The following is a 72089-nucleotide window of genomic DNA, read 5'->3' as shown; positions in this document are numbered from 1 at the left end:
TAATCAAAACAGTTTACCATAAAAAGAAAAGAAAATTCCCCATAAAAATGATCTAGGACAGGTAATTGTCTGCAAATATGCGTCATTCACCAGGAAATTTACCTCGTCTACTGCCCTTTTGGAAATAGTTACATGCCTTATCAAAATCTACCACTACTATGCGCTTGTTTATAGTGTTGTTGAGGTACAGGAATTTAATACACTTATAGACTATAGTTGATGCTAAAAACAAAGAAGATAGACTATAGTTGATGCTAAAAAGAAAGAAGATAGACTATAGTAGATGCTAAAAAGAAAGAAGTATAATAGACTAGGGGCTGGAAATTGCTGCTATGATAATAGCTGTAGAATTGTTGGGTTGTTTCAGATGTGCTATGATGCAGCTGCTATTTTGACACTTCTAAAGACTGATTCTTATACAAAGGGTATGCTGAGTTTACTCAAGTATACAATGTTTAAGGTTTGAAAATACTGAGAGTTAAATAGGAATTACAACGTTTCCTCTGTGCAATGAACTTCATTAAGATGTCGATACCAACATTATAATTAATAGGAGAAAAGATAGAAAGATGAGACACCAAAAGTACATATAATGAAATTGTATGATGAATAGCATTAAAAAGCAATCTTTAATGAATGGCTAGCATAATTCATGGTTGTCCAAACGTTGAATACATGAGAATTTATGAGGACCTATCATTAAAACAAGAAAACATTCATATTAATAATGGGAAAATCTGTGACATGTTTTCAAGTTCTAATATTTCTTAATGGGTAATATATCCATACATATGGAGTGCAAGGTGATATGGTCATAGACATTTTTCAGACCTCATGATTGTTTGAGCTGAAATAATAGCATAGGTCATTAACATAATTGCAATTCACTCGAACTTCACCTTCATTCCTAGTAAGAACTTGAACATTTCCAAGCTTTGTCATAGACACCAAAAACAGGTTCTGTTTACCTGAAGGGTTGAGATGCCATTGCTTCTACAAAAGGAGCAGTTCTTGGATCTCGATGGATGATTTACAAATTAGGGATTTCATGCAAAAGTCCATTAATCTATAGTGTGCAAATTAAAAAAATCACCCAAACATTACTAACACCTAATACCCACAACAACATGTACACAAAATGAATCATATAAAAAAGAATTTAAAGAGCAAAAAAGGACATGCTTTCAGATTCAAACATCTTGAAATTAGTCTACAAAAAAGGCCAATTTTTGTAGAGCAACGACCGCGGATGAAGGGGGAGAGATAGAGAAATTAGTTGCAGATATACTTGTGTTGACGGAAGGATATTCACTCCAAGAGTATCGGTTGATTATGCTGCCCTCCGATACTAAAAAATCCCACAAAAAATCACTCCGAGATTTGTAAAGGGAGGAACAGATTTTGTATGGGGAGGAAACCACGACCCTGGCCCGTGTAAAAGCTTTGGGACATAGTCTGTAACACCCCGTATTTTAGTGTATTTTTACTGAATGATTATTTTTATTTATTCAAAAATTATTCTCTTGTTTTAAAATTATTGGATTTTAATTGGATTATTTTTAGGATTTTTAATTGGGAAAAATTAATATTTTATGTGCTTTCTTAATATTTATTTATTGTTGTGCATTTAAACTGCTTTTCATATTTAATTAATTACTGTGAGATTTAATTATTTCAATTTGACTTTACCATTACGTTTAAATTATTTTATTTAACTTGTGGTTTTGAAATCGTTTCCGTTGGATCATTTTTGTTACCCAAGTTATGAGGATTGGACCTCATTTCTTTTCCCTCTATTTTTCTTTTCCTTTTCTTTTCCCTTTCTTCTTTTCTTTTTTCTTTTCTTTTTCTTCTCTCCTGGCCACCTCCCGCGCGCGAGCTTTTTCTCTTTCTCTCTCTCGCCGTGCGTTGGTCTCTTCCCCAGCCCGCCGCCGTGCGCCGGTGGTGATCGACACCGCCCGGCTCCACCGCTTCCCCAGCCACCGGCGACGCCACCCCTCCATTTCCAGCTCCATTGAAGCCGCGGCGTCATTTCGCTCCAGCGCCGCCGTCGCACCACCATTGGCCACCATCTTCCTACCACTTCATCCCCGGCCTCTTGGCAACCCTTTGGACCCAACCCCGGCTCCGATCCGTCACCGGTGAAGCCTCACCAAGTCCATCTCCGATTTCGGCATTTTTTGGCCTAAAACCACCCTTTGCGCCGTCATCCACGGCAAACCACCACCACCATTGGCTTCACCGACCTCTCTAGGCCCTACCCTATCATTTTGGGGTCTTCGTTTGTCTCCGTTGAAAAGTGGGTATTTGTGACCCACGGCCACAGTGTATTTTACACTGTGGTGTTGCTCAGACGTCGCCTTTTTAAGCTTCGTGATCCTCCGGAAATTATCATATAGCGCTGTAAGTATTTCTCCAAAGTATTCTCATGAATTTTATGTATTTTTGCACTAACGCATTTCACTGTATTTTTTTGGCATGCCGGACTGAGTCCGAGGAGTACGGGGGTCGGATGGATTTATGATTGGAGTTGTTTGGGTTGGGTTGATTGGATTGGTTATTGGTTATTGAGGAATGTGGATTTGTGTTGGTACATGTGCATATCATTATTTCATGCATGATCATGTTTGTAAAGGAAAACTGGGTTTTCGTGTATTGCATTCATGTTCATGTGTTTATGAAAACTGGATTTTCATGTGAGAATGGATTTTGGGTGCGTGTGTATCACGACCCCAAGCCGAGATGGGGCATTATCTCGGTGGAGCTCCTCTGGTTACTCGGGAGCGGAATAAACTGAGTAACGTCCCCTGGATTGTTGCTGGGCGACAATGGGATCGGACGAGAGATTCGTGCCGACTCCGTGGTCCTTCTGCTGGCGGGGACTAGAGGATGTCTGGCCATGTACGCGCTGGGCGCGGAACTGGGCATCGCTCGTTGCGTAGTGGGTGCTCGGCCATGAACTCGCTGGGCGCGGAACTGGGCATCGCTACGAAGCCAGGACGTGCGGATGGTCCCTAGGGGAGGCCATGGTGCATAGAGTATTGACGGATTAAATGGACTATTTTCTGGGAAAATAGTGTGAGTTGGATTTTGTGTAAATCATTTTCTGGAAAAATGTTTTACGGATTATTTTTGGGCCAAATGGGATTTTGGCGTGTGTTGGAAAATTATCATTTTCGGGGAAAATGATGTTTTGAGGAAAATGCATATTTCATCATATGCATGCATGTTAGTTGTATTAAATGCATTTTATTCCTGAGATTATTTTTGGGTTATACTTACCTGCGGTACCATTTTGTGGTAACGCAGATTTTGATGCAGATGAGGAGGAGGAGGGCGAGCCTGAGGAGACGGCTCTGCCCGAGGAGTGATCTGGGATCACTGTTTATTGTTATTTTATTTTACCCTTCTGTATTTTCGGGACATGTGTTAACTTTATTTTGGGATGACTGTATATTTTGTAAACCCTTTTACTGATGTTTACTTGTATTTAAATTCTGGTACTTAGTTGACTAATCCGCTGCGTTGTTTTTGTACACTGTCGCTTGTACACACACTTGGGCACGTTTCGTTGGGATGTGTGACCGTGTTGTCATCATCCTGGCGTCTCGATTCCCGTGTTTCCTTACATGGGGGTCGGGGGCGCCACAGGTGGTATCAGAGCAGTTCGGCTCTGGGTAAAACCACATGTCCCATAGGTGCAGTACCAGAAAGTTTTAAAAGTTGTGATTTGAAAATTATTTAATTTAAAGTTTGTGGTTTTATTGGTTTTATTTAGTTATTGTATATTACTTGTTTGTTTATTTATTTTATTGATTTATTTTATGGTATGTTATTTTATTGTTTTAATCATTTTATTGTGAGCTCCTTCATTGATTTTATGCATTTTGTCGTATGCTATTTTATGTATGAAATTTTATTTGTTATGATTTGATTTTGTTTTGTTTTGTTTTGTTCGGAATTGAAAAGCGGGTTAAGGATTACGCTATGACAGGAAGATAGTATGACTGAGAAGGCCATTCTTAGGCTTGAATATTTGATGTAGTAGGCTTGAACTCTTGGTGATTGGTTTGTTTTAATATCGAGGCTCGAACATCATGGTCAGGGTGAACTTTTTGGAGTAGGAATTCGAATTGCTGCTAAGGAGGGGAATAATTTTAAATTGCTTAGGATAATTAGGGTCTTAGGTTCCGTAGAATTTATGTAATGAGTTTTTGGGGTAGGAGGTTGTAAGTTCAACAAATTTCAAGGTTAGATTTATGATAAGTTCATCTGAGGTTTGAGGCTTCATAGTTTTTAGGAAATAAGTTATGAGATTTAAGGTGGTAAGTTCAACAAGCAATTAAAGGATTACTTAGATTAGAAGTTTTCGATCTTGCCGACCTTGATAAGCAATTTGATAACATTTGGAGTTTTAGAATTTACAAGTTTTATAGGGTGAATGTTTTAGATTTGAGGTCATCGATTTTAAGGATTTCGGAAAATGATTTTTATTTTGTTTAAGGTTTTAGAATTACAAAGTTGAAGGACTGAATTAAAATAGGATTGATGAGAGTTGAGTTACTGAGATGAGAATTTTTTTTTTTTTTAGGATAATTTCTTTGGAACTGAAGGGAATTATCTAGTTCGTGTATTTTTTGAGGATTGAGAATGTTGATCTAATTCGAAAGATTATTGCTTTTAGCTCGATGTTTCAGTGATAGGTTGAGGATTTAATCTATATCAATTTTAAGGATGATAGATGGTGTGGATGTAGGAAATGATTCTTGTTGATTTCGAGGATATAGGTCTAGTGATGGAAATGGTAATGATGATCATCTGCACGTTTGGAGGATTATTGGTTTTGGCTAAGGGTGCGTGACATTGATGTATAGTAGTGGTGAGTGGTTATGGATTTTGGAGAGTATAAGTCCTAGTCTCATTTTGGTTTGGAGGAAGAGACTTTGGTAGGTGTTGAAGAGGAGTCGACACAATAGTGGTAATTTAAGAGACCTTGGCTTGGAGTTTTTGGTGAGTTGATCGAAGTGTGCAGTTGAAGTGGGTTACTCAATGAAGCATGGTTAGGAATAGTTATTGTGATTATCTTCAGGAATTAATTGTGACTTGAGTTCACCTAGGAATTTAAATTTTTGAGGTTATACTTTCTTTTGGAAATTGAGCATCCATTTGGTTGAATTAAGGACATTGTTATTTAACTGGAAGAGAGATTGTTGGGACATCATGTATGGTGTATGATAAGATCTTCGAAGTTGAACCTTAGGTATCAACAGTGGATAAGATGATCAAGTATGCGGTTAATAAAGCAATAGGATCCTTGGGTGCTTTGCAATGACTTTTGGTGGATTGAAGATTTGAGCAGTATGGTTTGCCTTGAGGTTTAATAGTGAGGTACTATTGAAGGAACTAGTTGTGTTAATGCTAGCTTGTAGGAGTAGAGATAAGTGGGTGAGTTACCAAGAAGGTTTTGATAATGTTTTGGTGTAGTCTATGGTGGTTCGTAGTGAGTTTAGTCACCGCTAGATTAGATGTTGTTCAGAATGTAAGTGATGAGCTTTTGGGTTTAGATTGTCAGGTAGAAGTTTATAGGCGCTCTTATTGGTTGGTTGGGTTGGAAATCGAGCCTTTTAAGGTATGTTCCTTATCGTAGATGAGGTGGATGTATTTTGGATTGAGATTGCTTATTTTCAATTTGGGAAGCTGAGGTTGTTTGAGTTTGGGTTTCTGTCAATGATCATGGATGTATTTTATGGTATTGATTTTGATTAAGGTTGCGAGAGTTAATTGAGGAATTTGAGTTATAATTCGTGGTTTTTGGAAAGGGAGTATTTTTCTACCAAGATGTGATAAGAGTTTTTGGTCAATAGGAATGGAGCCACCTTGTACTCGATGGTGTTAGTTTCATGAGAACATAAGTTTTATGCATGTGGCGAATATCAGAGTGCGCAGCAGAAGCGTGGTATTTTCGGTTGTAGTCAGGAGTTCAGATTGTGCTGATTTTGGAGAATTAGTGATGACTTGAATTTTGACAAGATACTTGTAATTGGAGATTAATCATTTAGTTGTGCAATTTGTTATTGATGGTTAACTTTGGAAGTGGCTATTAGGTTACCAAAAGTAGAATTCAATGGAGGGTTAGAAGTTGTAGCATAGGAGTTGATTGAGGTTGGCACATAGTATTGTAAGGGCTATTGATCATTGGAATTTTCTAGATGTGGTATTAAGGTTCTCGAGGAAATGAGATTTTGGATAGTATAGTCACCCTGGGAATATTGGTTGTGATGTGCCACTGGGAGACTAATACGAGTATGTTGGATATCACTTTGTTTATTGAGAAATGTGACACGTGTCGTCGAGTGAAGGCTGAGCATCAAAGACCTGCTGGTAGACTTCAACCTCTCCCTATTCCAAAGTGGAAGTGGGATGATATTTCTGTGGATGTTGTAGTGGGTTTGCCGAGGAACCGTAGTGGAAAGAATTCAATTTGGGTGATTGTTGATCGGTTGACCAAGAGTGTCAATTTCTTGCCTGTTAATAATACTGACTCTTTGGGTAAGTTGACTCGGTTATATGTCAAGGAGATAGTGCGTTTGCATGGAGTACCCAAGAGTATCGTGTCAGATCGGGACCCGCGGTTTACGGCCCATTTTTGGAAGAGCTTGCAGGCGGCTTTAGGCACTAAGTTGAAGTTTAGTAGTGCATATCACCCTCAAACAGACGGTCAATCAGAGCGTACTATTCAGACTCTGGAGGATATGTTGCGGTCTTGTGTCATGGGATTTCAAGGGAGTTGGGAGAATCATCTGCCGCTTATTGAATTCTCTTATAATAACAGTTTTCATTCTTCCATTCAGATGGCCCCGTAAGAAGCTTTGTATGGAAGGAAGTGTAGATCACCCTTGTGTTGGGATGAAGTCGGCGAGAGTAAAGTAATTGGGCCTGAGATAATTCAAGAAATGAAGGACCAAGTTCAGTTTATAAGGACTAAAATGGCAGAAGCGCAAAGTCGCCAGAAGAGTTACGCAGATACAAGAAGAAGAGACTTATCCTTTGAAGAAGGTGATTGGATTTATCTTAAAGTCTCTCCTATGAAAGGTGTTAAGCGCTTTGGTAAGAAAGGAAAGCTTAGTCCAAGATTTGTTGGCCCTTTTCAGATCGTAGAGAAAGTTGGGCTTGATGCTTATAGAGTTGCCTTGCCGGATTATTTTGGGGATGTTCATGATGTGTTTCATGTGTCTTCGTTGAAGAAGAGTTTTGGACAGCAAGAGCCACGTTTTGTTGACCCTGAACGCATTCAACTTCAGCCTAACCTTACTTATGAAGTTGCCCCGACGCAGATCGTGGATCGGAAAGAGCAAAGATTAAGGTCCAAGACAATACCTATGGTGAAAGTGTCATGGGGTGACCCGTTGGCTCAAGATTTCTCTTGGGAAAGAGAAGCCGACATGAGGGAGCATTATCCTTACTTGTTTGTTTGATTTTGATGGTATGTTCTAAGTATGCTCTCGGTTGAATCTTGTTCCTGTCTTAGTTTAATGTTTGACCTTGCTAATTTCAAGGACGAAATTTTTTTTTAAGGGGGGGAGGATGTAACACCCCGTATTTTAGTGTATTTTTACTGAAGGATTATTTTTATTTATTCAAAAATTATTCTCTTGTTTTAAAATTATTGGATTTTAATTGGATTATTTTTAGGATTTTTAATTGGGAAAAATTAATATTTTATGTACTTTCTTAATATTTATTTATTGTTGTGCATTTAAACTGCTTTTCATATTTAATTAATTACTGTGGGATTTAATTATTTCAATTTGACTTTACCATTACGTTTAAATTATTTTATTTAACTTGTGGTTTTGAAATCGTTTCCGTTGGATCATTTTTGTTACCCAAGTTATGAGGATTGGACCTCATTTCTTTTCCTTCTATTTTTCTTTTCCTTTTCTTTTCTCTTTCTTCTTTTCTTTTTTCTTTTCTTTTTCTTCTCTCCTGGCCATCTCCCGCGCGCGAGCTTTTTCTCTTTCTCTCTCTCGCCGCGCGTTGGTCTCTTCCCCAGCCCGCCGCCGTGCGCCGGCGGTGGTCGACACCGCCCGGCTCCACCGCTTCCCCAGCCACGGGCGACGCCACCCCTCCATTTCCAGCTCCATTTGTGCCGCCGTTAGCCGCCACGAACCCATTGAAGCCGCGGCGTCATTTCGCTCCAGCGCCGCCGTCGCACCACCATTGGCCACCATCTTCCTACCACTTCATCCCCGACCTCTTGGCAACCCTTTGGACCCAACCCCGGCTCCGATCCGTCACCGGTGAAGCCCCACCAAGTCCATTTCCGATTTGTACATTTTTGGCCTTAAAACACCCTTTGCGCCGCACCCACGGCAAACCACCACCACCATTGGCTTCACCGACCTCTCTAGGCCCTACCCTATCATTTTGGGGTCTTCGTTTGTCTCCGTTGAAAAGTGGGTATTTGTGACCCACGGCCACAGTGTATTTTACACTGTGGTGTTGCTCAGACGACGCCTTTTTCAACTCCGTGATCCTCCGGAAATTATTATATAGCGCTGTAAGTATTTCTCCAAAGAGTTCTCATGAATTTTATGTATTTTTGCACTAACGCATTTCACTGTATTTTTTTGGCATGCCGGACTGAGTCCGAGGAGTACGGGGGTCGGATGGATTTATGATTGGAGTTGTTTGGGTTGGTTTGATTGGATTGGTTATTGGTTATCGAGGAATGTGGATTTGTGTTGGTACATGTGCATATCATTATTTCATGCATGATCATGTTTGTAAAGGAAAACTGGGTTTTCGTGTATTGCATTCATGTTCATGTGTTTATGAAAACTGGGTTTTCATGTGAGAATGGAATTTGGGTGCGTGCGTATCACGACCCCAAGCCGAGATGGGGCATTATCTCGGTGGAGCTCCTCTGGTTACTCGGGAGCGGAATAAACTGAGTAACGTCCCCTGGATTGTCGCTGGGCGACAATGGGATCGGACGAGAGATTCGTGCCGACTCCGTGGTCCTTCTGCTGGCGGGGACTAGAGGATGTCTGGCCATGTACGCGCTGGGCGCGGAACTGGGCATCGCTACGAAGCCAGGACATGCGGATGGTCCCTAGGGGAGGCCATGGTGCATAGGGTATTGACGGATTAAATGGACTATTTTCTGGGAAAATAGTGTGAGTTGGATTTTGTGTAAATCATTTTCTGGGAAAATGTTTTACGGATTATTTTTGGGCCAAATGGGATTTTGGCGTGTGTTGGAAAATTATCATTTTCGGGGAAAATGATGTTTTGAGGAAAATGCATATTTCATCATATGCATGCATGTTAGTTGTATTAAATGCATTTTATTCCTGAGATTATTTTTGGGTTATACTTACCTGCGGTACCATTTCGTGGTAACGCAGATTTTGATGCAGATGTAGATGAGGAGGGCGAGCCTGAGGAGACGGCTCCGCCCGAGGAGTGATCTGGGATCATTGTTTATTGTTATCTTATTTTACCCTTTTGTATTTTTGGGACATGTGTTAACTTTATTTTGGGATGACTGTATTTTTTGTAAACCCTTTTACTGATGTTTACTTGTATTTAAATTCTGGTACTTAGTTGACTAATCCGCTGCGTTGTTTTTGTACACTGTCGCTTGTACACACACTTGGGCACGTTTCGTTGGGATGTGTGACCGTGTTGTCATCATCCCGGCGTCTCGATTCCCGTGTTTTCCTTACATGGGGGTCGGGGGCGCCACAGTCCTTGAGTAATTAAGTTCATCCCAACACTTAATCAAAGCTAAAAAATCCTTAATCACTAATATGTTTAAAACCGATTCATGCTAGATGATCAAAACAAGATAGATTTAAAACCTATCATGACATGCTTCTAATCACAAATTTAACCTTCCATAATCATGTTAGGATATTGATAGATCATATCAAATCATGCATAGGACATGCCATAGCTAAATTTCCAATTAAAAACATTCAATCACTCAAACCTTCCTTTAATTGACCCGGTTTTGCATTAAGCATCATAATCTTCACAAAACTCAGCCAAATTTCGTACCAACACTTGGAAACAAAGCTTGACATGCTAATTAAGATCAAAGAAAGAAAACTTACAAATTTCGTGGCCTTCCAAGCACTCTAGACTGCCTTACACAAGAACACTCAAAAACTCACCAAAACTCACTCGGTTGCACTCTTTTGATCTCTAAGAAGGGGAAATGCTTTCAAGGCTTAAGATGATGCTTGGAGTTGTGGTGTGGATCAAATGAGAATGGGAGGGAAGTATTTATAGGTGGCCAAGGTGATGGGAACCAAGGTGGGCTTAATCTTAAAGATATATTGCAAGTTCCAGATGGGCCAAATACAACTTCAAGGGCTAAATGATGAAGATTCAACTTTGATTCATTTGATAAGCTATGGAAAGGGCAACAACATGACTTAAAGGATTTGGGTACTTGAAGGCTTTCAACTTATTTAAATCATTTAAAGAACTTATTTTATTAGTTTAGAATAATTGGGTTTATTATAGGAAGCACTTAAGGGGCCTTTGCAAGGGCATGTTGGGAAAGTTATTATTTCATCGAACTAGGGTTAGGGTTACTATAGCCGAGTTACTGTATTTAACATGAGGCAACAAAGTGTATTTAAACTAAAACCTAATTAAAACCCTAGCCAAAATAATGCCCCATCTTCCAAAAATACCCCTGAGTGAACAGTGTCGCGGCTACTGTACGGCGCTACAGTACTCGGCTACAGTAACCCTAACCCTAGTTCAATAAAATAATAACTTTCCCAACATGCCCTTGCATAGGCCCCCTTAAATGCTTCCCATAATAAGCTCAATTATTCTGAACTAATAAAATAAGTCATTTACAAGAATTAAATAAGTTGAAAGTCTTCAAGTCCCCAAGGCCTTTATGTCGTGTTGTTGCCCTTTCCATAGCTTACCAAAGGAATCAAAGCTGAATTTTCATCATTTAAGCCCTTTAACTTGTATTTGACCCATCTGGAACTTGCAACGTATCTTTAAGACTATGCCCACCTTGGTTCCCATCATTCCCCCTCTCCTCAAAAGGATTCGACCTCGAATCTCCACCTGGATTAAAGGGAAAAATGTTAGTAACATTATCATTGATTTCATATGCATTATCAATAATTTGTTCAAGAATTTGAGGACATCCATCCAAGCAACTCCTGTTGTCAACAGATAAAGACATTAAATCTAAAGGAGTAAATAGATTAAGTTTATAAACAATTTCAAAATGAGAATATAAAGTGGTAGTATGCATGGTCCTGTTATATACAAACTCTATAAATCCATCCATAACCACAAAAAGAGAATTTCTACTCCTTTCTTTCCTAGGCAGCCCCAAAACAAAGTCCATAGATATGTCTACACATGACTCACTAGGAATAGGTAAGGGCGTATGCAACCCATGTGGCAAAAGTATAAATTTGGCCTTTCTGCATGTAATACACCTGCCACAAATACAATTGACATCTCTCTTCATCTTAGACCAACATAAATGTTCATGCAAAATGTCTAATATTTTCTTGGCACCAGAATGACTACTCCAAATATATGCAAACTCAATGAAGGGCAAATGATAGTCCCACAAACGCTCATGCAACAGGTCAATGTATGGCAAATGATACTCCCACAAATGTTCATGCAATACATCAATGAATGACAAATGATACATCCACAAACGTTCGTGCAACAAGTCTTTGAAAGACAAATGATATTCCCACAAACATTCATGCAACACAACAAAAGTCTTCCTTACACCAAGGTTACCCAACAAACCACCATGTCCATCACACACAAGCAACTTAAGCATAAAACTAGTAGGCACACAAAATCTATTCTTTCTAAACAAGTACCAATCTAGTTTATAGAACTTACCAAATGATACTTTCTCACATGTTCCATACACACTAGCAAAGTCATCATCATTAGCATGCAATTCCTTATCATATTCAAGTTTCAACAATTTTGCATCTAAAATGAAGATAAGTACATACCTTCTTGCTAAAGCATCAACCACAAAAGTTTCCATACCTTGTGTGTATTTGAATACATGAGGAAAAGTCTCAATACAATCCTCCCGCTTAGCACGCATTATAGTCAACAATTTACCTTGTCCCTTTAAGTGTGTCAATGATTCATGTTCTTCTGAGAAAGGTCGGTTAGGAATTGTTGCACCTGGCACAAAATCAAAGTAGTGCTCTATCTCCCTAATGGGTGGCAATCCACTAAATACACCACTTGGAAACACGACCTCATATCCCTGCAACAAAGAGACAACAATATTAGGCAAACATACGTCAAGTTCGTTAGGATTAAGACTTGCCTTAGCATAAAAACTCACTTTTCTCTTTGTTTTTCTCTCACTTTCTTCACACTCTCTTTTCTTTCCACTCTCTTTTTCTTTTTCACTCTCTTTTTCCCTTTCACACTCTTTTTTCTTTTCACTCTTTTTTTTTTCTATCACTCTCGTTTTCTTCATCTTTTTTTGTACTCTCGACCTCACAATTATTTTTCAACTCAGTCTCTCTTATGCTTGAGGTCTTATTCTCACCCTCTTGTTTTTTCTCTCTCATTTTTCTCTCCTTCTCCATTTCAACCACTATTTCTTTTCTTCTCAATCCCATCTTCACTCTTGCTTTTCCGCTCAATCTCACTTTCACTTTCACTCTGACCTTCACTCTTACTTTTCAGCTCATTCTCACTTTCACTCTTGCTTGTTTGCTCAATCTCCTTTTCAATTTTTCTTTTTTTATCACTCTCACTTTTACTCATTCTTTTTTTATCACTCTCATTTTCACTCTTTCTGTTTTGAACAACCTCACATTTCAGCTTCAATTGATCCCCATGGACCTGTGTTGGAGTTAAAGGAGCAAGTTTGATTGTTTTTCCATCTTTTTCAAAACTGTACATGTTCCTTAACCCATCATGGATCACGTTCCTATCATACTGCCATGGCTTCCCCAACAAAATATGACTAGCAGGCATAGGCACTACATCACAAAGCACAATATCCTGGTATTTTCCAATTGAAAAAGAAACTAGCACTTGCTTATTTACCCTAACCTCCCCACAATCACTCAACCACTACAATATGTACGGTCTAGGGTGTTTCAAGGTACATAAATTCAATTTCTCAACTAAAGTAGTGCTAGTCAAATTAATACAACTCCTCAAATCAATGATCATACTACATACCTTGTTGTTGATGTGGCATCTAGTATGAAAAATATTCTCACTCTGATGCTCTGCTCTATATCATCCATCTTAATTTGTGTATTGAGCGCACGCCTAGTAACTAGAGCATCACCAATCTCTTCTTTCTCATGCCAATTTTTAACACTAGACTCACGTCGCCTCCTATCTCTCCCACCTTGCAGATTTCTAATCATAGCTTCTTGATTATCCATACTATCCCTCACTTCACCCAACACTAAGTTCAACCGCTCAAACTGTTGTTGCATGGCTTGCAACACAAAGGATGAGTTCTCTTCCACACCTTTTGATGATGAGTCACTTCTATGAGACATCATAATATGCTGCACAAAAAGAATGTTAGTGAAAAACCTCACACACTCCCTTACGTGTTTACACTCGAATAATGACACTCCACTCGTGTTTCACTCTTAATGGCTTTTTCCCGATAATAGTCTCACACCCTCTTGCCTTTTACCTCAATAGCTTTTCCGCTCAAGTTCTTTAAGAACTAGTTGAACTAAATCAAGACAATACAATCTTGTATTATTCCAACCAGTAATATAGATCAAAGAAACAAGGAATGAAACAAATGACACGAGACTCAAGGAATTTATACGAGGGAAAGAGTAATTATAAAATAAGATACCAACTAGAAAGATGTATTCAGCTCCTATGATGATAAAAACTCAATCAACAAATACTTTCTTTCTCTTTGTTGTAACTATGTAGCAACGTTGAATACGCCACCTTCTCTTTTCTTCTTCTTCTTCTTTCTGTTTTTTTTTTTTTTTTTTTCGAATTTTTTTTTTCTTTTCTTTTCCTTTCTTTTCTTTTCTTTTCTTTTCTTTTCTCTACTTCAATCACAAGCAGCAATATTCGATTGTGAAAATCAAGCAATTGAATTCAAACACACAAGCATAGACAATGAAGTAGAAGGGAATCAATGGAACGACACTCCAAGCAATTGACAAACTCAGAGATGCAAGAAATCCTAGAATTTTGAAACCCTAGGAGATGCAAATTTCAGCCAAACCCAAAACCCTAAGAATTTCGGCAGCCTACTTTTTGTTTCTATTTTTTTTTTTTTTTTTTTGGCAACCCTAGAACAATGAAGCCCTAGAATTAAATTTAAGAATGCTAGAATTAAAAGATAGAATCAGACCTGATTGGAAACCTTGCTCTAGATACCAAATGATATGAACCCGCGGGAATGAAATCCCTTGAACCCACAGTCAATTTGAAAACTCCCCAAGAAAGCCAAAATCAAGTCAATGGATGAAGAACCTAGACCCGATGAGAACTCGTTTCAAGAACCTAGATTATATTAAAATCTAGACCCGTTGAAGAACCCGTCTCAAGAACCCAGATTACAAAGGAGGAACGCCACAAAGGTTGTGATTTACCTTTGATAAGTTCAAAAGTTCAATTAAGAACAAGAGGAGTAAAACTCAACTCACAATGAATAAATTCATCAAATTTCATAAGCTTCATAAACTGATTAGAATGAGGCTACATAGAGTATTTAAAGCAAAACCTAATTAAAACCCTAGATAAAATAAAACCCCATCTTCCAAAAATACCCCTGAGTGAACAGTGCCGCGGCTACAGTACGGCGCTACAGTAACTAGGCTGCAGTAGCCCTAACCCTAGTTCAATAAAATATTAACTTTCCCAACATGCCCTTACATAGGCATAAACCCAATTATTCTAAGCAAATAAAATAGGTCCTTGAAATTAATTAAATAAGTTGAAAGCCTTAAAGTGTCCAAAGCCTGTAAGTCATGTTGTTGCCCTTTCCATAGCTTATGAAATGAATCAAAGCATAATCTTCATCGTTTAAGCCCTTGAACTTGTATTTGGCCCATCTGGAACTTGCAACATATCTTTAAGACTAGGCCCACCTTGGTTCCCATCACTAACCTTCATTTCCTAAGGGCTTGGTTCAAGATTTTTCTTGAACTAGGCCCATGAATGCACTTGGGTCCTAAAAAGCCTCACCAAAATTACTAATGGGCTTCCCTCTCTAATCCTTAGCTCATTAACACTAAGTACCAATATTAATGCTAATCCCACTATCAACCTTAATGAAAGTGATTAACAAAAAAAAACCTAATCTAGAGTACTTAAGGGTTAATCAAGAGTTAATTAAGCGGAGTGTTACAAGAAACTCAGTGGACCTGATGGTGTTATGTTACATATATATGCATTTCTTTTTTTATTTGATAAATTTGGATGCCAAATGGATTGATGATTTCACGTTTTGGTACTTTTGGCACCTGTTGTCTGGCATTTTATTTATTGGAATGTGTTCTTAAATAGTTAGTGGACAGCATTAATATTATGTCTACAATTTTCTGGTTTAATCTTGGTGCATATTATCATGTCTCTGCACATAATTACCTTGGCGTGCCAATAGGCAAGCAATGCTTGTTAAGAACCTCAATGTACTCATTATGCAGTGAAAACGTGCAAACGATTAGAGTGCCAATTCTTTTGAAAGCTATCTAATTCCGGTGTGTTTACATTTGGACATTGTGGACATTAAAGTGTTTTTTGGGTTAATTGTTAATGTTATTAATATATTTCCGATGTATGACTTTTTGTGTATGTTTACAAACAGTACGCTCTCCAATGTTAGAGAATGGATGATGACAATAGTTCAACGGGAAGTCCACCAACACACGTTAATGTCGATGGCAAACATGTTAGCTATTGGACTAGAGGGAGTGATAGTGATGATCGGGTCTCATGGAGGCAATAGATGTCGTCTGCTTAATTAGGATCCTGACCTCTCGACAAGGAAGGAATTGCCCAATGCATCAACATAATATAGACCTCCGTAAAGATCAATATATTATACAAATTTTGAATGGACATCCTGATAACTGTAAGGACTTGTTTCGCATGGAGGTACCCACATTCCGCGCATTATGCTCATTGTTACGTACAAATCACTTGTTGCATAATTCTAGAAGATCAGTGACGGTGGAGAAATCTCTAGCTATGTTTTGTGTGCTTGTGGGCCACGAACAAGCCCAATGCATTCTTGGGGACATGTTTCAACATTCAACATACACAATTAATAAACATGTGAAAAGGGTGATACATGCACTATGTGAGCTTAGGAGACATTTGATTGCGCCAACACACAGAGACAGTGTGCACTCCTATCTCAAGCAACCACCGAAACTTTCATTGGTTTCAAGTAAGAAATCTTCATGTAAATTTCCTTTCCGAAAGGAAATTGGAATTAACTTCATTTAGTAACTTCGAGATCAGAATAAACATATCAAAGGTAGTTCAAATTAACGATTTTATTTTTGATTTGATAGGGATGCATTGGTGTGATAGATGGCACCATAATGGACGCGATGTACCAGCTGAGGTACGTGAGGCATATCAAAACCAGAATGGGAGAATCACCCAAAATGTATTGATTTGAATATGAAGTTTACATTTGTATACATTGGATGCAGTGATTCATCTGCCCATTTTCCATGGCTGCCCGAAGGTAAACATCTTATAATATTTACTTTCTATTTTTTACCCTTGGAAGTGATTTGTTTTTCCCTTTATAAATATTGAACTGTGTGCTTTGGATTTAAATGGATCTCTCAGATAAGTATTATCTTGTTGATTATGCTTTCCCATGCACTAAGGGATTTCTACCTTTATCCAAGAGAAATGCACGAGTGATTGTCACAACTAGCGTAAATTTTGAGGGTATAAATATTATTTTAATTACCACCACTCATCAATTCGTAATATCATAGAATGCACTTTTGGTGTGTTAAAAGAATGCTTTAAAATTTTGAAGTTAATGTCTGCATATTCGGTTGGGAGGTAATGACTCATTATTACAGTATGTTGTGTGCTACATAACTTCATTCCAACGGTGACTTTTGATGACTGGATATTTCAGAACTGCAGGGTGTAACTCCCTGTTATTGAGCATGAGGTTGGTGACGAGACATCCTCATCTCGTAATGTGGATATGACGACTGAAGCAGGCCAAGCTATGGCTATAATAAGAGATGCGATTGTCATTCCTATGTGGGCAGCTAGGGGTGGCCATTGATGGTGTAATTAAAATATCGGCATATATGTAATATAGCATTTTTTGTGATGGTGTACTTTGTTATTGTTCCTATAGGTATTTCATACATTCCAAAAATTAATACCGGTATGATTGGCGCTTCCAATATAAATATATCATGACATTACTTGATTTTGTAATTACAAATATATAAAATTGTAGGTTTAACGTAAATAAATTATGTAATACAAATTTAATATATAGAATATTGAAGTGTCAAACAATGATGAATTCTTAAATTACCAAATCAGAAAAGTAAACTTGAGTTTTCCAATTTTTCACGTGTTGTCCATTATTATATAATATTTAATAATAAGAAAAGTTACTTTTTGGTGCATTTGCAATTTTTTGCTGAATGCCTGTATAAAAAATAAGTTTTCTTTAGCCCCATGGAAGAAATTATATTTCTGGAAACATTACATGTTTCTTGATTGGATCACAAGTAGACGTTGGTAAATTTTTTTTTTTAGGACGTTAGGAAGTTTTTGTAGTGACATCTCCACGTCGAATTGATATACATTACAAATTAAAAAATATATAAAATATTTTTAAATATTAATTATTGATATTATTTAATACAAAACTATTAAATTATTTGTTCCTCTTTGGAACGGAAATTCCTAAGTTATGGGTTTAACGGCAGCCAATAATATTTTATAGTAAACTTATTTGATTTTCTTATGCCCTAGTTAATGAGAGTGGAGAGGCTTCTTCTATGTATTTTGAGTTTGGAATTCTGGACATGATCATGTATTTTGGGTTTGAGTTTCAAATTCTTCTATGCATCTGGACAATGTTCATCATGAACAGGGCTTTTGCTATGATCAGGTGGCGGATGATACGAAGTTGATGCTGAACTCTCTAAAATATAATGATAATGCTCATTACAAAAAGATTCTAGATACATTCCAAAAGTACTAGTTGGGAGCATTACAAAATCTAATTACAAATGGCCTAATAACCATAGGCTGTTAGTGATGGCCAACATACATAATTCTTGTTCAAATATATAATATAATTACAGCATAAATCACAATAAAATAGAACCATGACAATAATAAAACTTTTAAGGTTCCCTTGAACTTCTTTTCCATAGTTTTAAATTTTGCTTCTTCAGCCATTACATGTTCATAATTGATCTTGTCGTTTCTTCTTTGAGCTAATTCCAACGTCATTTTGCAAAAACTGTTTTGTTCCATTTCAAGATCAATCCATTGAAAAAAGCCGCATGTTTGTTGATCTTATAGTTTAGACAATTGTAAAATCATTTGCCAAAACTAGTATCTTTGCCAGAAGTCCTAAGTTTGGATGGAATCCCACAATAGCAAAGTGGTCTCTCCAAGCTTGGTCTTGCTCTTAAACTCCAAGAACTTGAACTAGCACCACTGTCAGTGTGTTTCATATTGCTTGAATTCGGATCATGTTAATGCAACTGCATTAGCAAACTTGGAAGCTAGTGTAAATGTATGAATTCAGTATCCAATACAAACAGTTGCACTTACCTGATGTTTATGTTTGTACAAAGATATGCAGAGCAAAATACACATGTCTAGAATGGTTTACTCAAGACCAAAAGAAACTACTCTCCATAATACTTGATACAAATCTTGAAAATAACCTTCAAACTTTCTAATATGGTAACCACGTTTTGAAACTACTTTTTTTTTGTATGTTTAGAGTAAATATAAGTAGACAACAATGTTTTCTGGCACATTTAATCACTACTCTACACCAAATCAGATAAGGATGCATCCAAAAGAAAACCATATGCATCACCTTTTGTTCTTTTTAAAATCTCACAAGCCCAAAGATGGGTTTAATCATGCAAAACGTAAAGCAGTAACAAAACTTTTGCTTGGGTGTATTACAAATTTAAACATCCACATATTACACATTTAATATGAAGCACATTTAAATGGGAGGGTAAAAAGAGCAACTTTTGATCACTAGATGAAAAAGAAGGATGGAATTCCAAACATATCATAATTCTCTTGAGAAAATCCATTCTTTGCAAACCCACAAATCATTGAATTCCAAGAAACTAGATTCCTCTCATGCATACATTCAAGCACTTTCAATGCTTCCCAAACAAACCCACATTTTCCATACGTTGCAATCAATGCATGGAACTCAAACACATCAAACATCAACTCCGTCTTCATTGGAGTCCCATGAATCACATTACAATCAATGCATGGAACACAAACACATTAGGCTTAAACTCCATAAGCGAAATGCACTCTGTGAACACGCTAATTGCACCATCATAAAACTCATTTCTAGCATACCCACTACAATTGCATTTGAGAAAAAAAGATTCTTCCTATGTAACCCCCAATCAATCAGAAACCACAGAGTGATTCACAGATAAAATTTGTAGCAAAGTGCAGCATCACAGATAAATTCATTTAAAGAAACAAAGTAATATAACTTGCATCATAGCTCATCTACCCATCACAGATATAATTTGCATCATAGTTCAAATTTGCAGATAAAATTAATTTAACTTTACCCTATCTCGTCAGGAATGGAGGTTATCATCGCTTGCAATCCCATCGTCCAATTGAGAGGGTAAGGGCGGTTTCGTTCAAAAAGAGATTCGGTTAAGGCGATTTCCTGGAGGAGGGAGGGAGGGATTCGGTCAAGGGAATTTCATGGAGGATGTTGCTCCTTATAGTGTCGTGTATGTATTTTCCTGGCTCAGAGAGGAGAGAGAGAGAGAAAGAGAGGGAGGGAGGGAGGGGGGACGAAAGTGAGGGACATAGAAGTGAGTTCCTAATTTTTTTTTGGAAAAATCTACTCATAGGCCGGTCTATGATCACACGGCACACGAATTTTTGGCAAACCGGGTCCACTTTTCTTCCTCCGGTCCATCTCAACTCTCCCTCCCCGAAAACAGATTTCCCTCTCTCGACCAAAAATCAAGCTTCTCCCTCCCCAAAAACCATTCCCTCTCTCAAGCGTCTCCCTCCGAGATTCACAACCTCTCTTCAAAAAACCATTCCCTCTCTTGACTACCACTACCACGACGGAAACTCGACCCCTCGAGCCAGATGTAGGACGGAGCTCGACCCCCAAACCCACGACGGACTGAGTTCGACCCCTAGAAAAGAGACGGATCTCGACCGAGAGAGAGAGAGAGAGAGAGCGAGAGAGCTTCCTGCCGGTGTTCTTCACAAAGGCGATTTGGGTAATTTTTCTCCTACACCTAGGACATTGTCTGGGCCAAGAGCCATAGTTGATGTTGTTTCCATTGTCTGTACTCCTACACCTACGTAAAGTTGTTTCCATTTGGATGCTGTGCGGCAAGACCCAGCCAGATGATGTCTACTGGTTGGTAGTGATAGGACTCTTAGTACCCTGCATACCCAAAAGGGGGCTCCGATTAAAAAACAATGTTTTGATTTTGTTTCAAATGCCATGTAATGTAATCTCATTGTTATGGTGATTGTAATCTGGGCTATGGAAATATGTAGGGATATGGATTGATAACGCCACTTTGAGAAATGAATAACAAGTGTTTGTAAAAAGGACTCAAAGAAAACATTTTGCCTCAATACTCAGGGTGCCCCTTAGTTTGGTACCCTTGATATATCTTATGTAGAATGTATTTTTTGGTAATGTTATTTGCCTAATGAATTTTGCATGGGGTCTACTTTCTAGGACTACTTTCGTGTGTATGACCACTTTATTTTGGCAAATCTGTTGATGGAGTCCTTTTGGCAAATCTGTTGATGGAGTCCTTTTGGCAAATCTGTTGATGGAGTTCTTTGCTGTTGATAGAGTTCTTTTGACAAAATGACCACTTTCTTTGACAAGGTGTCATCTTCTCCTTATTTTATCATGGAGTTCTTTGCTGTTCTTAGACATATTCGTGAACCATTTCTCCGCAAAGGCATAGATTTGTGGTAAAGTGTTTATAACGCCTCTCATATACTGGATGTTGGGTGTTATGGTGACCATTATAAATTAGCTTTTCCTCCTAAAATCTTCTTCGTAATCTCATATCTGCTATTAATATTTGGTTGGAGCTGAAACACTTGGAACTTCATTTTTCATTTCATTTGGTTGGAGCTATTAATATTCGTGAAACACTAAGAGCTGAAACACTTGAAGGTGAGATATTGTTCAGTTCAATTTCATTTTTGTTTCTAATAAGCACCTATAAGGAGGGAAAACTGCACGTCATGACTAACCAAATCCCAATTAAAGTGATATATTTAGGAATAATCAATGTGGTCTAGGTTTAGGAGAGGAAATGGTTTTCTGAAGTTGATAAAAGAAATAACAGTTAATTTATTGTATGCCTGAAGTATTCAAATATATCTAGTTCCACGTTTGTGGCTTTGTCTTGTGAGCTTTCATTTTCAAGAAGCCTGATGCTTTTTCTTTTTTATAATCATAGTGACTTTCTTCGGGTATAGCTATCATCTCTATGTTTATCATCATTGTACACCTTTCATGCTAATCCATTTTGATATTTTATCTATTTGGAAATTGGAATTGGTATGTTATATGTATATCTGCCAACCACAAGTTCAGAAACTTAAACCACAATCTCACAGCCACGTGATCAGCAAAAATGTACACTTATTAGCTCTAATAATTGTATTGTATTGGAATAATTTAGGAACAATAGTGAACTAGAATATAATTTCTTTGTGAAGATTCAAACTTTGTCTCAGATTTTTGCATCCTAATGAAAGGAATATATCATGACTTTTCTCTACTGTTGGTTCAGGTGTCAACTTGGCACTCCTCTCTAGGGTCATGTCATCCCGGCTTTCCCATGGAACCTATAATGGTGGACTTCTTTGAACAGAAGCTAGGACAATTGCACGAGTGAGATGACTATGGCTGGATACTTGGGTCAGAGTAGACTCTTGAATGTCACCCTACTTCACTCTTCATTTGCATTTCCTCCATTGTGGCATTCCATCGAAACTCCGAATCTTTGGGAAGGGTAATAGTTTTGGCAGAAGAAGCCAAATATAAAGCAATGGAGAAGAAGTATAAGGAAATCTTAAAAGTGTTGTTGACATCGTGGTTGTCACTTATTGTGATTTTTTATGTAATTTTTATGTATCCCAAAAACATGTCTGTATGTCAGGCAGTGCTTCGACTCATGTCTGTATGTGATGTAATTAGTCATGTTTAGTAACTTTAATGAACATGTGATGTAACGAGTTAACTTTTGTCAATGTTTATGAATGTTATGGACAGGTTTTGACATAAGGGCCTTTTCACTCTCTCTCTCTCTCTCTCTCTAGTGCAAAATGCTCAAGATGTAATGCATGCAGATAAGCGCACTTAAGCATGCATTACGAATATATACATGCAAGCAAGAATATACGGCAAATTAATTAAGAATAATCTTGCAAATGCTATAAGAGAGGCTGTATATACATGCAGCAACCTGTAAATCCAGCAACCTTTTTTTGTTTTTAAAACAAAATAACTAGTTATGTTATATACCAAAAGGTGCCATACCGAAATTGAAAAATATTGGAATGCAGCAAAACAAGGCAAAGCTCAACCTGAATGAGCAAAACTCACATACAGTCAACCTGGTGCATTTATAATAAATGAAATGCAGCAAAACAAAGTATAACTCAACCTATAAAAAGCAAAACTCAACGCTAGCACAACCTCTAATAATCCCAAAAACATTCCACCAACAATTGTCACATACAACCACAATAGCGAAATAAATGTGCACAAAATACTTCAAGATTTCTATGATTTATATAATAATGATTTTTATACAAGTACTGCATTCGACTATCTGTACATTCTTTACAACCACAACCGCCAACAAAAAGGCTCCAGCATTTTACAAAATACTTCAAATAACCCATCAAAAATATAATAATGATTTTCATACACATTGAACACCCACAAATCTATACATTCTTTACAACCACGACCTTCAATAGAAATACTTCAAGAAACCCATAAACAATGCTTCACAAATTCTCATCATTGCCCGATGGTGTTTGTTGTGTGACAATACTATATTGGGTTCCAACAACAACATCTTCAACATTAGCACCAACTTGGGGGGCTGGGACCTCAGCAACTCCAACTTGTTCGTCATCAAATATTTTTCTACAAGTCTAATTTCCAAAATGTCAGAAAATACACATCTATTAGAAATTAAACAAACATCTATCCAACATATATACAATTAATAAAAAAAACCGAGTACCTGTTTCTTCTTTCTCTTGGTTGCGGCCTTCTCCAATAGTGAAAATTATGTTTATCGCTGCTTTCTATCCAATGCAATTCTATAAATCTCTCCCCCCACTTCTCCCATCCCTTGGTAAGTAGAATTTTATGAACCTCAATAGATTCTACTTTAGTGAATCAATAGACAATCACCATGTAAATTTTCCATTAAAAAAAACTAGTATAAAGGAATCATAGTTTTGAAATGAATTATAATGGTCTGTTTTAATAGGTAGGAATCCCTGCACTGCATGTTTATTCATAAATGCAGCTGAGAAATATAGATATTAGTTGTTCATAAATGTAGCTGGAGCAACAACAAAAAAATGATTACTCATACATTTAAATTACATACATCATACATTAATTGAAAACTAAAATAAAAAAATAATTGACTTTTAATGCAATTTTCTCATACTTCATCAACTCTATTACACAGCGCATCAAAAAAATAAAACACCTCGCAACGGCACTCATATGTGCAACCCAATTGGCTTTTAATGCAATTTCCACTCTTACACAAGACGTATAAAAAAAAAATTAACCTACACTAACACCAACCCTAAGTTCCAAGTTCACAAACAAATTGAGAAATGAAATCTATCAAATATACTGTGATTTTCGGGCAATAGTAGGAAAAAAAAAAACTAAAGCAAAGAAAAACCCAAACTTTATCTACTGTGATTTTCGGTGCTCTGTTTTCTTTGCAAGAGTTGACACAGGGGGTAAACCATCAAATGAGAGCTCCACGTAGAATGGAACAAGCAGCACTGATCTGGAAGCGAGCTGAAGTTGAAAGAAAAACATAAAAACGAGATTGTAACACATAAGAAAAACGGAAATGGCTCAAAGATTATAAAACAGGAAAAAAAAAAAAAAAGGCAAAAACCTGTGACGTTGAACGTGGAGCTGAAGACTCGTCGATGCAAGCTGATGTTGGCGGTGGGTCCGTCGTGGATAGCTTCTCGTCGGTAGTCCCAGATGGTGGCGAAAGTGAAATGGCCTCTGTCGGAGGAAGAAGAGGCTGCTGGCTCTGCTGGCTGGAAGAAGAATGGAGGAAGAATGTGGGTGTAGGGGGAAAAATGAATTCGAAAGGGTATAATTTTAGGTTTAACTAAACGAGCGTTTAACATAAAAAATCACCTTCACCTTGTGCCGTATGAGAAAAAGGGGAAGGTGAATAGAAGGACTCTTTTTTTTTTTATTCCTCTGCAATGCGGTCCACCATTGAGAGAAACTGGAGACACGTGGCAGGCCACCAGTGGATGTTGTTATCTACAAAAACGTCAGTAGCATCTCATCTTTTTTCTTTTTCATAAATATTATCAATAATTGGTAGGTCCCACTCAACTTTATCAAGTTCTCCAAAAAGAGTCAAAATCATCTCATCTCATCTCTATAAACAAACACACATATTTTTAAAAACTATCTAATCTAATCTCATCTCAACTCAAATATCTCAACATTATTCACATATATCTCAAAAAATCTCATATCATCTTCGAAAATAAATGAGACCTTAATCCTAATAAGTAAGATTTTCACTTCAAAAACTCGGTACTCTAGGAAGGACGTTGGTTAATTTGTAAAGAAAAATGCTAGGTACGGGTGCATTCCTGCTATTTTTTTTAATATTAGAAAACAAAAAAAAAAAAAAACAAGAATGTATATGATAATAAGAAATGTTGATAAATACCGGATGGTTCTAAAAAAACATGGGTCTTTAACTCTCTCTAATTTTGTATGATTTATTGATTATGTTTGTAGTGGGTACCCCATAATTTATATTGTATCCACATGGGTGAGAAAGTTACAAGTAGTTAATTAACTCCCCACCACTAAAACTTAACTTTCAGGAAAGTTAATTAACTATCTATTAGAAAACTTTATAAATGAGAGTTTTACGTACATTAATAACAATAGTGAAAAAGTGAACGTATAAAAGAAAAGTTATCCTTTCTCTATACAATTTCCTAGAGAAACCATCTAGATCTCTAGATCTTGAAGTGTGGAATTATTTAGGAGATTCTAATAGCCTCCTAAGCAACACAAATGTGCAACCATAACAAAGTGACGTGGGCTGTAAGAAGAACAAAGATTCGGATTGGTGGGGATTTCGCTCCACTTAAGGTAATTCAAATTAAGCTTATTTAACATTGGTATCAAAGTATATGCTGCTTGTTTTTGCCCATATGAATATAGTTACATGTTGTTTGATGCTTTGGAACGAGTTTAAAAGCATGTAATTCATGATATGCTGTGACTGCTTATATTTTGGATTTTTCATTAGAGGCTATGGTATGACAAGTTTAATGTTAAGTTATTTACATAAAAATATTTCTTATAATGTCAAAAATATGTCCCTCAGATTTGGTGATGTTTCGTCGCATTTAGAATAAGAAATTTGAAACCCTAATTTTAACGTACATGTTCAAATCGTGACTTTGAACCAACTTTGAACTAACCAAATGTTATTTTCTAAGATTTTATATGGTTATAAAGCTGGGTTCATAAGTTTTAATTTGACATATCATACGCTTAATTTGGACTTAATATGAGTAAGTTATGATCAATTAAAAATGGGTCAAAATCAAGAAAAATTAGAAATTTGGGTTGAGGAAGAATATAATGAATAGTAACTTTTTTACCAATCTCATTCTTGTCCATGGAGAGAGAGTGTACTACACACCCTTGCACTACAGGTGCATTTTTAATTATGTTATAGATACAAATATACATTAAAATAACTGAACTTTGTGTTTGTACATCAGAAAACACCAAGAATGACGGAAGTGATATACACTTTCCACCGTGGGAAGTGAAGTAGAGGCAAGATAGCCTCTAGACCCAAAACGAAGCCCACATGCATAGGAGGAGCATGGGGACATGTGCAGCAGCTTCCGGTTTCCACTTTTGGTCACGTGTGGCAAGTCTACTCTTGTGTTGGTATCTAAAGTTGATTCATATATTGTTTTGTTGAAGCTAAGAGCCGAAAAAATATTTTTTAAATCATTTTTATTAAAATGCTTTAAAAAAATTTGATAATAATAAAAATTATTTTTGGGACACTTTTTATACTTCTTCAAGTCCAATTTTCATGTGTTATATGAACATTTATATAGATTATTTGTGAATGCATGTATTGAATTGATATTGTTAAATGTATGTCCATATTGAATATGTGTCTCTAAATTTGATGATCTATTCAACCCTTCTCATTAGTTGAGAATGTGGTTTATCTATCCATTGAACCATCATGCATACCTTTATGATTGGATGTTGAGTTCATTATTATTTTTTAATTAAAATAGATATAGTTGACAATGCCTGGTAATTTGTTGTGCTCATGTGTAATGTATGTATTTATTTTTATGTGAATGGATAAGGTGCAATTTATAAGTATATCAATGATGTGGCATGCCTATTTATTTATTGTTTTCTTAGAATATATGTAGTAGGATTTTTTTTGAAAATGTAATATTCAGAATGTAATTTTATATGTAATGTATGTATTTATTTTTATGTGAATGGATAAGGTGCAATTTATAAGTATATCGATGACGTTGTATCCCTATTTGTTTATTATTTTCCTAAAAGGTTTGTAGTATGATTTTCTTTGAAAATGTAATATTTGGAATGTAATTTTATTATTGAGGCCATGTAAAGGGATGTGTTTCACCTCTATCAATATACTTTAAGATCACTTTAACATGATGCACCAAATTACTAATAAGGCTTCAGGTGGAGCCTATGCGCAATGTTAGCACCATAATTATGGGTCTTTCATATTTGATGAATGAATTATATATATATGCATGAGTTATGAGTTTTTTTTAAGAATCGTCTATAAATTTTTTTCAAAATTAATTAGATGTAGTATTTTGACTTATATAGTGAGAGATGATTACTAGTTTTTTGCAAAATTTTGATCTCATTATGTAGGAAGGAATTTCATAGTTTAGTTAGATTTTGAAATAAAATTAAATATGTGTTAATGTTAATCTCGCAATATAGTGATAATGACCACAAAGAACATAGTTGTTGACCTTACTAAAGAATAGAAACTGTATAGAACCAACTCTGATATGTGGCATAGGAAGATCAAATATATACTTAATGAACAAGAAGTTCTAGAAAATCTGCCCAACCTTATGATACACTTGAGGAAGGGAATACTTCCCAACATCGTCGTGATATGGAAGGGGCAAAGAAAGATTGGTGTGCACGCTTTACCATGCTTAGCAGCATGTACAATTATCTTATTGAGAAGTTTGAGAATTGCTCAATTGCTCAAGATATGTGAGACTAGCTAAAAATTGCCTATGGGGAGACATCAGCTACTAGGCTTCGTGCTCTCACTACGAAGTTTGAGCAGTATGTTAGGGACCCTAAACATACCCTGACTAAGCATTTGAGGTCCATGTTTGCCTTGATTTGTGATCTAAAGGCTTATGACAATAGTTTCAATGATGAACAAGAAGTTACCGTTGTCATACTATCTGTCCTAATCAACATGGGGGCAAATGTTAAGACACAATGAGAATATTAAGAATTTTGATGATATATCTCGTCATTTGGAGTTAGAGGCGGAGCACATAAATGTGCATCATAATATTATTCTTATTTTCCAAATTGGGAAGTGTAAGGCATTTAGACCTAAGTGCAAGCAACCTGGGAGATCTTCTGGAGCAACAAATAGTATTGGGCTAAGGGATGGGATGATAGTCAAGCATTGCAGAGGCAAGCGTGCTGGCAAGGACAGGTGGCAAACAGTACTTTGAGTTGGCACTTACCAACTTAGGATGCATCTAGGGCACTTGTTACTTCTTCATGATATGCTTTATGCACCTGGTGTTCAATGTAATCTATTTTCAATTATTTATATGTTAGAACTTGGTTTTACTTTTCATTTTGATGGCCCTCAGCTGAACTTTTATTTGGATAGGGCTTAGTATAGACATGGTTTTCTTTCGAATGGTTTCTTTATGTTGAATTTAGATAATTCTTCATTTTCTTTTATGGCTACAAATAATGATAATATTGTTTCTAATTCATTAAAATGGCATGCTAGACTAGACCACATAGGAAAAGATAGAATGGCTAGACTAGGTAGAGAAGAACTATTGGAATCTCTCAATAATATCTCTCGCTAATATAAGCCTACCTGTGTATGAGCCTTTTTTAGTTGGTAAGGCCTATAGGAAGCCTTTTGGAAAGGCTTCTAGGGCATGTTATCCTTTAGAGTTAGTTCATTCTGATATTTGTTGACCTATGAATGTGGAGACACACATGGTGCCTCTTATTTTCTCACATTTATAGACGACTACTCATGTTTCAATTATATCTATATAATCTCCCATTGCTTTGAAGCATTTGACTACGTCAAGCACTTTGTGGTTGAGATTGAGAATCAAAAAGAAAAGCATTTAAAAATTCTACAAACTAATTGGGGTCGAGAGTACTTATCTAAAGAGTTTTAGGGACTATGAGCAAAAGGGGATACGCAAACAATTAACGATTCCCAGCACACTACAACAAAATGGTGTTGCAAAAAGGAGGAATCGTAGCTTATTGGAAATGGTTCAATCAATTATGATGCAAACTAACTTGTCAATATCATTTTGGGGGATGCTCTTCTAGCTACTACCTACATTTTGAACCGTATGCCTTCTTCTATTTCTTCAACCTCATATGAATTATGGAAAAGCAGAAAATCTAGTTTGGAACATTTATGGCATTGGGATTATGCGGGTTATATTCACACCACTTCTTATAAATATGGAAAACTTGGCCATAAAGCAAATAAACATATCTTCGTAAGATATTTAGAGAGCTCAAAGGGTTATGTAATGTATTATGAACATCCTAACGGAGAAACGACTGAAATAGAGTCGCGTGATATCACTTTTATTGAGAATGATTTTCTCAATATTGGTGAAGCAAAGAAAGATCTTGAACTTTTTGAGTTGCAAAAACTTGAGGAAGTTACACCATCTTTTGATATGGGTGGAGAATTATCACATCCTAGAATCGCAAAAGATAGTTTAAATGACTTGCTTACTAGTAGAAGTGTATCATTAGAAAGTGACTCACAAGAGTCTCAGTTACGTAGAAGCGAACGTGGAACCATTTCTCGTCGTCATTTTGAGATTGAAGGGAAATCTTTCATGTGTACTCCGTGTGACTTTGATGAGCCTTCTTCATATGAGGAAGCACTAAGTTCACCTATTTCAAATAAATGGCTAGCTACTATGAGAGATTATATGAGTTATATGGCAGAGAACCAAGTTTGGGAGTTAGTTGATCTTCCACCTGGGTGCAAATCTATTGGAAACAAATGAGTTTTAAAAATTAGGTGTAGGCAAATGGATCAATTGAAAAGTATAAGGCCCTACCCGTGGCGAAGGGCTATACCCAAATAGAGGGTATAGATTATGAAGAAACATTCTCCCCGGCGGTGAGATTTGCTTCCATTCACCTCATTCTAGCTATAGTTGCAGATCTAGATTTGGAACTTTTCTAGATGGATGTGAAAACTGCATTTCTCAATAGAGAACTAGACGAAGAAAGTTATATGGATCAACCTATTGGTTTTAAGGTTAAGGGACAAAAGCGCAAAGTATGCCAGCAGAAATGTTCCATTTATGGCCTTAAACAATCATCTAGACAATGGTACTTTGGATTTCATGAGGTCATTACTTCAATTGGCTTTGAGATGCTAGAAGAAGACCTTTGTGTGTATGTCAAACTTATAGGGAAGGGTTTTCTAGTTGTCTTTATACGTAGATGACATCTTATTAGCTAGAAATAACATGGAGATAATTGCCACCACAAAAGAGTGGTTGTCCTCTACTTTTGAGTTGAAGGACATGGATAAAGCAAATTATGTACTAAGAGTTAAAATTTCAATAGGTCAATCTAGGAAGTTTTTTGGTTTGTCTCAAGAAACTTGCATTAAGAAAACTCTAGAACAATTCCGTATACATAACTCCAAACCCATAGAAACTACAATTAAGAAGGGTTACATATTGAGTCTAGAACGTTATCCTAAGAATGATGAGGAAAAGAAAGAAATAGCTCAAGTTCCTTATGCAAGTATAATTGGAAGTCTGATGTATACTATGTTTTTGTATATAACTTGACATTTGCTTTGCAGTTGGGTTGGTTAATCATTACCAGAGTAACCCAGGACTTGTTCATTGGCAAGCGGTTAAGATGATTTTTCAATATCTTCGTGGGACAGCAGACATTATTATTTGCTATCAAGGTGGAGACATGAGACTGAAAGGTTATAGCGATGTTGATTGGGCTAGTGATAAAGATGAGCATAAGTCCATGACAAGTTACGCATTTGTGCTTAGTGGGGAGCTATTACTTGGTGTGCCAAGAAATAATCATACATTACTTAGTTCACAATGGAGTCAGAGTACTTTGCTTGTTTAGCAACTGTACAAGAGGTTGTTTGGTTGAGGAGATTTTTTTAGAGCCTAGAGGTTACTGCTCTTGCAAATAAAGTTGTTAAGATATACAGTGATAGTATGAAAACTTTGGCATATGTCAAGGATCCCAAATATCATGGGATAACCAAACACATAGATATTCGTTTTCACTACATTCAATATGTTGTTGCGCGAGGCGAGGCGAGATGGTCCTACAATATATCTCTACTAATAAGATGGTAGTTGATCTTCTTACTAAGGCTACTAGTATAAATGTTTTCCAAACTCGTGTTAGGAGTTTGGGACTTCATCAGATTTAATATATGTTGTTGTATTAAATATACCTTAGACTTTATTGCACATTTGACACTATTAGTATCTATTGCATCAGTAAAAATATTGTGTTTATCTCATATAATATCATGTGCCTCCAACACGACTGAATCAGGATTTCTATACAAATTCCTCACAAATTCTAGGTTTGCTTGTGAAGTGGTGGCAAACCAATGATGTCCCTCAAAGTCGTCCGAACTATAAGAACTAGTACCCCCATCTTTTGGGGAGAAGCTTGAGGACGGGAAGAGTGACAACTACGTCAGCCAAAACAAGAAGTGCTTAATGTAGCCATCAAACCCACAATCAAAAGGGCCCACATATCAAAGATCCAAGGCCCACAATTAGCCATAACGCGCCATTACCAAATTCAATTTCAAGTGAAGTGTCATTAAATTACTAATTAATAACATAATAGGTAAGATTATCAAGCGTGATAGTCACCAAGGATGTTAATTTCTCCCAACATAACGGTTGATTTAGAGTCCTAACAAGCTACATTCTAGCAAGGATAAGAGAAGGTTGAGTCATGAGGCAAGCCCTCTCTCTCCTCCACTATCTATTATAAATGGAGGTCAAAGAACATGTTTGAGGTAACTTCTGATCACCATAAAAATGTAACAATCTGTAAATTCTATTCTAACATAGGCATCAGAGGTATCCCTAGATACATCGAGCCCCATGTATTTTCTGATTGCAAGCTACTGAAAGTCGTTGACGATAATACAAAACACGTCCGTGACATGTGTAAAAATAATGCCAAAACACAATGGAGCTTGATAGCATGGCTGAGACGAGAGAGAGAGGGGGGATAGAGACGGCTATGAGAGATACAACCCCTTTTATAGCTGGCATAAAAATGTCAATTGCATCCTTTTTACGCACCAATAGCACCTCGGCTTGCATTTCTTGCACCACCATTCAAGCCCACTTTTACATAGGTCTCCTATTGTTGGATCTCTCCTCTTTTCACCTTCCTTGACTCTTTCCAGCCACCCTTCTCTCTTTTTATATTTTTTTCTTCCACTTGTTTTAGTCTTTTGTGCTCAAATCTGCGCCTTTTGATATGTTTCATGTCTACACAGCACATTTGGGTACCCTTACAGTGGTACATGTGCTCTACACACGTGTTGTGCCATAAAGCGCCTTCGTTGTTGCACCTCCCAGCCCCTAGCATGGCATTCGTCTGTTCAAGCTTAACTATATATCCCTAAGATGGCCAATCCTACCTTTGTCCCACCTAGCCATTCTACGAAGCCTACCTTGATCCTATCCTATGCTCACCAACTCTTCCGATTGTTGTTTTGATTTGTCATTTTATCAATTTCCACACCCAACAATGATCAAAATATCCAAAATCAGGCTATTTAGGTGACCGAGTCTACCCATCTGGCACCCAATATCCAGAAGCTTCAACAATCAACACCACCCAAATTGATCCCTACTCAGCATCTCTGTTGCCTCTGCTATTAATGATTACTATTGCAATTTAGATATTATTAGTGTTTTTTTGTTTTTTGATTGGGTCTATTTCTCACCCTTTTTGTAAATCTTGCATTTATTTATCAAATACAACTTTGACTTGTTGAGAAAGTAAAACAAGATCATATAGACCCTACTTGAAGAAATTGTTAGTGGTAAGACTATAAATGAACTAGTCTATTCGATAGCCCGCTCAGTTAAACTCAAATTAAACTCGACTCGTGAAAATAAAAAAGCTCGTTCGTGAAAGCAGATACCCACTCGATTTGTAAATGACACATACCCGACAAAACTCGACTCGACTCGACTAAAGCTCGTTAAGGCCCGCTCGTTTATGCTTGAGTCGACTCATTAGCTCGACTTGATTAAAACTCATTCAAATATTGATAAACATATACATATACGTATGTATATATACATATATATTTATATACTAGCTAATAATATAAGCATACTACTTTTATAATTAATATGTAATATATAATATGTAATCTAATTATTTATGTCTATATAGTGAAGATATTTCATAGGTATATTTTATAATTTGTATAATAGATTAATCGATAAAATTTAATAATTTCATATACTAGTATGTAGAAATCATATACGAAATAAATATATGCTATAATATTAAGTATATGTATTAATAATATATGTAGGCTTATACTATATTGTTATTTTAGATAAATATCAAATAGTTAAATATTAATTATTTATAAATTTTTTAAAATTTTATAATTCAATAGAAATTATACTTGTTAGTTATATAAATTCAATATTAAATATTTTCTGTTTTTATTTATTTAATTTATTAATTATTAAATCTTTTTAAAAAAATAAAAAAATTAACAATTCAAACTCGAGCTCGACTCGAACTCGTTTGTAGAACGAGCTCGAACTCAAATTGAGAATTTAGCTTATCAAGTCGAACTCGAACAAAAAATTTAAAAAAAAAAAAATCTCAACAAGCCAAAGACCAACTTGGCTCGGCTCGATTACTAATGGGCCACAGGTAACTTCACAAGGACAGAACTGATCAAATATCAAAATGTTAGTCCTGCGAAAAACTAGTTCAGCAAGACGGTTTTAACTGGTGTCCTACCGATGCTCATGCAAAACTTGCATAGGTAGCTCAAATTTCTCTTATCCTGCAACTTGTCAAACTACTAATAATACTTGCTCCACATGTTAAGTAGATCTAGTTTGGAACATTCACAAATCAATGCCCGACATGTAGATTTCCAAGCTCCTGTAAGCATACATCTGGGTAACATGGACTCTTTTCCGAGCTAGATACCATCGTCGAGTACCTGTAGGACCTTAACACCCTAGCGTGAAGACCGATGCCCTGTGGGACATTTAAACCTAATTCGCTTCTAAAATGAGTTATGGCAACTTGACTACACATTACACATACAAAAATCCATTCCTACAGAAAAGAATACGGCATTCTTCTTCTTCTTCATGTTTCTTCTCCACTTATGTTTTTCTGTTCTTGTTTGAATATTCTTTGATTTTCGTACTGTTTGGTTTTCAATTCATATCCATGGCAATTGGCAGCACCGTAAGTAGATCCTTGGCCCTGGTCGAAGGGTCAGATGCAATGTACATCATCCAGTATGCAGTGAAGCCGTTCAAGTACAAGGACTTGCCTTTCGAAATGGATTCCTTCCGTTCTTGCTAAAGAACCTGCAAGGCTCCCACAATTTCCTTGCAGCACTAAAAGTATAACAATAAAATATTTCAGAATTAGGGAGTTGAAAACTCTCTTCCCCGACATCCTGAACTGGTTAGGCGGCCCTGAACAAAGTTTTTGAACCTTTTTAATATTTTTCGTAACAATGGAGGAGTGCTAGCTATTTGTAAATTGTAATACATTTAATAGACTATAGTGATTATAGTGATTTAATATAACTATATATATATTTGTAATACATTTAATATACCTAAGTCTAATAGTATTAATATTAGCATATTAGTATAGTTATATATTAGTATTAGTTATAGTGATTTAGTATAATTATATTAGTAAAAGTATAACTATAGTCTATAGTTTATATTACACTATTAGTGTTAGTTAAATAGTTATAGAATTATATATTAGTATAGTTATATAATAAATTAGACTAGTCTAATAGTATTAAATTATTAATATGCCTACTAGTATAGTTATATATTAGTATTAGTTGTGGTGATTTAGTATAACTATAACTATAGTCTACATTAAACTATTAATATTAGTTAAATAGTTATAGACTTATATATTAGTATAGCTATATAATATATTAGACTATATAATAGTTTTAATATTAGCATATTACTATTAATTATAGTGATTTAGTATAACTATATTAGTATAACTATAACTATAGTCTATTGTCCATATTAAACTATCAGTATTAGTTAAATAGTTATAGACTTGCTTATTAGTATTTCTATATAATATATTAGACTATATAATAGTATTAATATTAATCTATTAGTATAGTTATATATTAATATTAGTTACAAATTTTTAGTGATTTAGTATAGCTATATTAGTATAAGTATAATTATAGACTATATCAGACTATTAGTATAGTTATACATCAGTATTAGTTATATAATATATATTTAATATTAGTATTAGTTATAAACTTTTAATAAAAACTTTTAATATTAATAATAAATATAACTATAATCTATAGTCTATATTAGTAGTATTAGTTAAATAGTTTATAACTACTAGTTATAGACTTATATATTAGTACAGCTAAATAATATATTAGATTATATAATAGTATTAATATTATACTATTAGTATAGTTATAAGTTATATATTAATATTAGTTATAAACTATATATTTAATATTAGTATTAGTCATAAACTTTTAGTAAAAACTTACAATATTAATTATAAGTATAACCATAGTCATTAGTTTATATTAAACTATTAGTATTAGTTATAAACTTTTAATGATTTAGTATTAACATTTTATAATTATTCATAATATATAAAACTTATATATATTAATATGGATAATGCTGGAGCTCCCGCTGGGGGCTCCCGTTGGGAGCTCCTGCTGGAGCTCTAGTGTATTTTATCATGTGTATTTTTTAATTCTTTTTTTATATAGATGTTTTTAATGATTTTAAATATTTTAAAAAATAAAAAAATTTATAATATTATTAAATAATACTTTCTTAATCACGAAGTAAAATATAAAATATTTTTTTATAATTTTTTATTTTACTTTGTGATTAAGGAAGTATTTTTTAATAACTTTTTTTTACTTCTTGATTAAGAAAGTGTTTTTAATGATGTTCTAAATTTAATTTATTTTTTAAAAAATATTAAAAAATATTATATAAAAAACAACTTAAAAAAAACACATACAATATTTGCCAATTGCCCCCAACGGGAGCCCCCAGCGGGGGCTGTAGCACGATATATAAAATATTTTGTATAAAACTTATATATACAATAATACAAATATTATTTATATATATATATATTTTTATCAACCAGTCCGGACCGAAAAATATTAAAACTGGAACCGGCCAGTTTTCACATTCCCGGACTGGTTTTCCGATTTCAATTTACACCCCTAAATAACACAACATTTCATGTCCACGTGGAGGCCCAAGTAAGCAGGGTTACCCGTCTCCATTGGGAGAATTTAATTGGGGCACCAGGAACCATGTTGGAATGAGAAAACCACCTGGGTGTTGTTTTTAACACTCATCATCAGAACAGAAAGTGGTCCAGTGTTGAATTCCTCTTCCTCATTATTGGTACCCTGTGATAATCATATTTGACAAATATGAAAATAACAATTCGCATGGCTTCTAAAAGAAATGAGTCACATATTGGATGAAATTAACAGAAACATATACACCAACAAAAGATGACCATAACAAATTTAAGAATGATAAAAGGAAAAACTAATCCTGTAGAAATATAACTAGATTGTAAAATTGAGATAGTAGGGTAGTAGGGTTATAAAATTTAACTGTTGCGTGAATAACATGCATATGCAGAGAAAAAATGGAAAAAGATGAACAAATTGTGTATACATGCTGTTAAAACCCATGAAACATTGCTTACTTCTTCTTCCATCGCCCGGCTGGAAAGAGAATACGGAAAATGAACAAAAAAAAAATAATAAGATTCAGCAATTGAAGGAATTAAACCAAAAATTGTGGAATAAATTCACAAAATAAAAGGGAAGAAGTGGAGCTGCCTGAGGTTTTCTTCAACCAAGTACTGGAGACAAGACCCCATAGCAAAGATCATACCCAACAAAAATATCGGTTAAATGGTGTAATGACAATATAGACGACATTTTTAAAATGAATTTTAAACAAAAAAAAAATCGCTTAAATTTTGAATATATGCCCATTCAGTTGCAAAATTTTGCACAAGGAAAGAACAATAAAAAAAATAATGAACTAGATCAGAAAGATACTCTGTAAATATCAAACCCTGAAATGATGAAAGTACCATATACAATATATTTAGTCATCTTATAACTGAAGAAAATGAAACCCACAACATAACGATAATTTGGTGTAAAATAAACCTAGATAAAGTGCAGAATAGATCTGATAACTCAATCATATTCTAAGGCTATGTTGTCATTCAATAAGCATTTTTATAACAAGTGATCAATAACAATTTGAGACCCCAAGAAGAACATTTAAGAAAATTGGGAGACGGCAAAATGCCAAAAACTGGCTTATGTCATACTTCAAATCGTTACCATTTTCATTAATGAGTGCAAATATAAATTACTAAACAAAAATTGACATAAGTTCCTCAAGTACAACAACACTTAGAATTAAATCTAACCAGAAAGGCATCAAGAGATCTCTTAACATACTCTTCAGCTCAAATCTCCCCCAAGTCTTTAAGCATTAGCAAACCTAGGAGGACCGTGAGTTTAACTTTAAAAGTCATTAAAGACAAAATACCTCCAATATCCATTAAATTAATCAATACAGTTTAAACAGATCAAAAGGATAAAAACCACTTTCTCAGCTTCTGAGCCTAAATATCATATAAATACACGTGTTTTACCAAATGCCATAAAAAAAACTTCAAAAGGAAAAAGAAAAGAAACCTAAATAAATGTACCATGAGATACACTAACAAAGATTCAACACCTTCCATGAAGAAGTATGACATTGAAAAAAAACAAACAAAATTCAAAATTGAAGGAAACATGAACTACTGGTTTTAAATTGAAGAGAGATGGAAAACATATTGTGATACACCAAAGTGAATGATAAGGGTAGGTGATATATAGGATCCCACATTGATTAGGAATAAGAAGTTCTTGCTCTTTATAATCGTACCAATGAGGCTCCAATTGTACCATTAACTAATCATTTTAGAGTATATGTCCAGATGTGGCTTGGGCATCTATTGGAATGTTAGAAATGATATCAGAGTCTATCTCAACCATAAATATGGGACTTGAGTAGTGTCACCTACGATGGATTGGCTCAAGGACTTCGAGAATTTAAGGGAGGAGATTGTTATAACCCATACTGATTGGTAAGTGATAAGGGTTGGTGGTGTATGAGATCCCACATTACTTGGAAATGAGAAGTTCTTGTTCTTTATAATGGCTCTAATGGAGCCCCAACTATATCATTGATTAGTCTTTTCAGAGTATATGCCCAAATGTGACTTGAGCCTCCCTTGGGGCATCACAAATATATTTCGTAATGCCTCTTGGAAGAACAAAATTTATTTTCTATTCATCCTCAAAGGCAATACATATTCTTTAACCACTGATATTGATTGCTTGAATACTAAACACAAGTGATTTTGTTAGCAACTTTTTGCATATACACCAAGTTTCAAAATCTCCCACAGAGAAGAATAACCATTGAAAAAAACTAAAATGGAGGAAAACATGAAAAGTTAAGAGAGGGAAAAAATATTTTCAGTAATGCCCCTTCAGTTCAGGTCTCCAAAACTTTCTCCGCATGGAACATCTCGGAAGAACGAAAGTTATTTTCTATTCATCCTCAGAGGCAATACATATTCTTTAATCGCTGATATTGATTGCTAAAACAATACACAACAAGTGATTTTGTTGGCAACTTTTTGCATATACACCAAGCTTCAAAATCTTCCACAGAGAACTATAATGGAGGAAAATAAGAACAACTACCAGAAGTTAAGAGAGGGGAAAAAATATTTTTAGTAATGCCCCTTCAGTTCAGGTCTCCAAAACTTGCTCTGCATGGAACATCTCAGAAGAACGAAAGTTATTTTGTATTCATCCTCAGAGGCAATGCATGTTCTTCAATTTGATTACTTAAATATTAAGAGAAGTGATTTTGTTAGAAACTTTTTGCATATACACCAAGTAATTTTAAAAACCTTAAACAGAGAAGTATGACCATTGAAAGAGACCATAATGGAGGAAAACATGAACCACTAGTTTGGAAATTAAGACAGGGAAAAAATATATTTAGTAATGCCTCTTCAGTTCAGGTCTCCAAAAACTTTTCCGCAAAGAACATCTCGGAAGAACGAAAGTTATTTTCTATTCATCCTCAAAGGCAATGCATATTCTGTTAATTGATAATACCAAATGCTTAAATAAACAGGACAAGTGGTTTTGTTAACAACATTTTGCACATACACCAAGTAATTTTCAAAACCTTCCACCGAGAAGTATGACCATCGGAGAAAAAAAAAATCCCCAAATTGAGGAAAAAATTACCCACTAGTTCGGAAGTAAAGTAAGGGAAAAGATATATACAGTACTGCCTCTTCAGTTCAGGTCTCCAAAAATTTTCCGCATGAAACATCTCGGAAAGTATTTTTCTATTCATCCTCAGAGGCGATGCATATTAGTAACTTTTTGCGTACAATTGTAGGAAAGCAAAAAGGAATCTAAAACTTTAATCTCAGAAACTCCATTTCGTTGAATAAAAGAAAATTAAAACCCTTCTTAAGTCTTCTCAGCATGGTCCTACCTTATAGCTTATACGGCCCGAAACTTTTCATCATTCAGAAAACCCGAGTTAAAACTTCTCTCAATGGCCAAAACATAAGATTTCACATCTAATTAATAACTGATCCGATGGCAAAGCCTTTAAACTTCTTTTTCAACCACACTAAAACAAAATATAAAAGCTACAACATAAGTCCAAAAGGAAAACAAATCAACAAAGAAAAACGATTATCAATACATGTCAACCCATAAAACAGGAGCCAAAAAGTGAATCGAGAAAATGAAAAGAGTCAACAAAGTAAATGAACGTAAAAATGGAAGAAACAAGTATGATCCAAAATATGTCCCTTCAGTTCAGGTCTCCATAAGCATTCCTCACGAGTTTTCTTTCTCAGAAGAACGAAAGTTTTTCAACTTGAATCATCATCAGAGACAACCATACCCACATAATGCACGGCACCCAAATGAAAGATAAAAACCAATCATCAAGTGAGCTAGGATCTGAATCTACAAAAGAGAGAAAGGAGCATACCCGCTATCAAAACTTGACTGGGAGGTGGATTCCCAGCGTGCTAAGAGAACGGCTTTATAGCGGCGTAGAACGACAAAAACCCTAGACTACAAGCGAGTGAAGTGAGGAATTTTAAGTAAAGAAGTGCGTTGGGTTGGCTTTCCGTGAACCCAGATCAGCAGCCCAAACAATGGCCACAACAACTGTTTACTTGGGCCATTGGGTTTTGTTAGGACTGTGGACTGTTTCGGTTGATATATGCCCAGTATTTTTATTTTGATAATGATATATGTATAATTCTTTTAATATTCTTATATAATTTATTTTATAATCAATTAATATAATTGTACAACTTCATTAAAAATAATCCGTGAACCCAGATCAGCAGCCCAAACACTGGCCACAACAACTGTTTACTTGGGCCATTGGGTTTTGTTAGGACTGTGGACTGTGTCGGTTGATATATGCCCAGTATTTTTATTTTGATAATGATATATGTATAATTCTTTTAATATTCTTATATAATTTATTTTATAATCAATTAATATAATTGTACAACTTCATTAAAAATAATTTCAACTTTGCATAACTATTTTCCATTTTAAATAAAGTTGTAAAATGTAAAATAATTATAAGATCAATAAATCGAAACTGACTGCATCTTAAAAGATTGTATGTTTAACCTATTTGAGGGCAACTCTATTTATTTGCAAATTTATTCCTTTGTTTTTTTGTTTAATTATTTTTTGGGATTTGTAACTATGACTTGGCTGAGAAATTTAAATGGAGCGTTATTGGGTGTAATGAAATAAAACACAAATGTATCTTCAACCATATTTCATGTCATGGGTGGAGTAATTTCTTTTATAATCCTTTAATTGTCTAGAGGCATAGGCAATCACCTTACCTTCCTACATCAGAATGCATCCTAAACCATATTTAGACGAGTCACTGAATGTTATAAATGGTATGTTTGGTTCTGGTAGTGCCAAAACAGGGGCGATAGCTAATGGCCTCTTTAGTTCCTTAAAGCTTCGCTCACACTACTCAATCCAGACAAACTTAACATCATTCTTGGTCAATACGTGAGAGGGCTTGATAATGTAGAAAATCCCTCCATGAATCTATGGTAATAATTGGCTAACTCTAAGAAACTCCTAACCTCTTGTACGGTGGTAGGTTGTCTCCAATCTATCATTATCTCCACTTTGCTGAGGTCTACCATGATTCCTTCACCCATCACTATGTGACCTAAAAATCTTATTTCTTCTAACCAAAACTCACACTTACTAAGTTTGGCATACAATTGGTGTTCCTAAAGGGTCCTCAACACTATTCTCAAGTAATCCCTATGTTCCTTAGCATTTCTAAAATATATGAGGATGTCATCTATCAATACTACCACAAATAAGTCTAAGAATTGTCGAAACATTCTATTCATAAGATCCATGAAAGCTACTGGGGCATTTGATAAATCGAAAGGCATTACAATGAACTTGTAGTGACCATATCTGGTTTGAAAAGCCGTCTTAGACACATCACTTTCCTTAATCCTCAGTTGATGGTATCCCATAATGAGATTGATCTTGGAAAAGACTGCAACTCCTTGCAGTTGGTCGAATAGGTCATCTATTCTAGGTAATAGGTACCTATTCTTGATTGTCATATTATTCAACTCCCTATAATCGATACATATCCTAAAGGTTCCATCATTCTTCCTCAAAAATAGTATCGACACTCCCCAAGGCGAGGACTAGATCTAATGAATCCTTTTACCAATAACTCATGCAGTTGACCCTTTAGTTCCTTCAGTTATGTTGGGTCCATTCTATAGGGTGCCCTATGAACTTGAATAGTACCTAAGTTAGTTGCAAATTCTATTTCTCTCGCTGAAGTATCCTTAGGGAATTCTCTTATTGCTAGTATATCCGTTACTTCCTTATGCACTCATTTTCTCAAAGTCAGGTTCGTTAGATAAGATTAGGGTTGTACACCAATGGGTTCGGTGTCGGTTTCGGCACAAAATTGATACACCACCGACGTCTGCCATGGGTCAATAGAACTGGCCGAAACCGTGGGTTTGGGAAGAGAAAACTGATCATATCGGTTTCAACGTGTGTCGATGCGGTCTTCAGTCCACCGTCGGCGTCTTCTGTGAAGGAGGAGTAACTGAGGTTACGAGGAAAAAGCCTCAAGCCATCGCTACCATGGAAGAAGAAGAGATGCAAAGAGGAAGAAGACGACGCGGGGAAGAAGAAGAGGGTTGGGGGGGGGGTGGCTTATTAAGTCATTTTGAAACGGCTCTATTTAAAAGCCAAATGGCGCCATTCTGTTATATTTTTTTTTTTAACTTTTAGCCTCTAAAACATCGTCGTTTCACTTGGATCAACCAGTTCAGCGGTTTCCTAGGGGTTCAAACTGGCGCTGAACCACTGATATCGATTTTCCCTCAATTCCTCTCGACCGCTGACTGGTTCTTTGCTGGTTCCGTGCTCCGGTGGTTGGTCTGATCGGTTCACGGCCGGTTCCGACGGTTCCCATACACCCCTAGATAAGATCATTAGCCTCTGCCCTTGTCACCAATTCTTTCCTAACTTGCAAGTGACAACCTTTGGTAGGGCACATAGTTTACTTTCCTTAAAAACCCCAACTTCTATTCCAGACACTCGAAAGGATAATCCTCGAACGACAATCTATACTCTCAAAATGCCTAGATAACCAATCAATTCCCAAAATAATTTCGAAACCTAGAGTACCGAAGACAATCAAGTCAGCCTCCAAAGTCACTCCCCCTACTTCCTACGGACATCCCTTAACTACCTTAATACATAATATTGTCTCCTCATTCGGTAGAACCATCGTGATCCCTTGGCTCATTGGTTGTATCTGAAGGCTTGCCAGTTTAACCAATGTCTAATGGGAAGCTCTCGAGTTAAACAAAGCGCTAACATAGACGTGCAACACCTTAACACTTCTTGTGAAGATTGCCACTACTTACTAAACGCAAGGAGTTCCTACAAAGGAATTTAACTATAGCATGTAATAACCTTGTACCTTTGATGACGCTAGCTTCTTGTGCTACTACCTCCTCGTTAACTTCTCCCGAGGTAAGCACATACACTCTAGCTTGCACTGGCTGCCTTAGACCTCTACATGAATATGAAAAATGATTTCTTACCACGACACATACATAAATATCTTGAAAGTAAGTTAGAGGCTAACTTACAGTGACATAGCGCAACGCACGTAAAAGTAACGGGAAAAATAGCATGCACTTAAATGATATAATTCTAAGGGTTAGAATATCCCTTTAAATACTGAAAATATAAAACTCATTGATGCAAGGCAAAATTTTCCATTTTACCCATCTACATGTAAAAATAATCATTTTGTCCATAAATTAAGGATTTCACATACAAACTTCAAATGCTACCAAAATTTACATACCTCAGGTAAATTTTGTTCTAAATCCAAAAATGCAATAAGAAAATTTTAAAAGAGAGTAAAACTACACAAACCAAGCATTGGCCGAAATATACTAAGGCTAAAAATCTTGATGTTTGTTGCAGTTCTTCCAAACCTCAAACTACATACTTAAACCAATTCTTGCAACACTAAAAATCATATTTTAGGTTCTAAAATCATAATAAGATATCAAAATAATCATGTGACGCCCCCAATTTCCTGCCTGGGATGTACGGAGTCTCGGAAAGTCGGGACATGCAACGCAAGGTTACATACCCCCCTCGCCCTGTTCATGACAGTTAATATGCAATGTATCCTAAATTGCAACTAGTAGTATGCAATAATTACAGTGGAATAAGGGTGATTAGTTATAACTCACGCCAGAATGAACTAAAACATCACAATAACATTAATAACCATCATAAGTTTGAACTTAAGGATAACATTTCCTTAATACAAAATACTTAATCCAAGTTTTATGGTTAGATCAACTATTTCATACGCTTTGAAGTATGAAGAGTCAATGCTTATGAGCATCAAAATTATATATAGTCTTCGCTCAAGGTCCGACTCTTCTTCAACCATCTGCATCTAGCGATCCTTCCTGTTCTTCCTTTATTGTGGCTCTTAGGGCTACAAAATCCTAAGGTCTCTCACCCCCTTTCCCCATATTGTGTCCAGATTCATAGTGTTTTTGCATGTGTGACAAGTGTCAAGGAGTAAATGGGTTGGATGTGTGCCCTAAGTCTCACTAGGTTCCCAACTCTAATCTCAAAGGCTTGGCCGAATCTTATGGGCCTTGAGGGCTTCTCCTACGGGCTTTGGATGCTAAAATATTGGGGCTATAATTTAATAATTAAAAAGCCCAATGTCTTTAAGCCTTAGACATAGCCTAATGTGACAACAGAAGACTGGCGAAAACTTGGCTAAATCTAGATTATCACAGCTAACTTATAAACTTCTCGAGTTTATAGAATCGAAGAGTCTGTAATCAAAGTTATGCTAAGTTAGGATTTGAACCTCTAAGTCTTCGTTTGTTTTCACAACCATTCTCATCCCATCTCATCTAATTATTACAAATTTTCTAGATTCTCATACAAAATAAAATAAACAATTCAACTTTTTTAAATACCAAAACAAAAAAAATATTCTAACAATATTTTATTTAATTTTCAACTTTTATTTCAACTCATTTCATCTAATCTCATATGCGAAGAAAACAAATGAGACAACGAAGATGTTCATAATCAAAGGGTTCAAAAATTTTGTATTTACAAAATTGCCCCATACTTAGCAAAATTCTACTAAGGCTCTAAATTTTCACTATATACAGTTTTGGCCCAAAATTCACCAAAACTAACAAACCTCATATTTTCAATATTCTAAATTAATATATGACCTTAGAATCTCAAAAATCAAATCACAACTATGCCAAAACTCATCAACCCGTGGCATGCATCAATGTGGGTTTATTTGTGATTTCAAGCCTATAGCTTCTATGCATGCATGCGTGATCAATTTCCATGAAACATAAATCTATAACACTAATCTTGAAACATGTTTACAACTTATAAAAATGTCACACGAGTTCATCCCAACACTTGGGCATTTAATAACACCAAATCATGCAAAAACTTCAAACCGTGTATGCATGATATTTCTAGCTTCTCTTTGTCAATGCAAGTTTCAAAGCCTAAAGAAATCATGCATTTCAATGACTAACATGATGATAATTGGTTCCTAAAGGCTTATAAGGCCATCCTTGAGAAAAATAGGACATGATATGCCACAGTCATTCTCATACAAGTACAAACCAAATACTTAGATGATCAACACAAGATATGGATTTATAAACCTATCATGACATGCTATTTTCATCAAATTTAAACCTTCAATAAATCTCCCAAGATATTAGTAAAACATATAAAATCATATCAAAACATGTCATGGCTAAAATTTTGACCCAAAGTAATTTATTTCATCAAAACATCAAATCTGACCCTGTTTGACATTAGCATGCTAAAGATAGGGCAAGAATACTTGTAGAAATTGTGGCCCTTAAAGCTCTCAAAAATACTTCACTCAAGAACTTCACTCGGTTTCACTCTATTAGGGGGAGAAATGCTCTCAAAATTTAAGAGAATGCTTGGAGGAGATGTGTGGACAAATGAGGAAGTGAGTGAGGTATTTATAGGCTTCATGGAGGGTGAGAGGCAAGTGGGACGTTGGTTTTGGCTACAATGAAGTGAATGTGAGTGGTGGAGGTGGGAGATGGAGTGCTTGATTGCCAATGGTGACATCACTTGGTTTAGACCAATAGTGGTCTAAAGTGCCATACTTCATCATTGGAGAGAGCTAGAAGACATCCATAAGTCTAGGGGTTGCTTGATTCCGATTTTTGAAACAAAAATCGACAAGACAAGCAAGCCCCAACGGTTTTGGGTTTCCTTCAAAGTTGTTCAGATCTTGATCCCTCTTTCGTCCTATCCTCTTTGTTTATATTAGGGGCATCATGACCATCATTTGAAGGCTTTTTCAGGTGAGGAAGAGTGGCATGAGTGGCTGTAACAGCCTATTAGAAATTCACTGGTGGAATTTCTATTAACTTTAGGAACCTCGTGAAAATCCCATAAGTTTTTACGAATCGACCAATCGCACAAGTTTTAATATGTCAACATAGTTAGTGTTATCATTCACTATGGTACTAGAAATATGAGTTTAATTATTTGAGGTAGTTAGAAGTGTCAGAATGTGTTTTAGTCTGTCATTAGACTCAGTTGATTATTTAGGATTTTATGGCGCAATAGCCCATTTTCATAATTCCGAACGAAACAACTGTTCGAAATTATGAAATTATTTTCACTATAGGTTAATATGAATATTTAGATTTTTTTCGTACTAAGGTTATTAAGCATTTTTTTGGAGTGAATAGTAACCTCGATAAGCACACCCAGTGCAGTGTTTTCAAAATCACAGTGTGGAATGTCCAAATTAGGTTAGAGAAGTTTTATTTGGACACTTGGCAAAATCTTAGCCACACATAGTGAATAGTATTAGACACTTGGCACTATGAGGAACCATTAGATGGATTTATGAAGGAAATCAAGGTGTGAGATCATGCCACCTAAGCAAAGTTTTGTTTCATTTGATCAACCGATTTGTGCCAGACCAAAGAAGGTTTCAATCATAGCGAAATCCTAAATGGTTGGAATCCAATTGAAGCCCCAAAAGCTTGGTTGAAACCGAAACCCTAAACGGTTTCCCAAACCCTAAAGTTGTCCTCCAAACCCTTTCTAACTCGATTTCTAGCATTGCGTTTAGTCACTTGATTAAATTACTTCCACATGCTATTAATTAATCAAATAATTGTTATGACTTCATTATACAACCTTTTAAACCTTGGAAATTGATTGGCCCAAGAAAAATTAGTTTTGGGCTTGATAGCATCTCAAACCCTAACCAAACCCCCTTTAAACCCCAAATTGAAGCCCACTTGGTTGGGGCCCACCAAGGCCCATGAATTTGGCCACCTTGGCAAGGCGTCTTGAAGAAGTTTCCTCCTCCACATGGTAGACCATCCACTGCCATTGGCTGCACCCATTAGTGCCTTGATGTGAAGGAGAAGTCCATTCCATCAACCTCCATCTCTCACAGTTGCTGTAGGCAGTCCTTTACCCTCTTTACTCTCCACTTTATGTCACATAGCCAACTCCAATCAAGGGTCTTTCAAGCCCATAAATTTCCCCTCCAGGAGTATAAAATCGTGCAAGATACACTTATCTCCATTTTATCACTTCTTCCCCCAGTTCTTAGAGAGAAACCCGAAAAAGCTCTATCGGGCAGATTTCTGGGTCTTTTTGCATTGCCATTTTCGACCCTTTGTAAGTATTTTATCACAATAACTCCATAAAAGTTGTTCGTCTTTGAGTCTAGTTTCCGTGGATATCTTATTAGTCATTTCATGCTCATTTGGTTGGTCAAAAGTATTTTTAACCATGGAAAGGTCATTCTTGACGTGAAATTGGAGAGTATGATATGTTTTGAAAATTTTGACCAAGCTAGTGGACATATCTTGGTCCGAAAATTTTATGGAGTGTTGTTAGCATGTGTTTATGAATGTTCATTGAGGTTTTGTTGCATGAATAAAGCTTTTGATGATAGACTTTTTTAGATTTAGAAACCTGAAAACTGGAAGTGGGAAAACTGTTTTAGTTTTGTGAAAGTTTGAATATTTCGTGGTTTAATCTTATTCCAAAGGCTTTGATATTTTTATTTGATGATCCTAAACCTCTTACATACATGTTAGGATGTTCTTTCGAAGATATTTAGTATTAGTTTGAAGATATGATTTTCTATGCAAGAGGATTTCGGTTTGGCCTAAGATTTGATGTTTTTGGGTTAGATCCATGTTTTGTTGAATTTTAGCCATGTGATTTTAAGTTTGATGGTTGGATCTTCTTTAGGAAATATTTTAAAACTATGAGATGCTTTAGTTTGAAGATCACATGTCTTTAAGCCATGGATCAAGTGATTGATCAAAGTTAGTGCAGAGAAAAGTTTCTGTTTTGGACTAAGTTTAAAACCAAAAACTCCAAGTGTTGTTTTGTGACTTTTGGTGACTTTTGTTTGATGTTTTAAATCCTGGTTAATCTTAGGATGATGTTATGAATATGTTAGAAGTAAGATTTCATTGTTTGGAATTCTTGGAGATGTTTTTATTAAGGTCAAAACTTGTGATTTAAGGGTTTACTTTTTAAAAAGTTTGGGTCTTTTTACAAAAGGTTTGGTGTTGATGATTAGCTTTTCTGAATTGATATTTTAAGTGTATTTTTAAACTTAGGATAGGAAGATCTTTATTACAAAATTTTGGTTTAACCATGGGTTTTGAAGATGGAAGAAATTGCAACCAAAATCAAGAGAAATTGCTTATGAATGTTTCAGCCATTGTGAGTGTTCCATAGTTGTGAATGATTTTAAATTTTTCCGAGTTGATATTTGAGTCTAGGAAAAAATTTACATGAGGAATGTAAATTTTGGTAATTTTTGTAGTTAGGATGTGAAATCCTTAAGTTATGGGTAAAATGGTCATTTTTCCACATGTAGAGGGTAAAATGGTAATTTTACTCTAAGTTGTCCCTTTTCACTTTTTTAATTGTTAGTTATTAAACTTTTAACTTTTAGAATACCCTATTACAGTTCCTTGTGTTTCGCACTTTACTCTCGTAGAACGCGACGATCGAGGTAAGTTAGCTCTTAACTTACTATCAGTTTACTGTATATGTGTGATGGGTAAGGGAACTACAATTTATGTTCGTATGTTGTTATATATGTCATGTCATGCCATGTCATCACATATTTATATATTACATGAATTATTTTGTCATGAAATATTTATCTGTTACACAATATATTTTGTCTCATGTTACTATTTGTTGCAAGTATGTCACATTACGAATGCTATCTATTACATGTATGTCATGTCACGTAATAATCATTGTCACATGTTATGCAATGTTACAAAATGTTGTCTGTTACATGTTATGTCATGTTATGAAATATTGTCTGTTACATGTATGCCATGTTATGAAATGTTGTCTGTTATATTTTATGTCTTATCTGTCATCTTACGTTACGCTACGTCAAGACTTCTGTCGTTTATGTCACGTTCATGTCACGTCACGTTACGAACTGTCATGTATGCTAGTTAAGTTATTCATGTTAATCATGACCCTAAGCGCTAGGATGGGGTAATACCCTAGTGGAACTCTTTTGTTCATGCTGGAGTATCTAAATAGGTGTGAAATTCCCTGGGTTGACGAAGTACAATCAACAGGTTGCGAATGGGGCCTAACTAGCTAGTTACCGGAACGCTCCAGGCACTAACGCCGATGGAGCCACACATTTTGTTACCTATGTTCACAACAAGTGTGGCACAAATAATTCATGGGGCCACAACAATTGTGGAGTATGAAGTATGGAGCTACAACAACTGTGGAGCATATACTACTTGATACATAATAATTGTGAAACGTAGAATACGTGGGCCACAACAACTGTGGAGTACGTGTTAACGCACTCATAGCTGGTATAGACACCTGTGTTGTGATGCGGTAATTGGCAGGGACGCACGGTTCAATGGTACCCTATAGCACCCGTATGGTTACTTTATTAATTAAGTCCATTGAATAAGATTTTAAGTTCATGTATTTCACGTTTAAGTCATGTTTCACGTCATGTTATGTTCAAGTTTACGTTCATGTCAAGTTTCAAGTCCATGTCAATCATGGTAACCTCATGAGATAAAAATACGCAATCATGGTAACCCCATGAGATAAGATTACTCAATCATGGTGACCCCATTAGATAAGAATATATTTCAAGTTCATGTTTATGCCATGTTATGTTCAAGTTCACGTTCATGTTATGTCATGTTCACGTTCACGTTCACGTTATGTTCCAAGTTCATATTAATGTTATGTTATGCTTAGGTTCATGGTATGTTCATGTTGACATTCATGTTATGTCATGTTCACGTTCACGTAATGTTCCAAGTTCACAGTTATGTTATGTCATGCTGAGGTTCATGTTATGCTCAGGTTCATGTTCAAATTATGTATGTTCACGTTCATGCTATATTTCAAGTCCATGTTATGTTTCAAGTTCACGTTTATACTATGTTGCTAGTCCATGTTATGTTTTAAGTTCACGTATATGCCATGTTACATCAAGCTAAGTTTCAGTTTTAGTTCAAGTTATGTCATTTATGCCATGTTGTATGTCAAGTTATGCTATGCTTAATTATGACTTTGATTATGCATTCATGCTTTTACTGCCATGCATGCATCATTAACCTGTGTGGAAGTTTCCTGTTAACTTGCTGAGATTTATAATCAAATCTCACCGTGGTAGTCCCAACTACCATTTCTCTCGAATAGTAGGCGATGTGTCAGGATCAAAGTAGGGAGTAGACACTGGCAGACTGGAGGAGGTTGACTAGACGCCGTAGACACAACACGGAGCTTGCAGCCTCCATAGTTAGGTCTTTGGATAGTATTCCGGTATCGTTAGTCGAGTTGTGCGAGTTACTCAACGAACTAACCCAATAGTATATTTTGGTAATGTAATTATGGAGCCAGGTCTCCATTGTTTTGAGATTAGTCTTCTGAGACATGTGTTGTAATCGTGGATATTTTAAATATGCATAGTTTATGTTTTTACTATTTGGGATATTATAAGTTTGGTGCATAGTATTGCTAAAAAAAACATTTATCCGCTGCCAATATTGCATAATGCTAGATGCATCTTAGGAATATTGCATCATATATGTCATGAACGAGGGCATGTAATCTTGTGTTGCATGTCCCGACGCTTCGGATGTCCGTCTGATTTCAAGCGAAATCTGGGGGCGTCACAGTGGCTTCCAAGTGATCATGCTTGGGCATAAAAATAAAGGGGCAAAATGGGTGATGGTTCAACTAAGTGATTTCAAGTGAGTGCCTATCTTTGAGCCAATCGGTTGGGTTGCCTTGCGAAGGTAATTGGGTAAGCTTTCTCTTGAGTGCTTTGAAGTTCTACCAAGGGAAAAATGGACAAGGAGGTGGTGTGGGGCTGTGACCAAAATAGCCACTAAAAATTCAATTGAAACCCAAGGCCACTCGATTTAGTTTCAACTAGGCTTGTAATGGAATTGGTTGGGATTTCTTGGAGCCAAATTGTCCAATGCTAGAACTAAACTAAGAGGGTTATGGTGGGGTGTAACTGATGAAGTTTTCCTTGAGAAAATGGTGTAAAAGGCATGGGCTAGGGGCTGATTTGGTTTAATGCACATGAAGGTGAACCTAGGTCCCATTTGGTGGTGACTTGGGCATTGACATGACTTTGCTTCTATTGACGTGTTGGGTCAAGTCTAAACTTCTAAATTAGTCTACGAACAATGCAAATGAACAATAAAAAGCAAAAACTTCATATTATAAATGTGGGAAATAAATTAAAGACAAATTAAGCTAAAAACGTGGTTTAGAGGTTACTAATCATGTGTGAGATGATTAGTGCTTCTTAACTCTAGTCAGAAGCTTAACCATGGTTAGATTAGAATCTTAGGGGCGTGTGACACAACTTGGGCTTGAGGGAAACCAATGGTGTGGTGTATGTGGGCTTCAATTGAAAGAATGAAATAAAAGACAAGGCATTGAGCTTCAATGGTTGGGCTTTGGTTGGGCCAAAAGTGCAAGTCTTGGAAGTGGGCTTTGGAGTGGATTATTATATGGACCTTATGTCTAAATTTGTGGGGCCTATCCATGTTGTCAATGGCCTACTAGGTTGGGCCTAATCTTTGGGTCTTTTCTCAATTGGGCTAAAGTCTTGAATCTTACTAAGTTAGGCCCAATGGCCTTATGCTTACTAACTTGTGCCTAATATCTTGGGTCTAATAAGTTATGCCCATAGTCGTGTATCCAATATGTGAGGACTAAAATCTTATGTCTTCCAAGTTGGGCCTAAGGCCTCCATTCTTACTAAGTTAGGCCCAATGACTTTATGTCCTTTACATTGGGCCAATTTTCTAGTGTGCTCCAAGAAAAAACTTAAAACTTTATATCTCCTAAGTTGGGCCTAAGGCTTTTTAGCATCTTATCCTTAGCTCATCACATCCTTAGTGTATTAGGGCCCTAAAGCCTTATGTCCATCAAGTAGGGTCTAAAGTCTTATTGCCTCTCCTAGGCCTTTATACCCAAAAAGCTTGGGCCCTTAGTAAACCACTATTTGAGCATTCTCCAATTCCATCAAATTTTAACTCAAATTACTTAGCTCATTAATGTGGCAATCCGCTAATATGCCATGTGTCATTCCCTTATGGGCCTCTTAGTTTCTTATCCTTAAAATTAATAAAGCAATAAAAAATCTCCAAAATAATATTTAAACCAATCAAGCTCCAAAAACTTTATTTTCCTCAAAATCAATATCGCACTAGAATCTTCTATTAATTCTACTAAACCCTAAGTATACAGCCTTTTTGACTACTCAAGTATCCAAAAATTTCATTTCTTCAAAAATCACAGTCTTATACTAGCTAGGATCATGGGTGCTAAGGCCAAGTCCTGGTTTTCCTGCCGTTGCTTTGCCGCTCGACTAGATTCTGGTAGATCCCATAGTGTGTGGTTGGTTGAGTTATTTCTCTCTTCTTGGCATTTAAGCCAACTGGTCCGAGCTCATTAGTCCAATTAGATCTGTTCTAATATTTCCCTTCCCTTTGTAACCTAAAAACATGAGTCTTGTGATACTCCAATTTCTTTTGCTAAATATGAGTCAACCATATTGTTTAACCTCCTCCTTATGCACTCTTCTATCTATCTCCACACATACCTAGGAGTTAGAATAGATCGTTTTGCCACTCTCTTACTTCGAGCCATGTCGATACTGGTTTTCATTTTATCATCCTTCTCCCAAGTGATTTCTTCAATGTCGTGATTTTGCCAAAGCACCTTCACCAAAGGAATTTCCTGATTCATAATCTGCACAAGAACTTCCTTGTTTGATAAGTTGGGTTGTAACGAAGTGTCCTCCAGATCTTCAGAACAAAAATTACGACATCTAACTCTAAGTCGTAGGTGGGGTATTTCTACTCGTGGTTCTTCAATTGTTAGGAAGCGTAAGTGATGACATGTTCATCTTGCATGAGCATGCATCCAAGTCCTAATCGTTTAGAGAATCTCTACAAACATTTTGGCAAAAACCGTCTATGTAACAACCCGACCCAATAATTATAAGGTTGAGATATTAATAATTTTTATTATGCCTAAATTATATTTAATGAGCCATATTGGATAAGCCAACGAATGATAAATTATTGAGGTTGATTAATAGTTTTAATTAGGCTCAATAACTAGGTTAAATCTCATTTATTATTTATTAAACGGGTTCGATTCCTTTTAGAATTTAAAGATTGACCATTAGAAATTTATTTTAATTTAAAATCATCACTCATTGAAGTCCCCTACGCAGTCTTAATCACTGTCAATCCTACATTGAATGAACTACTAGATCATGTTTTTAAATTCAAACTTTTTTCTTGAATGATCGTGACCGAGTCCAACTCGAACTCGAACTCAAACTCAAACTCAAGCTCAAACTCATCGATATCCTATTCCAACAGAGATACAACACTATGAGTCATCTCCACGTTAAAACTCTTCGAGTCCAACTCAAACTGGTTGTCACCCTCTCCCAAATCTCTCTATAAATATCTCCATTTTGCGTGTTATTTGAAAAGAAAAAACCATAAACCTACAGTTAAGCACCATGATCGATTTTGTATCAGAAATTTTAGGAAGCAACATTACAAGGTAAGTAGCATAATCATACCCTTACACGTATATACGATAAACGACATGTCTTTTATAAAAATATTATGCATGTACGCCCTCCATTGGAAGCCCATTTTCATGTACCCAAGTCATGATAAAATTATGAAAATCCATGATTTTATGTGAATAATTATGCATTAAACTATTTATGAAAATTCATGATTTTATGAAATGAGTTATGCATCAAAAGATTATGAAAATTCATGATTTTATGTGAGAGTTATGCATTAAAATATTCATAAAAAGCCATACATGATTTTATGTGAAGATTTATTCATTAAAATATTTATGAAAAATCATGATTTTATGTGAGAAAACATGTATCACGAAACTATGCGATTTCATTTGAAATCTATGATATGACAAGTTTGCAAGTATGATTATGATGAAGTATGACTGCTAAGATATGTAATGGCCTATGTTATGATATGAAGATGGCTGTAACAGCCTGCTAGAAATTCATTGGCGGAATTTCTTTTGACTTTAGGACTCTCGTGAAAACCCCATAGGTTTTTACGAATCGACCTATTGCATAGGTTTTAGTCTGTCAACATAGTCAGTGTTATCACTCACTATGCTGCTAGAAATATAAGTTTTATTTATTTGAGGTGGTTAGAAGTGTCAGAATGCATTATGGTCTACGCCATTAGACTCGGTGGATTATTTAGGATTTTATGGCACAATAGCCTATTTTCATAATTCCGGACGAAACGTCTGTTGAGAATTGTGAAATTATTTTTAGGGGCACATCGAGGTTGAATTTCGGTATAATATTTTCACTGTAGGTTAATATGAATATTTAGGAATTTTTAGTGTTAAGTTTATGATTCACTTTTTCGAAGTGAATAGTAACCTCGGTAAGCGCACCAATTGCAGTGTTTCGAAATCACAGTGTGGAATGTCCAAATTGGATTAGAGAAGTTTTATTTGGACACTTGGCAAGATCTTAGCCACACTTAGTGAATAATATTAGACACTTGGCACCATGAGGGATGTTTGTTGGATTTGAAGGAATCAAGGTGTGAGATTATGCCACTTAAGCAAAACCTTGTTTCATCTGCTGAACCAAATTGTGCCAGATCAAAGAGGTTTTCAATCCTAGTGAAACCCTAAATGGTGGGAATCCAATTGAAAGCCCAAAAACTTTGTTGAAATCGAAACCCTAAACGGTTTCCCCAAAACCCTAAAGTTGGCCTTTAAACCCTTTCTAATCCGATTTCTAATATTGTGTTTAATCACTTGATTAAATCACTTCCACATGCTATTAATCCTTCAAATTTGTGTTAGAACATCATTATCCAACCTTGTTAACCTTGAAAAATTGATTGGACCAAGTGATATTGGATTTGGGCTTGATAGCAACCCAAACCCTCTTTAAACCCCAAATTTTAGGCCCATTCGGTTTAGGCCCATTAAGGCCCACGAATTTGGTCACCATAGGATTGCTTCATGGCTAAGTTTTGTACCCCCACTTGGCTGGCCAGATCTTTACAAGAAGGGCCTAGAAGGTTCTTGAAAGACAAAGCTAAAGGGCCACCTCACTCTTTCACTCTCACACTCCACCTTAAGAAAAGATCTTGGTCTGATTTTTATGAGAAGAAAAGGCCAACACTCAACCATTCATTCAGTCCTATCACTTTACATAGCTTGTGTAAGAAGCTCTTCAGTCCACTTCCCACGAAAAGCAGCTCTCCTTTACACTTTTCCTTCATAGAACACAAAAGACACTCTCGGACAGTTTTTCATACCTCTTTTGAACGCCTATTTCGAAGATTTTGTAAGTGTTTTCTCGCCAATTTCCTTCATGAAAGTTCTTTCTTTTGGAGTCTAGTTTACGTGGATAACTTATTCGTTCCATTTGGAGATCATTTGATTGGTCAAAAGTTGTTTAGACCCCAGAAAGGTCATTCTGGGCGATAAACTGGAGAGTGTGTTATATTTTGGAGTTTTTGACCAAGCTAATGAATAGATCTTGGTCCGAAATTTTTATGGAGTACTGTTAACATGTGTATATGATTATTGGTTGAGGATTTGTCGCATGATTAAAAGTTTTGGTGAAATATTTTCTTAGGTCTAGAAACTTAGAAACTGGAAGAGGAAAAACAGTTTCTGTTTTGAGAAAGTTTAAATCTTTTATGGTTTAATCTTATTCCAATGGCTTTGATATTTTTATTGGAAGATCCTAAGCATCTTATATACATGTTAGAATGTTATTTTGAAGATATTTGATGTTAGTTTCGAACATATGAAATTTTATGGAAGGAGATATTCGGTTAGGCCAAAGTGATGATGTTCTTGGCTAAATTTATGTTTTGGTCGATGTTTACCCATGTGATCTTGAGTTTAAAGCTTGGATCTGTTTTAGGACACCTTTTTGAACCATGTGATGTTTTGGTTTGAAGATCACTTCTTTATAAGTCATGGATCAAGAGGTTGATCAAAACAAGTTAGAAACAAAATTCTGTTTTGAACTTAGAAGAGAAACCAAAAAGTTCAAGTATAGTTTTAGTGATTTTGATGACTTTTGTTCATGATTCAAAACATTATTATTCTTAAGAATATGTTATGAGTGTAGTAGAAGAAAAATTTTGGTTTAATCATGAGTTTCGAGATTTGAAAGAATTACAACAAAAAGCAAAGGAAATAGCCTTTGTAAGTTTCGGCCATATAGAGTTTTGATGGTTGTGTTTAGTTTTAAATTTTTATGAATTGATATTTGAGTTTAGGACAAAATTTACATAAGGTATGTAAATTTTGGTGATTTTTGAAGTTATGATGCAAAATCCTTAAGTTAGGGGTAAAATAGTCATTTTCCCACATGTAGAGGGTAAAATGGTAATTTTACTCTAAGTTGATATTTTTCCATATTCCTAATTGTTAGTGATTAAGTTCTAATTTTTAGAAATCACTACTTTCAGTTTCCCGTGATCGCACTTGAGTTTTGTCTCGAAGCGCGAAGATCGAGGTAAGTTAGCTTTTAACTTACTATCAATTTAATGTGTATGTGTGATAAGTAAAGGAACTAAATTGTATGTATGCATGTTATCATATGTGCCATGCCAAGTCATTACATATTTATCTGTTACACAGAATTTATTCTGTCATGAATTATTCATCTGTTACACAAGATATTCTGTCACGTATTGCTATACATGCTATACATTGCAAGTATGTCATGTTAAGTTAAGTATGCCATCTGTTACATGTATTTCTTGTCATGTAATATTCATTGTCACATGTTACGCCACGTTAAGAAATGTTGTCTGTTATATGGTATGCCATGTTACGAAATGTTGCATGTTACATGTATGACATGTTATGAAATGTTCTCTGTTACATTTATGTCTCGAAGTATGTCATGTCTGTCGTCCTACGTTCATGTCACGTTATGTTACGTCAAGATTTCTGTCTTTTATGTCACGTTCATGTTACGTCACGTTACGAAATGTCATGTCTGCCAGTTAAGTCATTCATGTCAATCACGACCCTAAGCGCTAGGATGGGGTAATATCCTAGTGGAACTCCTTTGTTCACGCTGGAGTGTCTAAATAGGTGTGAAATTCCCTGGGTTGACGAAGTACAGTCAACAGGTTGCGAATGGGGCCTAATTAGCTGGTCACCGGAGCGCGCCAGGCACTAACGCCGATGGTGCCACACATTATGTTACGTGTGTCCACAGCAAGTGTGGCACAAACAGATAAGTCATGGGGCCACAACAACTGTGGAGCATGAAGTATGGGGCCACAACAACTGTGGAGCATACACTACGTGAGACACAGCAATTGTGACACGTAGAATACGTGGGGCCACAACAACTGTGGAGTACGTATTAACGCACTCACAGCTGGTATAGAAACCTGTGATGTGATGCGGTAATCGGCAGGGACACACGGCTCAAGGGGACCTGTGTAGCACCCATATGGTCATGTTAATGATTAAGTCTATTGAATAAGATTCCAAGTTCAAGTCATGTTTCACGTTATGTTATGTTCAAGTTTACGTTCACGCAATCATGGTAATCCCATGAGACAAGAATATGTTCCAAGTTCATGTTATGTTATGTTCACGTTTACGTTATGTTCCAAGTTCACATTTATGTTATGTCATGCTCAAGTTCAAGTTCAAATTATGCATGTTCACGTTCATGTTATGTTTCAAGTCCATGGTTATGTTTCAAGTCACGTTCATGCTAAGCTTCAGTTTCAGTTTAAGTTATGCCAGTTATGTTATGTTGTATGTCAAGTTATGCTATGATTACTTACGATTTGATTATGCATTCATGCTTTTACTGCCATGCATGCATCATTAACCTGTGTGGAAGTTTCCTGTTAACTTGCTGAGATTTGTAATCAAATCTCACTGTGGTAGTCCCAACTACCATTCCCCCCGAATGGTAGATTTTGTTACAGGATCTGAAGGAGAATCGGGAATCGACCAACTGGAAATGGTCGACTAAGCGATGATGCGATGTAGGTGTTAATACAGTAGTTACCTCAGATTACTACTTGTATTTGTAGAGTTCAATCTCCATCACTCTTTTGATCACAACCATATGGATTAATATTGTGATCTCAGTTGTTTAGTATGTCATTATGTATGAAGTATGTTTTAAGTATTTGGGATATTTCGGTTTGGTGCATAGTATTGCTAAAAAGAAAAATTATCCGCTGCGAATATTGCATAATGCTAGATGCATGTTAGGAATATTGCATCTTATATGTCATGAACGGGGGCAGGTAACCTTGTGTTGCATGTCTCGACGCTTCAAATGTCCGTCCGATCCCAAGCGGAATTTGGGGGCGTCACAGGGTGGTATCAGAGCAATACGTCTCTGGGTTTAAATCCACATGTCCTTAGGAAATGCACCAAATATTAGGCTTGAAATTTTAGTCTTTACTAGGCTTGAATTTCTTGAAGTATAAGAGATAGTATGTGGCTGTAACACGTGTACTCGTGTGATTTAGGAAGTGACATGACTCGAGGTAGGATACCTCAAAACCCTGAGGGAGTTACAAATTAGGATAATCAGAATCCCCCGATGGATGGAGGATTAGTTGAAGCCGTACGTTTGCTGACTGACATGCTTAGACAACAGCAACATCAGCAAGCACATGTACCCAGACTCGAAGTCAGGGATTGTCTGTGTGAGAAGTTCTTGATCCATCATTATCCAAACTTTTCTGGTAATGAAGAGCCACTAAAAGCCGAGAAATGGATTATGGATCTCAAAAGGACAGACGAGATCTGTGGATGTACTGAGGACCAAAATGTTCTATATGTTGTATACCTATTCTAAGGAGAAGCTGGAATATGGTGGGATACACAAAGGCAGCTTCTAGTTAGGGAACTAGGAAGTTTGGATGCATTATCTTGGAAGAGATTTAAGGAAGAGTTGACAACGGATTCTACCCAGATTCTATCAAACAGCTAAAGGCGCAGGAGTTCGCGACTTTAACTCAAGGTAGTTTGACCGTAGAGCAGTACGCTGCTAAGTTTATGGTGTTAGGAAGGTTTGCACCACACTTGATTTCTACTCAAAGGATGCAGGCACGAAAGTTTCAAGCTGGACTTCAGCCATGGATCCATAGCCAAGTAGCTTGCCTAAGAATAAAGAATTACCAAGAGTTGGTAAACGTGGCCGCGATAGCAGAGGCTGAGCAGAGAGGTCTAGCTATCCAGTTCAATACCGAGCGAAAGAGAACTTCATTGTCTGCTACTGAAGAAAAATCTAGAAATGAAGAAGATATCTACTGGACCAGATAAGGGAAAAGGCATCGAGACTGGAAGCTCAATACTAACCACATACCCAATATGTGGGATGTCAGGAAAGAACCATGGAGGCAATTGCAAACTTACCTTAGGACTCTATTTCAGATGTGGCCAACCTGACCATTTGATCAAATTGTCCCAAAAGAGGCCGGAGAAATGGAACTATTCCCATTGGAGATTCCAAACCAAAGCCACGACCTCCAGTACTAGCTTAAGTGTATGCAGGTACTTCTAGAGACGCAGATGCTGACGCCCCAGGAACTAAAGGAATTGGCGCCGTCACTGGTATTTTTTTCTAAGACCTCTATATTGTTAAGCTTATCTAAGGTTGATTAGATTACAATTGATGGTACTAGTGCATTATTGATACTTTGGGTAAGTTAAATCATTGAGGTTTATAACTTGTACGCAGTTTGATTCAAGCGAGGCCCTATTTTTAGTGATTGTGGTATTGTACGTTTAGTTCGTACTCTGAATTGTTACCAGGTGGTAAGAGTAACATTTTTCATTAAGAGTATTTCTATTCATACCAGTGTAGATATGGAATACCTTTTAGTAGTACGAGGAAGGATATTCAAGGTTGATGAATTAGTATCCCAAGTATTTGGAGTTTGTTTTGATTCGAAGGTTACAATGAAATTTGTGTTCGGAAGAGTACAGTGTGTGGGAGAAGCTTTGGCCTTAGTAGGATTCACTTATGATAATAGTTTTATCCAATCGCGAATAAATGGTTTCTGGCGAAGCACCGTGTTTGTGGAAACCTAGATTGCCCTTATATTGGAGACTTTTATATGGGGAGTAAAAGCTTGTCTTAAGGATTTACGTGAGCAGTAAGAACAAATTCTTTGGATTAGAGTCAGAATAAGAGGCAACTCATGATGGATAGAAGAGCTATGTTAATCATAAGAGAGAAACTCTTGAGTTGAGGTTAATAGCTGATCGTTTACCAAGGTACCACCTAGGAGGAGGAACGATTCGTGGTGATTATGAAGGAGTAAGCTAGTCCTAGGCAGATATAATTCCTTGAGGAAATAAAGAATGTGAATTCAGTTGTGTATGGATTTTAAATTCTTCCAAATTGAACTGCATGAATACTTGAAGTTTTAGATTTAGAGAGTATGCTGGTACGATTTGACCTACCTTGTGGAAGGACTCCAGTACAAATTGATATGATTTGAGAGAGAAAGAGTTAAGAATGGTAGATATATATACACGTTGTGGATAATTCATTGAATAGTGAAGAGAATAGTGATTTCTTTTAAGCAAGGAGTCAGTAACCTAAAAAGTCTAGAAGTCATTAAGTTTAGGCAGTAATCTTTGGGATTGTTATGCCTTAATGTTATAGTGATAGTCTTTTTGTATAACCATGTGATGGTTATAGATAAGAATAGTGTTGACTACGAGAAGGAGGCGTTATTTCAAGAAGAACGAGACCTGCCCCTTGGGCGTGTTGAGGCATCTAGTGATGGGCAATACGTTGGTAAGCAACTTTTTCTTTTGAGCGTATTTTATGTTTGTACTTACGTCGATTTCGAGGACGAAATCTTTTTTTTAGGAGGGGAGGATGTAACAGCCCGCTAGAAATTCATTGGCGGAATTTCTTTTGACTTTAGGACTCTCGTGAAAACCCCATAAGTTTTTACGAATCGACCTATTGCATAGGTTTTAGTCTGTCAACATAGTCAGTGTTATCACTCACTATGCTGCTAGAAATATAAGTTTTATTTATTTGAGGTGGTTAGAAGTGTCAGAATGCATTATGGTCTACGCCATTAGACTCGGTGGATTATTTAGGATTTTATGGCACAATAGCCTATTTTCATAATTCCGGACGAAACGTCTGTTGAGAATTGTGAAATTATTTTTAGGGGCACATCGAGGTTGAATTTCGGTATAATATTTTCACTGTAGGTTAATATGAATATTTAGGAATTTTTAGTGTTAAGTTTATGATTCACTTTTTCGAAGTGAATAGTAACCTCGGTAAGCGCACCTATTGCAGTGTTTCGAAATCACAGTGTGGAATGTCCAAATTGGATTAGAGAAGTTTTATTTGGACACTTGGCAAGATCTTAGCCACACTTAGTGAATAATATTAGACACTTGGCACCATGAGGGATGTTTGTTGGATTTGAAGGAATCAAGGTGTGAGATTATGCCACTTAAGCAAAACCTTGTTTCATCTGCTGAACCAAATTGTGCCAGATCAAAGAGGTTTTCAATCCTAGTGAAACCCTAAATGGTGGGAATCCAATTGAAAGCCCAAAAACTTTGTTGAAATCGAAACCCTAAACGGTTTCCCCAAAACCCTAAAGTTGGCCTTTAAACCCTTTCTAATCCGATTTCTAATATTGTGTTTAATCACTTGATTAAATCACTTCCACATGCTATTAATCCTTCAAATTTGTGTTAGAACATCTTTATCCAACCTTGTTAACCTTGAAAAATTGATTGGACCAAGTGATATTGGATTTGGGCTTGATAGCAACCCAAACCCTCTTTAAACCCCAAATTTTAGGCCCATTCGGTTTAGGCCCTTTAAGGCCCACGAATTTGGTCACCATAGGATTGCTTCATGGCTAAGTTTTGTACCCCCACTTGGCTGGCCAGATCTGTACAAGAAGGTCCTAGAAGGTTCTAGAAAGACAAAGCAAAAGGGCCACCTCACTCTTTCACTCTCACACTCCACCTTGAGAAAAGATCTTGGTCTGATTTTTATGAGAAGAAAAGGCCAACACTCAACCATTCATTCAGTCCTATCACTTTACATAGCTTGTGTAAGAAGCTCTTCAGTCCACTTCCCACGAAAAGCAGCTCTCCTTTACACTTTTCCTTCATAGAACACAAAAGACACTCTCGGACAGTTTTTCATACCTCTTTTGAACGCCTATTTCGAAGATTTTGTAAGTGTTTTCTCGCCAATATTCCTTCATGAAAGTTCTTTCTTTTGGAGTCTAGTTTACGTGGATAACTTATTCGTTCCATTTGGAGATCATTTGATTGGTCAAAAGTTGTTTAGACCCCGGAAAGGTCATTCTGGGCGATAAACTGGAGAGTGTGTTATATTTTGGAGTTTTTGACCAAGCTAATGAATAGATCTTGGTCCGAAATTTTTATGGAGTACTGTTAACATGTGTATATGATTATTGGTTGAGGATTTGTCGCATGATTAAAAGTTTTGGTGAAATATTTTCTTAGGTCTAGAAACTTAGAAACTGGAAGAGGAAAAACAGTTTCTGTTTTGAGAAAGTTTAAATCTTTTATGGTTTAATCTTATTCCAATGGCTTTGATATTTTTATTGGAAGATCCTAAGCATCTTATATACATGTTAGAATGTTATTTTGAAGATATTTGATGTTAGTTTCGAACATATGAAATTTTATGGAAGGAGATATTCGGTTAGGCCAAAGTGATGATGTTCTTGGCTAAATTTATGTTTTGGTTGATGTTTACCCATGTGATCTTGAGTTTGAAGCTTGGATCTGTTTTAGGACACCTTTTTGAACCATGTGATGTTTTGGTTTGAAGATCACTTCTTTATAAGTCATGGATCAAGAGGTTGATCAAAACAAGTTAGAAACAAAATTCTGTTTTGAACTTAGAAGAGAAACCAAAAAGTTCAAGTATGGTTTTAGTGATTTTGATGACTTTTGTTCATGATTCAAAACATTATTATTCTTAAGAATATGTTATGAGTGTAGTAGAAGAAAAATTTTGGTTTAATCATGAGTTTTGAGATTTGAAAGAATTACAACAAAAAGCAAAGGAAATAGCCTTTGTAAGTTTCGGCCATATAGAGTTTTGATGGTTGTGTTTAGTTTTAAATTTTTATGAATTGATATTTGAGTTTAGGACAAAATTTACATAAGGTATGTAAATTTTGGTGATTTTTGAAGTTATGATGCAAAATCCTTAAGTTAGGGGTAAAATGGTCATTTTCCCACATGTAGAGGGTAAAATGGTAATTTTACTCTAAGTTGATATTTTTCCATATTCCTAATTGTTAGTGATTAAGTTCTAATTTTTAGAAATCACTACTTTCAGTTTCCCGTGATCGCACTTGAGTTTTGTCTCGAAGCGCGAAGATCGAGGTAAGTTAGCTTTTAACTTACTATCAATTTAATGTGTATGTGTGATAAGTAAGGGAACTAAATTGTATGTATGCATGTTATCATATGTGCCATGCCAAGTTATTACATATTTATCTGTTACACAGAATTTATTCTGTCATGAATTATTCATCTGTTACACAAGATATTCTGTCACGTATTGCTATACATGCTATACATTGCAAGTATGTCATGTTAAGTTAAGTATGCCATCTGTTACATGTATTTCTTGTCATGTAATATTCATTGTCACATGTTACGCCACGTTAAGAAATGTTGTCTGTTATATGGTATGCCATGTTACGAAATGTTGCATGTTACATGTATGACATGTTATGAAATGTTCTCTGTTACATTTATGTCTCGAAGTATGTCATGTCTGTCGTCCTACGTTCATGTCACGTTATGTTACGTCAAGATTTATGTCTTTTATGTCACGTTCATGTTACGTCACGTTACGAAATGTCATGTCTGCCAGTTAAGTCATTCATGTCAATCACGACCCTAAGCGCTAGGATGGGGTAATATCCTAGTGGAACTCCTTTGTTCACGCTGGAGTGTCTAAATAGGTGTGAAATTCCCTGGGTTGACGAAGTACAGTCAACAGGTTGCGAATGGGGCCTAATTAGCTGGTCACCGGAGCGCGCCAGGCACTAACGCCGATGGTGCCACACATTATGTTACGTGTGTCCACAGCAAGTGTGGCACAAACAAATAAGTCATGGGGCCACAACAACTGTGGAGCATGAAGTATGGGGCCACAACAACTGTGGAGCATACACTACGTGAGACACAGCAATTGTGACACGTAGAATACGTGGGGCCACAACAACTGTGGAGTACGTATTAACGCACTCACAGCTGGTATAGAAACCTGTGATGTGATGCGGTAATCGGCAGGGACACACGGCTCAAGGGGACCTGTGTAGCACCCATATGGTCATGTTAATGATTAAGTCTATTGAATAAGATTCCAAGTTCAAGTCATGTTTCACGTTATGTTATGTTCAAGTTTACGTTCACGCAATCATGGTAATCCCATGAGACAAGAATATGTTCCAAGTTCATGTTATGTTATGTTCACGTTTACGTTATGTTCCAAGTTCACATTTATGTTATGTCATGCTCAAGTTCAAGTTCAAATTATGCATGTTCACGTTCATGCTATGTTTCAAGTCCATGTTATGTTCCAAGCTCACATTCATGTTATGTTTCAAGTCACGTTCATGCTAAGCTTCAGTTTCAGTTTAAGTTATGCCAGTTATGTTATGTTGTATGTCAAGTTATGCTATGATTACTTACGATTTGATTATGCATTCATGCTTTTACTGCCATGCATGCATCATTAACCTGTGTGGAAGTTTCCTGTTAACTTGCTGAGATTTGTAATCAAATCTCACTGTGGTAGTCCCAACTACCATTCCCCCCGAATGGTAGATTTTGTTACAGGATCTGAAGGAGAATCGGGAATCGACCAACTGGAAATGGTCGACTAAGCGACGATGCGATGTAGGTGTTAATACAGTAGTTACCTCAGATTACTACTTGTATTTGTAGAGTTCAATCTCCATCACTCTTTTGATTACAACCATATGGATTAATATTGTGATCTCAGTTGTTTAGTATGTCATTATGTATGAAGTATGTTTTAAGTATTTGGGATATTTCGGTTTGGTGCATAGTATTGCTAAAAAGAAAAATTATCCGCTGCGAATATTGCATAATGCTAGATGCATGTTAGGAATATTGCATCTTATATGTCATGAACGGGGGCAGGTAACCTTGTGTTGCATGTCTCGACGCTTCAAATGTCCGTCCGATCCCAAGCGGAATTTGCGGGCGTCACAATGGCACCATATGTTCTGGGCATATTACATTGCCAGGTTGTACGTGCTAGTAGTGCACCCAGTGTGTTTTTCTTATATATGGATTCCACAATCAGTGGCCACAGGCTGAATCGAAATCAATTTAGATTCGCTAATCCTAACTCACGGTAGTCAACAATGGGTACTGACCTATGAAAAATGAAAAATAAGTTCATGTTCATTTATTTACGTATGTATTTATGAGTATGCATATTTTTCAGGAAAATTTATGCTTATTATGTTTACCATATGATATGTTGCTTATTGAGTATTCGACTCATTTTTATATTTTTTATATTTTAACTACCCCAAGTGAAGATTTTTATGAGGATGAGACTGCAGGATAGGACTTGGGCCAGGGAGGTGAGGCAGAGGCCTAGATAGTTTATGCCATGCTCAATTTTTTGATTTTAGGTTAATAAGTTATTTTTTTAAGCATATAAGACTATTGATTTTAAATAAGTGCTTCTTTAGACTCTCTTTTGAATTTTTAGTATTTAATAAAGATTAAATTTATTTATTTATGGGGTCTTTCGTATCTGGCGCTTCGTTAAGAAGAAAAGTTTTTTCAAGTCAAAGTTTTGGTAGCACATGATTTCCCATAAATTTTAAAAATGACTTTAGTGGGGAGCAGGGTGTTACAATTGGTATCAAAGCCCAGGTCGAAAGATTCAGTAGACTTTTCAAAATAAAAGAAAAGAAAACTTTTTGCAAAAAAAGAAAAGAAAAGAAAAAAAATGTTTTACTAGGAAAAAAAAGGAATTTTGAAAAGAGAAAGTGAAAAAAAAAATCTAGGCCAAGGTTTCCTCATGGCATTCCCTGCTTTGCAATAAGTATTTTTAACTTGTACTATTTAGTGTGTTAATGAAAACTAAGAATGAAAATTTTTAGATACATGCATGTCAAAATGCACCTACTACGTGAAATGGTTTTAGCGCATAAGGTAAGGAAGTTTCTAAATATGAGATTAGGAACCTTTGGTTTTAAGATTGATAATACATCTTGTTCATGAGAAAATAGTTTTATATTTTGTGAAGTTTGATCCGAGGAAATTAGGAATGAATTTAGTGGATTTTGGAGTTATGACATAGATCTATGTATGGTGCATGGTGTTTCATGATGATTGGTGGAAAATATCTTATGTTCTATAAGTAACACGATTCTATCACCAAGAATGAGGTTTAAGATTTAGGATCCGAACTTTGAAGAATTCTAGGTTGCGATTTATTGAGTTATTATTTTAGGTGTAGAATTTTATTATTATTTCATGTGGAGAGTTTTATTTATGTGGAGATCGTTAGTTACTATTGTATGTGGAGTTAAGATAATTGTTGGGTGAATTTATTATTAGGCTTTTAATTGATCCCATTGTTAATGCATATACTTGTTTAGGTTTGTGTTGAATTTAAAGTGTATGATTGTTGACACGTAGCGTACCAACCTATACGCTTAAAGGTTTAGTAAAACATCAGACCAAAATAGAGAATGATTATAATTATTGGAATATTAAGTTCAACTAAACTATATTGAGGAGTAAAAGAGACATAGAAAGAATGTAGGTTGTTGGCAGTCTAGCCAATTTCGAGGACAAAATTTTTATAAGGAGGTGAGTTTGTAATGACTCGGCCCAATAATTCTAAGGTCGAGATATTAATAATTTTTATTGGGCCAAAATTATATTTAATGGACCATATTAGATAAACTCACGATCGATAAATTATTGAGGTTGATTAGTAGTTTTAATTAGGCTCAATAACTAGGTTAAATTCCATGTATTATTTATTGAACGAGTTAGACTCTTTTTAGAATTTAAAAATTAATCATTAGAAATTTATTTCAATTTAAAATCATCACTGATTGAAGTCCCCTACATAGTCTCAGTCACTGTCAATCCTACATTGAATGAACTACTAAATCATTTTTTAAAATTTAAACTCTCTTCTTGAAAGATCGTGACTGAGTCCAACTCGAACTCGAACTCGAACTCGTCGGCATCCTATTCCAACAGGGATACAACTCTACAATTCATCTTCATGTTTAAAGCTCTTTAACCGAGTCCAACTCAAGCTGGTTGTCAAATCTCTCTATAAATAGAAAAAATCTACACAACCTGCTACTATTCACACAACCTCCACACACCACACTTTTTTAAATTATTATTATTATTATTATTTATTTTATCAAATATTTAATATATGAATAATGAATAGAAGAATTAAATTAGTTAAAAAAGAATGAAATAAAATAAAAAATATTAAAAAAATTTTAAAAATTTAAAAAAATGTGGTGTGTGGAGGTTGGTGAGGTTGTGTAGCATTGCTCCTATAAATATCTACATTCCGCGTGTTGTTTGAAAAAAAAAAAACCATAAACCTACAGTTCAACATCATGATCGATTCTGTGTCAGAAATTTTAGAAAGTAATACTATAAGGTAAGTAGCATGATCATACCCTAACACATATGTATGGTAAACGATATGTCTTTTATAAAAATATTATGCATGTATGCCCTCCATTGGAAACCCTTTTTCACATACACAAGTCATGATAAAATTATGAAAATCCATGATTTTACGTGAATAATTATGTATTAAATTATTTATGAAAATCCATGATGTGAGAGTTATGCATTAAAATATTTATAAAAAACTATGTATGTAAAGATGTATGGATTAAAATATTTAAGAAAAATCATGATTTTATATGAGGAAACATGTATCACGGAATTTTATGAAAGAATGCGATTTCATTTGAAATCTATGATATTACAAGTATGCAAGTATGATTATGATGAAATATGAATGCTATGTAACGGCCTATGTTATGATATGAAGACGGTACCATATGTTATGGGCATATTGCATTGCCAGGTTGTACATGCTGGTATTGCACCCAGTGTGTTTTCCTTATGTATAGATTTCACAACCCGTGGCCATGGGCGGAATCGAAATCTACTTAGATTCGCTAACCCTAACTCACAGAGGTCAACAGTGGTTATCGACATATGACAAGTGAAAGATAAGTTCATATTCATGTTATTTATATACGTATTTATGAGTATGCATTTTTTCAAAAAACTTTATGTTTATTATGTTTACTGTATGATGTGTTGCTTATTAAGTATTCGACTAATTTTTGTATGCTTTTATGTTTTAACCACCCCAGGTAATGATTTTTATGAGGATAGGACTACAGGCAGGACTTGGCCCAGGAAGGTGAGGCAGAGGCCCATATAGTTTATGTCATGCTCAGTTTTTTTATTTTAATTTAATAAGTTATTTTTATAAGCACATGAGACTTTATTGATTTTAAATAAGTTCTTTCATAGACTCTATTTTGGATTTTAAATATTTAATAAAGATTAAATTCATTTATTTATGGGATCTTTTGTATCTGGCGCTTCATTAAGAAGAAAAGTTTATTTTTAGTCAAAGTTTAGCACATCGATTCCTCGAAAATTTTAAAAATGACTTTATTGGGGAGCAGGGTGTTATAGTCTAATCCTAAGAAACTTTGGTTCTTATGTATATTGGTAGGACACGGCCAATTCACTACCACTTCGACCTTACTGGGATCAACCACTACTCCAAATCACATGCCCTAAAAACTTCACTTCCAAAATTCACACTTGTTGAACTTGGCATACAACCTATGCTCCTTCAATCTCTCCAACATTAAGCTGAGATATTGCCTATGTTCCTCTATTTGTGGCATGTTCTAGATCTATAACGAACTCTCTTTCCCTCTTGGGGGTAATCCTGGTAAGTCATCCATGAAAACCTCAGGAAAATTCTCATGTGCAGGTATCCCATGCATCTCCTTATCCTTACTGGAGTCTTCAATTATCAAATCTAATTAGATTACAACACCGTTAACAATGTAGTTTCTAACTAAAGAGGGAATAGCCTTTACAATTCCTCTTATCCTACCAACTTTAGGTGAGTTAAACAAAATCTCTTTCCTCCGGCAGTCTAACTTGGCATAGCATTTGGATAACCTATCCATTCCTAATATCAAAATCAAACTCCAATAGACTGAAGATAATCAGATCTGCCTCCATAATCCTTCCATCTAAACTTAGAGGGAAAATTCTAAGGGTACACTTGACTGTACTTCCATCAGGAATCATAACTACTACGGTTTGAGGAAATGATTATGTCGGCAGGTTACAAGTTCATGCAAACTTCGTTAACATGGAAGACCTCGTTGCATTAGAGTCAAATAAGGCACATGTCGTATATCCGTATAGCATGATATTACCTAGAACGTAATCATGAACTACCATATACCTAGCAGCTAAATTAAAAGGGTTAGTTTCTATAAAAAGAGAAGGGTGCTAAGGGAAAATGTGATGCCCCAGATTCTGCTTGGGATAGGACGGACATCCGAAGCGTCGAGACATTCAACACATGGTTACATGCCCCCGTTCATGACATATAAGATGCAATGTTCCTAATATGTATCTAGCATTATGCAATATTCGCAGCGAATAATTTTTTTTTCTTAAGCAATACTATGCACCAAATTTATAACATCCCAAATAGTTAAAAAATAATCCATGCATACTTAACAAAAAAAACATCCACGATTACAACACGGGTCTCAGAAGGCTGTAATCACAAAACAATGGAGAACTGGCTCCATAATTACATTACCAAAATACAAATTGGGCTAGTTCATTGAGTAACTCGCGTAACTCGACTAACGATGCCGGAATACTATCCAAAGACCTAACTATGAAGGCTACAAGCTCCGTGTTGTGTCTACGACGTCTAGTCATCCTCCTCCAGTCTGCTAGTGTCTGCTCCTTACTCTAATCCTGGCACATTGCCTACCAATCGGGGGGAATGGTAGTTTAGACTACCATGGTGAGATTTGATTACAAATCTCATCAAGTTAACAGGAAACTTCTACACAGGTTAATGTTGCATGCATGGCAGTAAAAGTATGAATGCATAATTAAATTCGTAAGTAAGCATAGCATAACCTGACATATAACATAGTATAAATGACATAACTTGAACTGAAACTGAAACTTAGGTTGACATGACATGACATGTACGTGAACTTAAAACATAACATGGACTAGCAACATAGCATGAATGTGAACTTGAAACATAGCATGAACGTGAACATACATAATTTGAACATGAACTTGAACATAACATGAACCTGAGCATAACATAACATAAACGTGAACTTGAAACATAACGTGAACATGAACATGACATAACATGAACATGAACATGAACATAACCTGATATGAACATGAACTTGAAACATAATATGGACTTGGAACATAGCATGAACGTAAACATACATAACATGAATGTGAACTTGAACATAACATAAAAGTGAACTTGACATCACATAAACATGAACTTGAAACATGTTCTTGTCTCATGGGTTCACATGGTAGAGTAGTCTTATCTCATGAGGTTACTATGATTGCGTAATCTTATCTCATGGAGTTACTATGATTGCGTCTTCTTATCTCATGGGATTAATATGATTGCGTATTCTTATCTCATGTGGTTACCATGATTGAATATTCTTATCTCATGGGGTTACCATGATTTAATAATAACCATGAACTAAATAATAACTTAACTGTACGAAGACGTACATGAACGTAAGTCGAAAGACATGACGTACTTGACATAAAATGTGACAGACAAAATTTCATAACACGGCATAACCTGTAATAGTGAATATTACGTGACATGTCATACATGTAAAACAGTGAACACTATGTGACATGGCATACATGTAACAGATGACATAAAGTAACTTGACATATGTGCAACTTATAGCAATACGTGACAGAGTAGATGGTGTAAGAGATAAACATGTAATGACATGGCATGGCATGACATATATAACAACATACGAATATAAATTGTAGTTTCGTTACCCATCATACATACATAGTAAACTAATAGTAAGTTTAGAGCTAACTTACCTCGATCGTCGCGTTGTAAGAGAATAAAGTGCGAAACACGAGGAACTGAAAATAGTAATTCTAAAAATTAAAAATTTAATCACTAACAATTATAAGCATGAAAACAAGCTAATTTAGAGTAAAATTACCATTTAACCCTCTACATATGGAACAATGATCATTTTACCCCTAACTTAAGGATTTCACATCCTAACTCCAAAAAATTTCAAAATTTACATTCCTTATGTAAATTTTGTCCTAAACTCAAATATCAATTCTGAAAAATTTAAAATAAATCAC

At 35.8% G+C, this 72089-nt stretch overlaps 1 long non-coding RNA gene and 5 other non-coding genes across 6 annotated transcripts; all 6 read right to left on the bottom strand.

Annotated features, from left to right (window-relative positions):
• Positions 1 to 23052: 23052 nt before the first annotated feature.
• On the bottom strand, positions 23053 to 24607 carry LOC108981241. Its single transcript, XR_004797911.1, has 3 exons — positions 24447 to 24607; positions 24228 to 24343; positions 23053 to 23445 (listed from the first exon to the last, which is right to left on the bottom strand). It is a non-coding gene; the product is annotated as an uncharacterized LOC108981241 (long non-coding RNA).
• Positions 24608 to 38752: 14145 nt separating this feature from the next.
• On the bottom strand, positions 38753 to 38837 carry LOC118344399. Its single transcript, XR_004798171.1, has one exon. It is a non-coding gene; the product is annotated as a small nucleolar RNA Z159/U59 (small nucleolar RNA).
• Positions 38838 to 39012: 175 nt separating this feature from the next.
• LOC118344402 lies at positions 39013 to 39097 on the bottom strand. Its single transcript, XR_004798173.1, has one exon. It is a non-coding gene; the product is annotated as a small nucleolar RNA Z159/U59 (small nucleolar RNA).
• Positions 39098 to 39286: 189 nt separating this feature from the next.
• On the bottom strand, positions 39287 to 39371 carry LOC118344403. Its single transcript, XR_004798174.1, has one exon. It is a non-coding gene; the product is annotated as a small nucleolar RNA Z159/U59 (small nucleolar RNA).
• A 207-nt stretch (positions 39372 to 39578) lies between these two features.
• On the bottom strand, positions 39579 to 39655 carry LOC118344404. Its single transcript, XR_004798175.1, has one exon. It is a non-coding gene; the product is annotated as a small nucleolar RNA Z159/U59 (small nucleolar RNA).
• A 455-nt stretch (positions 39656 to 40110) lies between these two features.
• On the bottom strand, positions 40111 to 40201 carry LOC118344401. The gene has a single exon (XR_004798172.1). It is a non-coding gene; the product is annotated as a small nucleolar RNA Z159/U59 (small nucleolar RNA).
• Positions 40202 to 72089: the final 31888 nt, after the last annotated feature.

This window comes from Juglans regia, chromosome 13 (genome assembly GCF_001411555.2).
Source record: "Juglans regia cultivar Chandler chromosome 13, Walnut 2.0, whole genome shotgun sequence".
NCBI classification, from domain to species: Eukaryota; Viridiplantae; Streptophyta; class Magnoliopsida; order Fagales; family Juglandaceae; genus Juglans; species Juglans regia.
Note: the sequence above shows the minus strand (reverse complement) of the source record. Positions and strands in the feature narration are given on the sequence as shown.